The 60,948-nt window shown below is 34.4% G+C and overlaps 2 protein-coding genes across 2 annotated transcripts; both read right to left on the reverse strand.

The window, feature by feature from the left end:
- Positions 1 to 11,725: 11,725 nt before the first annotated feature.
- Positions 11,726 to 18,832, reverse strand: LOC127839548 (neuronal acetylcholine receptor subunit alpha-6-like). Its single transcript, XM_052367938.1, has 4 exons — positions 18,493 to 18,832; positions 15,380 to 15,727; positions 14,167 to 14,954; positions 11,726 to 11,846 (listed from the first exon to the last, which is right to left on the reverse strand). Exons 1-4 carry the CDS (start codon positions 18,796 to 18,798, stop codon positions 11,726 to 11,728), a joined length of 1,563 nt encoding a protein of 520 aa, XP_052223898.1. The 5' UTR covers positions 18,799 to 18,832.
- A 16,782-nt stretch (positions 18,833 to 35,614) lies between these two features.
- LOC127839549 (neural-cadherin-like) lies at positions 35,615 to 57,169 on the reverse strand. The gene is made up of 22 exons (XM_052367939.1): positions 57,157 to 57,169; positions 56,416 to 56,662; positions 55,646 to 55,895; positions 55,140 to 55,251; positions 53,814 to 53,940; positions 53,219 to 53,469; positions 52,826 to 53,100; positions 52,042 to 52,494; positions 51,210 to 51,575; positions 49,448 to 49,571; positions 45,812 to 45,897; positions 45,395 to 45,572; positions 44,020 to 44,163; positions 43,508 to 43,623; positions 42,321 to 42,482; positions 41,757 to 42,072; positions 39,013 to 39,333; positions 38,702 to 38,844; positions 37,637 to 37,887; positions 37,372 to 37,511; positions 36,637 to 36,900; positions 35,615 to 35,841 (listed from the first exon to the last, which is right to left on the reverse strand). The coding sequence occupies exons 1-22, from the start codon at positions 57,167 to 57,169 to the stop codon at positions 35,615 to 35,617; spliced, it is 4,566 nt and encodes a 1,521-aa protein (XP_052223899.1).
- Between the last annotated feature and the right edge of the window lie 3,779 nt (positions 57,170 to 60,948).

The raw sequence follows: 60,948 nt of genomic DNA on the forward strand, positions 1-60,948 counted from the left end.
CACAATCTCTAGAATGGCATCCGCATATCTCTTCCAAAGTTTAGGGGCGCATGTTATGGGAGATGTTGCAATGGCCTGCTGTTCTAGCCACTCCATAAACAGATTCGCTACTATAGGACTCACTGCTGACCCCATTGCCGTACCAAACTTTTGTTGAAAAATTTCCCCGCGAAACTGGAAGTATGTGGTGGTCAAGATAAATTTCAAAAGGTCCACAATGTCATTAACTTCTAAATATGTTCTCTTTTTCAATGTAGTGTCAGAAAGGAGCTGTTGTTCAATGATTTCAATAGTTCTGTCAATTGGAGTGTTCGTAGACAATGACACAACATCATGTGAATTGAAAATTTCATCATCTTCTATCATGATACCCGACATGCATTCACTGAAATGTTTAGAATTTTTGACATGCTGATCGGCCTTACCTACGAGAGGTACCAGATTGTCTGCTAATGCACTGGATGTGCTGTATCCAATTCTTGGATCGATACTAGAAAATAATTCTTGGAATGTCCATAGAAACTGTAAAATAATTTCCAAAAACATTCCTGATGAATTTCTTTCGAGACCTTAGAAACATTAATATTGTGTATTTTTAAAACATTTTGTCAATTCATACGTTGTTAACAAATTACCATGTACTATGTAATTGACACATTCAATAAGAAACTTGTAATGTGAAAAACAATAACGCGTCCTTTGGACTCCCACGTGAAATCTGTGTATGTGTTGTTCAAGTATCTTCGATTGAGACTCGTAATATAATAATTATTATTGTATTGCATATTTAAAAAATAAACAAAATTGGATTTTACCCTCTTAAATATAATAATTATTATTGTATCGTACAGTACAAATACAACATGGTACAAATGTATATTCCTTTAGATATTCTCAACTGAAAATATGAGCGGATGAAGTGCAGTTATTGCGTAAATCAATTAATTGTGCACTAAATAATTATAACTCTGTTCAAATAACTTTTGTATTTACATTAATAAACAATTTAATCCAAGAACAGAGACACCGAGATCTAAAAAACATCTGGAAAGCCTTATATTAAACATTTGAAAACTTTTCTAACGTAACACGTATTCAAATCAATATAGCTATCTTATTTTAAAACGATATTTGGACTCAGACCTATTCAACACTCATTCTAATATGTACATTTTTTTTATTTGAAATTGTGCATGTGATCATTTGACTACAGTATGTGGAAGCAAAGGATAAAATCGTTCATCCGTGACGATCGGACGCTTTCTTAAATGGTGAAGGTAGCCTGCAATATGCCGATTTTGCAGTTGCGCTTCTGAATGTTGATACGTGACATATTGATTTTAAAATAAATTATATGTTTTCCTGGTGTATTAACCCACCTTAAATGAAGAAATTGAAATAAAATTAGAATCATATCTCGTTTCACCCGTTTCACGTGCAAAACGATGAAACCACACATACCCCACGTGCAAAAGCGTCTGATTTTCATGGATGGATGATTTTATTGTAATATTGCACAATATATAGTCAAATAATCACATATGCAATTTAAAAACAGAATGTACACTCATTCATGAGTTATTCGAGTTTTAAAAGTGTTGCGTTAGAAAAGTCTCCAAGTGTACTGTGTTTATACGATACTGTTTACTGCTTCACCGTGTTGGAGAAATAGGTTTTATCATTTGTCAGGTTATGATACTATTGGTACGTCTTTATATATGTGTTGACATATGTAAAAGAAAATAATTTTAATCAAGTCTACTGTTAATAGTGCGTTCAAATGCACTTTCAATATTTAACTACATTAATTTAGAATATTGATAAATTTACTTTATTTTAAGATCTTCATTGTTCAATTATAAATCTGTTAAAAAAAGGGGCATTTAACAATTAAGTAATTCATGTAAACTTTTTGCCATGTTATGAAATCAATGTTTAACAAAATGATGAACCGGTAAACGCCAGGATTTCAATGTTAAAATACCATTGATTTCACGTATTTAGTAGGACTGACTGAACTTGATCATTGATTAACTCTCGAAATTCTCCATCCCCGCCATGCAAATTATGGATATATACACTTTGTATATTTGGGACCTATACACTTTGTATTGTTCCCTTATTCTGGTTCCCGTCGTACTACCGTAATACTTTAGTACTTCAGGCAACCGTGCACTGCGTATGTATTAATTATCGCAAAAATATTAATGTTTGAAGTAATTGAAAGTCATTCGAGCTTTTGTTAAGGTCTAGTTATAGGTATCGATTCGTCTGACATCACTTCCTTTCTCTTTCTTTTCGGTGCAATTTTGAGATAAAGGTGCAGCCAGTTTTTCTGAAAAATACATTTGCCGATATACACAGCCTTTCGGTAGGTGAAATTATTTGATCGCCAAATTTTTAACACTTATTTACTAAGTTTATATCAAAACACATAATTTCGTTTCAGTAGCGTTCTATGAAAGATAATAATCTAGAAACATTTTCTGATCATGTGTGACCCTCATGATCAAGATGTTGGGTTGTGTAAGGAGGAATTGATAGTGTTCGGAATTACATACCACATTTAAGAACTGATCCAAATACCGAACGATTGACTAAATTTGATCCTTTTTTATGTTGCATGTCCGATGACTTATAATAATTGGTTTTGTTTTTCTTTTGCAGTAATGAGCCGTCAAGTTGGAGAGAAGAGGCAGTCATACGACCCCTGTATGATAGATCAAACTGCCGAGGTTGTAAGAAGTGGAAGAATGTCTCTTTGTCAATCCTCTTAAACATATAACCTACTTTTCCCTCTTTATTTACTAAAAAACTTTTTCCAAAATTGACTGAGTATGTTAGTGTAAATGATTGGCCGTTTATCGTTTTCTAGGTACAATGGGTTTCCAAGCTGGACTAATGAAACGGGAAATCACTGGACAATCCAAATGTGTGCATTTAGGCCTGTGCCATATTGTGAAAGCTCAATAAGAAATACTTTACAACGACGAACGTGAATATAACCATATTTTACGCGAGGATATATTAAACCGTCTTCTTTGGTGTTCAAAAACAAGCATGGATGCCTCAAGAAGTATTTTAACCTTTTGTGCGAAACAAGAAATAGCCTTAGACCAGAGCATTGTCTTTTTACTAAATACACAATAGCCAGAATGAAAGCTAGATGTGGTATGGTAACATAGATTTAACAAGATACATTGTTACCAGACCACATCTAGCGTTGAAATTATGGCTATTATATACGGAACACTTATATTGTATGGGTTAACTTTATTTTACGAAATAATTAATGAAATATTCGTTGATGTTGAGTGTTAATGGGGCTTTAAAAGGATCTGTCTGGTTATGATGTTTACGCATTGAGTCGCAAAACACATTAACATATCGGGATGATATAACTATTGTGGTGAGTCTACATTAGCGACACGGTAATTCACATAGACCAAAGTAGGGTGCAACGAAGCACTACAACGAAACGAGCACATAATTTTTAAAACATGTTGTCACAAGATTTATTATCGAATACCGGGTGAATACAGTTTCATGCTTTTGTACATAATTTCACGAAATTTATGATCGAATCCCGGCTGTTTTAAGTTTAAAGAAATAAAAGTGTGCGTTTTGCAACAATGCGTTTTGCAAGATATAATCTATATTTGAAATATGAAATGAGTAAAATAGACATAAAATAATTCTTTGAAACGAAATCACTTGGATTGAGTATCAAATTAACTGATGTTTGTATTTAAATAGCTAATATGTATTTAATGTTCATGCCATTAAGCATTAAATATTGGGGACTTAAAATGAAACATTTATTCGTTTCACGTTACTGAAATTATAAACGTTACATCACTTAAATTATGTTTCACACTTGTGGATGACATCAACGCGACTTCTGGCATTAACGCTGCCTGGTTTGAACAGAACAGAACAGAACAGAACTTTATTTTGACTTGTACATAGTACATCGTCTGTCTTAGCCATGTTATATTATACATTTCAAAAGGTCACGTGAAAAAGAAAGTGGGTGTACAATAATAATTAGTGTACATAACGTATTACATAATACATGACAGTGGTTGGAAACAATCGCAATGTTAAAACATATTGTGACAGGTGGCAATAGATTATCATGCTGTTTATATTTATGTAAAATACTAGTAAACAAAATTGAGAGTGGATTATCTTACGCATATCATGTTGATGAATATGCTAATAATATTGATATACAGTGCACATTTTTGTTAATGTCTACAACAAAAATTACAAAATTACACAAATTAAACTATGGCAACAAATTATACAATCAGGCACGTATATTTCACATCTTGTACGAGTATAAATTAATTATTTCTTTAGTCGTCTAGAGAGATGTGAAAGATGAATAATAAATTAGAGACGATACGGATCATTATACTAATAAAAAACACATAATATATATGCATTAAATGCGGAAACACAAGCACGCATGTCAATTTCGCCTCATGTTGTTGCAGGTACTGGTACTGCATTATGAAGATTATATACATACAACAAATAAGCAATTAGATAAACAAACACACAACCGAACCCGCGGAACATAACATATCAGCTGATATTTAAACAACATTCAATATGGCTTTCCTAATTATCAGAGCTTCTTTCACAAAAAAAAGACAACTTAATGAGAACATCTTTATTACATGTGCTCATAAGGCTTAAGAATTTAAATACTGATGGCCGTTTGAGATAATAAGATTTTATGTATTTTTTCCTAATATCTGTATAACATGGGCAGATTAAAATAAAATGATATTCATCTTCAATATCACGTGAGTTACAACAAAAACAATATCTTTCTTCCCTAGCTATGCGGTTATTACTAAACCTACCCGTTTGAATTCTTAATGGATGACATGACATTCTTAATCTACAGAAGTAAAATCTGAGACTTTTGGGTAAGATATCTAAATATTTTTCATATTCAAATGATATTTTAAATTCTTTGTACAAAAATAAAACTGATCTTTCAAGTGTGTGAAACCAATGTTGTTTAACCATATTCGTTCAGGAGAGTTTTACACTCGTGACCCAATTTTTCTTCCCACTAATACATTCTTTAAGGGCCTCGTTATACACAACTCTCGATATAATGTTATCACTGTCTTTGATTTTTAACCAATATTTGATTATTCTTAAGTATCTGTGAACATACAGTGGGTATCTGCCCAGTTCGCCGTACACTGCAGCAGAACACGCAGTAGAGACTGGTTGATTTTCGCCAAAATATTCGTATGTAATTATATCCGTCAGTCCCACAATTTACTTTTCAAATGTAATGTTTATTTGTCACATTTTGTGTAATTTGAATAAATAACAAAAATCCTATAGTGGTAATGGGTTACAGTGTTCTTTGCATTTTCACTAATTGACAGTGAGTTTGGTAAATGAAAAGTTCGGTAAAAAGGTAAAAGAGTTGAATATGTCTGGGCAAAGGGCGTGAATAACTGTAAAGTATCTAAGTGCGTGTTAATATCCTTGGTTTCGTTGACGTTTTTAAAAATATAAATATACCGAAACCTCCAGATCTATTGCTCTATATTACTTTTTTAACGACCTTGTCATTTATTGAATTTACATGTAATCGTTTTTATTATAGAACTTGTTTCTAAGTTGGTATTTTTCAAACTGTGTCAATTAAATGGAATCATCGGGATTTTTATTTTAAAAAGGTCATCATGTTCGGAATTACGAACACTTCGGTTCGGAATTACGAACATATGTTCGGAATTAGGAACAGTTGGCTGTCCGCATGCTTTGTAAATAATTTCTTTTTGGTTAGACTATTATATAATTCTATATTGGACTAAAGTATATCATATGCACATATCTAGTTGATTATTGTCTCCCTTTGATTGAAAGTGATTGTAATTCCGAACATCATTATAAGTGGCTTAAGTCTTCGGAAATAGGTACATCCGCACTATATAATTTATATATATATATATATATATATATATATATATATATATATATATACCAATACATAGTGCCAGTTACGCGGTCTCTGTAGTTTTCAGACTGTACTTACGAGGTCAATATAAAAAACGGGGTCTATATACAACCCCGCAATCTAGGCTCCTTTAATTACTATGAGGGGGGTGTAGGGGAGGTAATGCAATCAAATCTCACAATAAGGTCTTAAATCGAAAACCACAATCAGGTCTGAAATTGAAATTGTATATACCTCGCAAATAAGTTCGCTATATATTTCCTTGTATAAGACGTTAAATAAATGACGTATTTATATACAATAATAATAGTAGGTACCCCTATATACCTTAATTCGTGTTTATATCGGATAAAAAAGGGTATGGAGATACATGTATTTAAAGTGGGAACCCCATAACCTATTTCTAAATCAGAGACCCCGTAACTGGCCATATGTGTGAATATATATATATATATATATATATATATATATATATATATATATATATATACCTTATCATGAGCTCTAAGCCTAATACATTCATTTGGAAATTTTATTTACTTCAACTGGAAACTACTACACCGACGTTCTTAACTTAGGGGAGACAACTTAAACCGTATTGCCCACTCTAATACGGTAGTTATATCCCCTACTCAATGTAATTTGTTGAAAGTTTTAACGGATAACAGTTTATTTACTTGCATAAGCAGCAAAACATACTTATGGCAAAAACAATCATATCATAAATACCTATAAGCAATTAGATGAAGTTAGGCTATAAAAATAATTGCTGTATGCAATAATCATTATTTTAAGAATAAGAAAGTAAAATCCTAGATTACTTATAATGTCCATTGATGACATAAGTATACAAAACAGAGCAAAATATACAAGAAACTAACATAAAATACAATATTATATTATGTTGAACCATAACAGGACAGAAGGCAAATAGAAGAAGTTTATGATTTAAACGGTTGCTATATTGTATATAACAGAAAATAACAAAGTAATGAACTATTTTAGACAAGCACAAATTTAAAACAGGAGCATCAGCTATTTGGGAGGAAAGCATTTATGGGAAAAATAAAACAACAATATCAATTCATTTACAAGCACAACTCAACACATGCAATTACATGTGTTTTAAAAGCTGCATAAACAACATTTCATACTACTCAAAAAAGGAGATGTTTTTTACCTGAATTGGTGACCATGATCTGTAACCAGCGTGGCTGACTAATGCATTCTGCACATCATTTCAACCAAGTCAAGTCAATTTTATTGCCAAATACATTAGTACATAGCCACACAAAATGCATAAGACATTCAATGGCGTGTAAATAAATGCTTAACATGGGTTACCATAATACTTCACAAAAGCAACGCAAAAGCAACGATAAAAACAACGAACAATATATGCAAATATTCTTAATTAATACTAATTGTGACAAGATCAGAGGCCACCATAGTAAATTTAGCTAGTTTGATCAATATCTTCCTATCCGAAGTTGTCATAATGTGCTTAAATTTTATAATAAAAAACGAATGTAGATAATATTAGGTTACAACAGTTTTCTTAAATCTTATATAATGGACACAAAAAATCTATTCATTCTCATTACACTCATATTACACCTTGTACACATTCGTTCGCTCCTTGGAATATTTCTACCTTCTTTCATGACTAGTGAGTGTGCAGAACAGCGAACTCTAGTCAAACAAACTTTACCCATAACATTTACAGTAATGTCTAAATAGGTTTCAAAAGCAAAATTTGATATAAAAATACACGATAAGTATCAAGTTTGGGCAAGTTATCAATATCACTAACCCATGTTTGTAAACTGATATCTTTTATATGTTGACAGATACAATTAACATCACTAGTGGTTATCTCAGATTATTAACCCAGTTGGAAATATGCAAATTAACGGCATCTAAATCTAGCAACAAATTATTAATTAAGGAATCTGCAAACACACGTACATACTCATCACATATTTACCATAACAGGCTAAATAAAACTCGTAAGCACCAATTTACAACATTAAAAATGCCTCATACAGTCTATCACGGGAAGGAATCTCGTCCTCGAGCTGGCAATACAGAGCGCACGTAGTCGTGCAAGAAGTCGCGCCATGCTTCAGATGATCCAGGGCGAGCTGCGGCACAGGGCGGTCGGTTTCCGTGAAGCGGAAACATGTGTTCTTCGGTAAACAAAAGGTTGTTTTATCAATGTCTTTGCTTGTTTGTACCATGACAACGCCAGGATTTTCAGATGAAATTTGGTAGCATTGATATTTCCTGCAGCGGAAGAACAAAATCAGCATCTTTGCAATTAAACTATGTGCAAATAATTTACGCTTTTTAATGATGTAACTAAAGATACAAAATATTGGAATAATACATTAAATTAAATCTATTATTGATGAGGTTTTTAATTAATTAAGGTGTAGTGAAAATAACAACATTCTGAGCGTACATGTGTCACCAGATGCTTTTGACAGCGCTCATTTTAACGAGCCGTTCACTTCGCTCTAAAACAATTTACCACTCAGAAACGCAGTTTGACGCATTTGAAGTCATTTAGAAAATCAAATTAAATTTAAGTCCTTTCTTAATATATTAAAGTTCGAAAGGCTTCATTCCCAACCCTAAGATACTGATGAGTAGCAAACAGCAAACAGCATAAAACCTGAACAGACTGTCTTTGCTGCATTTTAAGAAATTCGTCTTATGTATTATTTGCTTGCCTATTTTGTGTTATTGTAGCATATTTTTTATCAATATATTACAATTAAGCACAAATAAAAATCGTATAATCTCCTTTTAAAAGCAGGTGCAAAATCAACGGGGGTTTAAGGGGTTCATCCCGGGGCTTCACACACGGGCTGTACAGAATGTAACACACCGTTAAGAATTTACTTTTGTAAATATCTTAAGTTATTGAAATATATTTGCAAAAATGTTAAGAACATAAAAGACAGTTTTTCTTACAGTTTGTGCCGTTGTCTTAAGGTATAAGAATAAATTCTTGAATACGTCTGAAATCGGTGACAACATTTCAAGTTGTGTGAAGCATACTCGTATAGTACAAATCACAATTTTGAACAAGAACGCATGCTTATTAAATACGGTAATTATGATGTATTTCACTTTCCCATAAGCAGCATAAAACCTGTCTTTGATGAACTATTTAAAAATTTTAAGAAACATTATTTTTAAAAGTTATTTGAAATAAAGCACCAGTTACCGTCGTGTTTACATCTAATAAAGTTAAAAGGGGTAACCCCACAAAGTCACGTGATCGTGCAACCATTACAGCGCATGTAATTGCACGCAGCTTTGTAATACTTTGTGGACGGTATACTTGAATGTTGTCGTTTCCCTTAGGGGCTGGTTGATATGGCTGACCGATATCCTGGGATGGGCTCATGATGAACTAAAGAGTCTGACTAACCTCCTCACAGTCTAGAGTGTGCTTATGTATGGAATGACATCAGAGTCCAGCGTAGACATACTGTTAACTGCAAGTGGGCCTTTCTGGGTGTAATGTTGTGGATAAATGCTAGCAGTTATTCCTCCAAAAACTTTTTGTTTCCATATAGGATTTTCAGCCTTCCAGTTAACGTCTAGGGATCGTGGTAACGTTAGCGTGTGTGTGCCTTCGTGAATATCATAAATGACGTTCCGGTTGATCTTAGGCAATACAAAACGTCACTTTGTGTTCTCCGGTTGAAAATAATTGATTCATCATTTATATTGTCTTGTTAATCATTCGAATCAAATGATGCGACAGGACGGCAAATATTTAAGTTTATGAAAATAATTTGCCTCGAATAATAAACACGACTTAAGATCTGGTGACAAATATTTCGATAATCGAGGGTAGTGTTCTATTTTTTCAGCGGAAGAGCTTAATGTTGTAAAAACTAAGAAGCAATAATAAACATTAATATCTTCCAACTTTTTGAGCGGAGCACATTTTACTTTAAGGTCTAGCTGAAAACAATGGTACACACCGCATTGGTATTGGGTGCGCAATTTTGTCGTAGTCATTTGTAAAAAAATCAAAAAAAAAATCAAAGAGAAGTTAATTTACTTAGTTATTGTGCTATGTATCGGGACACCACATGCGAAGATGAACGTGGATGCGCAACATATAAACGCTTGTTATTCATTCCTGCTAGATCAGTGTCCTAAATTTTGAATACATCGGCTGTTTGACATGCTTATATACATGTTTTGTTTCTTGCGGAAGGTTAATGCACCGAGTAGTTAACAGCAGGCGCAAACATAATTACTGTCGTCGTTTTCGATTCGTTATTAAATAGAAGTAATTGAAAGTCAACACAACGTTAATAATTTAACGTTTCCGTTTTATTTCGATCCTTATTTATGACAAAACAACACGATATCCAAAGCCTTGCAAGAATTTAATAGGTCATTAAAATGATATTTGTTTACAACAAAATAACACATAAACCACAGATGAAGTTGAATCTCTGGGGAAATAATGCTTTTAGAAGTCAATACACGAGGATATTGCCCTTTGTAAATGGTTTTCGTAAACCATTTGGATGTTGTAATATCCTTTGTGAAAACAACAAAATATTGGTCGTAAACAGTAGTTCGATCCAAAAAAAGAAAAAAGAATGGCTAACAAGAGAGTTATTTTGCGTTGAATTAATTGAAAAATTGTGTTCCAATACTGATAAAAATTTAACGAATAATCACAAACACCCAATATTATTTCCTTATGGTGCATTTGTAACATTTTATAAGTTAATCAGTTTCAAACAATCCTTTAAGATGTTACTCGCTTATGTGCATTGTTCATATATTTATTAAAAATGAAAAAAAAATACATTAAAAAATGCAAAGATATTTCGCTCCAGTGATTGAGCTATAAATAGAAATAAAATACGACCATCGTTTAATTAATAATTTACTCGTAATCGTGTTTACTAGCTTATGTCACACAATAACAATGATTTAAGGCCTCCTCACACAAAGGCGATAGTCTCTCGACGTCAACTTTCGTGTAGTGGCGAATAAGACTTCAGCAAAATTCGTTCTCATTAGTATATGTACGTTGCACATCGTTGGTGGTGTTCGTATGGATGTGTTTGTGAGCCTTTGCGTCCGTTGCGATTAGTTTTGTTCGTCGGAAAATTTTAAACATGTTCAAAAATGTTTGGCGAATAAAAGTTTCGTCTATTGTTCGTTAAAATACGTTAGCCGACCGGAAAGTCTTCGCATAGCGTTCGTCAACTGGCGTTAGAGGTCGCAGCTCTCAGCTAATTTGCATATCATGATTACTTGATTTGCATATCAAGCGAAAGAGGATGATCCGAAAACAAATCTTTGCGATAGCTTGCGAACTTTTGCGAACTATAGCGAGGATTTGCGTATTGTAGCGAATTGAATCCGACGCATTTAAGCGATTTATAACGATAAGTTAACGTTCAGAAAACGAACAGTATACGCTCGTATACGAATCAATCCGAAGGGTAACTACGATAGGCGAATCTATGCGAATCCATCCGAATAATAGCGCTCCTGATTGTTTTAGTAGTTTGTGCAGACATATGCCTATATTTCATATATATAATGTTGAAGGTATCATTATTTCTTCGTCAAATGGAAGATATACAACGCCTTAAACTGCAGTATGTTGCTGCTATGGCCAATCAAGAAGTAGTCCAGCAACAACTAAACATTCATCGCTTTCTCAGAGGCCGACTAAGGTGGAGAAGAGGAGCCAGAGCACGTAATATCTGGAGAAGACCATGGCTGCATTCCGGGAGACGGCGCCAATTTGGCATCTATGATCAGCTCATGGTTGAGCTCAGAAGTGAAGATCCTGGAACATTTAAGAAATTCCTCCGCATGCCTACTTAAATGTACGATAGTACGAAGGTTCGTCATCGATTCGTGAAGCAACACACTCGGTGGTACAGGGAGCCCTTGGATCCAGGGCCAAAGTTAGCTGTCACACTACGTCACCTGGTTTCTGGTGTCAAGTACTCAGTATTCCTGGCGGGTCACTGAGAATACCCTCTCTGTACTGGTCACAGACGAGTGCCATGCTATATGTGAAGAATATGTTGATGAGGTTATGACAGCCCCCTCTACACCTAAAGAATGGAGACAACTGGCTGATGATTTCCTCAAGAATTGGAACTTTCCAAATTGCGTTGCTGCTATTGATGGCACGCACATAGCTATCAGAAAGCCTGCCAGCTCTGGTTCCTTATATTATAATTATAAGGGATTCTTCAGCATCATCTTACTGGTCATTGTCGACTCGGACGACAAGTTCGTATGGTGTGATCTGGGTTGTGAGTATTAGTCTACATAAATTTAACTGCATTATTTTGTAATTACATAAATTATATACATTTAGTGCTGTTTTCAATGTACAGTTGTATACTGACAATTTCTTATCCTTTTGTATTTTCAGGATACGGTTCAAGTGGATATGCCAAGATTTATAATGAATCAGAATTCCTTTAGATGGTGCTGGATGGTTCCATTGGATTTCCAGACCCACAGCCCTTTCCAAATGACATCGTCGATATGCCCTATTTCTTGGTTGGAGATGACGCTTTTAGCCTTAGCGAGAACATGCAGACACCCTATGGACATAGAGTCCTGACAAGAGACGAAAGCATCCTGAATTACTGGTTATCCAGGGCTAGGAGAGTATCAGAAAGTGCATTTGGGATTTTGGCCAACCGATTTCAGGTACAGTAAAGTGCCGCTATTAAGACCAGGAAAATAGAGGTCTCAATAGCGAAGTGGTCTTAATATCAGACCATTTTCATTCATAAATTAACCATTTGGGACTTGAATATTGTCAAAAACGCATAAGGTTTTTAATCTTCGAAGTGGTCTTAATAGCGGAACTTTACTGCAATACCCTTTTTCAAAACAATTTCATTTATAAAGAATTGTTCACGTTAACTTTTAACACATAACAATACTGGTCATCTGTAATTTCAGATACTTCTCACAAAGATGAACCACAGCCCATCCACAGTAAGGCTGATTGTAAAGACATGCTGCATTCTCCACAACTTGATGATGATCAGGTACCCCACCATGCAGAATATACTGGTTAACCATGATGATAGAAGAGGCGATCTGGTTCCTAGGAAATGGAGAAGAGGTCGCAACTTGAAGGGTACCAGGAATGTCAATATCAGGGGCCACAACACAGCAATAAAAAAAGCAAGATTGTGAGAAACACTCTGAAGCACTGGGTCAACTCTCCAGCGGGATGTGTGCCATAGCAAGACAGGATGGTGCCACATTAGATATTGAAATAAAGTGTAACATATTAGTGGAATAAATTAATAAAGAGTATTGTTGTTTTTGTATCGGCCTTATAAAGGGAACTAATAGTAAAAGTAAGACACGAAATTTACGCAAAATCTTTAATGAAAAAGACTTCATGTATAATCAACACGCATTGTCGAGTCGGAAAAAAGTAAGTCTATATCAAAACGCCCGGATGCAGAAACACCGTTTCGGAAATATTTGGCGATATGCGCAATTATGCGCACGGTTGCGCTTACATTCGTATCTTAACGCTCTTAATAGCTCCTAATCGCTAACCGAGAGAACGAATATTATTTGCGCGACCTAACGCTTTCTAGCGAATTGCAGTAACTGTTCGTCAAACTTCGTAAATCATTCGCACCAAATAGTTCCTCTACGTTCACCTTTCGTTATAATATTACACGATGCAACACGTTTTCAAGCAATTTCGGCAAGAATTCGCTAGAATTCATAAATTTACCCTTTTCGCCAGGCTTCGTCATATGGATTCGTCTATGTGTGAGGAGGCTTTTATCTACGATAATCCTCTACATATAACTTGAATATCGCAGGTTGTATTTGTCATAATACCATTAAAACATTTATGCGGTAATAACGGTCTTTACCTTCCGTCTATTACGGTAATACCATATCCCTTAAATTTCTTACTAATTTCGCAATACATGTGTAATAAGCCTTGTTTGATCATTTTTTTACATTATGGACAGAAGGTAAAAACGAAACGAGCAATTATTAGGGAAACATAAAACTGGCAGATGACTTAGGGTAACTGACCACCCGTATTCCCGTAGAGCATGGTCATAAAGATACAAATCGAGGAAATGTTGAAAACGACAAACAAAGCAAAGAAAAACCAGTTAAGCCGCAAGGAAACTTTGCCCCAGTCAAGAATTTCCGCTTCTACCCGTTCTTTGCCAATACCGTCTCCATTATCTTGACATTCGTCTTTATAGACCGACTCCACCGTGGTTTTGTCGCACTTTCCTTGCTCCGGAAATCGATCGCCGTCACCCTTCGTGATATTCGAGGAGCGCTGGACTGACTTGATGCATTTCATGCACGTGGAGCACGTGATAAGCGACGATAACCATTCCGGTACGCTGTCGCGGCGACCCTCGATTCGGACAAGGCAGATGGAAACTATCGTTATGACAGCGCTTTCAACTATTTGTAGGGTGACAAACACAGATAGGTAGCATACGTTTTCTGAATTAGCCGGAAGGGTCGCCTGAACGATCGTCGCAAACACCATAAAGGAGAGAAACACGGTTACTGCGTATCCGGTTTTCTCGCCACTTCGTTCCGGTAACAGAAACACACAGTCGTTCAACGTTATAAGAACGATTAGCGGCAGGATAATGTTGTGAACAACGTATCTTGGTTTGCGCTTCAGATGCACGTCAAAAATCATCATGGGGCGCGGCTCTGTCAAGTTTCGGGTCCTGACGCCAACTAGATCCCACTCGGGGTTATGTAAAATATCTTCTAAGTGTGCCGCCGGCCCTGTATCTGGTCCCCAAATGCGGATTTCAGACGCCATGTATCCCCATGTCACGAATATCATTTTACAGGCCTGCCTGTCGAACGGAAAATACGTGATGTCAAAATTGCATCGGGAGGTGAATATCTGAAACGAGGCAATATATTTAAAATACAAAAATATAGATCTGTTCAGTGTCGATATATCAAACTATTTCCCAAGCATCTTATACAGTTGATAAACCAGACAATATCGGTAAAATTACCATTCAAATTCACCCGTACCCGGAGGCTATGTTAACCTTCACTTTTTGTTGCTTCAATCAATCGTGAATTAAGGTAGCGCCACTGTAATGATTTCCCGCGATTTCTTCAAAGATCGAAGAACCATTTTACCTGTTCACTTATAGATATATAATTTAAGCATAAATTATAGGAAATCGAATATTCCAGCATTCGAATAGGTTTGGCATCGTTAGTAGAAAATTATGGCAAGTTTATCCGTATAATTATTTAAAACACATTTTTAAAGGAAAAAACAAACACCAAAGCATATTGTATAGTTAAAACAACCTGGTAGGGTTCCCACGTGACAATCCCATCGGACGTGACGATCACATTGAGTGTCTGGTCTCCCAGCGTCTTGAAATCATCAACAGAGTTCTTGACAGACACATCCGGTTTCCAGACGCTGTTCTGTGGGTAGACGCCCGTCTGTATGCCGTCATAGTCGCTCGGGTTCCAGACCAAATGTTCGTCACGCCAGCTTAGTCGTAAAGACGCAGAGACCTTCAACGTCTGCATCACCTCATCGACGTCATATATGACGTAGATCAGAAGAGACACATGGACAATTGTCGCTATGGATTGGTCCATCATTGGCCTCGATATGACGTCATATTCGTTTGTTTGAAATAACGTCTTACGTAGTGACGTGACATTATGTAGGGAATATGACGATACCGTTGGCGCTAGTAAACTACCGAAAACCATAACACATAAGTAATCCATTTTATGACGCTAGTTTACGCTTATGGTACTCCTTCGTTTCATATGTGATTAAAACCGGAATTTAGTACTGTAGAGAAACTTCGAGAATACTACACCGTAATAATTGGCCTTGATAGTAAATAATTCTACGTGGTACAAAGCTTTCTAATTGTTCTTTGATATAATCGCGGATAAATGAACTGTAATTACGCACAGCGACTAATTGCCATCGGTTGTTAATTCTGATCGATGGCGCGAGAAGCACTGACAATAGGGGTACATTACCGTACGGGAAATGTAATCAATTTCTGCTCATAGACATTGCGATTCCTAATGGGAAGATGAATACAAACTAATTGCTGAACCCGTTCAATTTGATCATAATCAATGCTGTCGTTTAAACATATTGTTTATTAGATTTTTTCCGATGGCAACGTTGGTACTTATATTTGATAACGACAGTGCTATTAAATAACAACATGTGCTATGAAACATTCTCAATTTGTGTGCTTAGCAATAAAAGTATTAATTTTAACATTAGTGTATGATGACGTCATACAATTAAGCTCACTAATATATATATATATATATATATATATGATATAACAGTCACAATAAAAACCGTACACACGCTTTGTGTATGGAACAATATGCATTGTCAAAGGTTTTGGAGACCCGGACTAGTTTTAACTTTTGCTTAAGCCTTTCGTTATTATAGCTTTCAATCACTTCTTTAAGAGCATTTCTTTTTTCAAGTAAATGCCATACACAATAAAAACGTTTGTTAGCTTTATACAATAGCAGTTACAATTTGGAAACCTAAGTTAATTTGTGTATTTTTACATATTATTTAAATGGTTCATGATGCATGAGCTGATATTGATTGGACGAGAAGACTTCAAGTGAGTTTTAGGTGGTGACCCAAACTTTTATCATTATTTTATCATTTGTTGTCGTATGTTTTATGTCATTTTATTTTTATGTATTATCTATGCAACACATGTATATATTTTGCCCTAAAACGACTCGAGGACAAGCCATAGCCGCCTGACAAAAATTTACCATTACCATGTTGCCCTTTATCAGTACATGAATTGTTACATACTAAAACATTACGTTGTCATCAGTATTAAGATAAGATTTTTTTGTAACATTCAACATTTGTTGACCTGATGAAAACAAATGCAGTGCAGATATTTCGCAATACTGTGTATGCGTTGACTAGGTTTCGTGTTTCAATCTTACATACTTGTCAAACGTAATTGCAGTATAGAGTGTACAGGTATGTCTATTTTTTAATAAGTCACACGCCTTTTGCCCTCTGATAAAATACTTTGTCATTCTTAGTCCGATCATCACGTTTGATTTATATGTTATTCTCGTGATAATGTCTTCAAGTTTGAGAAAAGACGGACAAACGCTCATATAAACAGTCGTAGCAAATGGAACGAAAAGTTTGATATTTTCACTGAGAACGAAATTTATTCAGCCAATAAATTTTAAACTTCACAGGAACATATACCACTAAATAAGGTACTATTACATTTTAAACTTTAACACGGAAATAACTGTTGTTAACATGAACGTGTGGTTGATTTTTAACACATTTACAAATGACAAAAAATTGCTAAGCGTGGCGAGCATCTAATCGGAATCAGAATGAACTTTAAGTTAAGCTGCAAGTATTCTCGCACTATATTTATGCTTACAATATACCATCCCAAAGAAAACACTGGTACAAGTAACATTAAAGAAGAAAAATGCAAAGAAAAACAACCAGTCCAGTTGAATGATTATCCCACTCATGTCACCCTTGTCCAATTTGTCAGAACAAATGGTGGCAGTATCCTCTGAGTCAACGGAATGTTTAAAATCTTTTAAAGCTGTCAATTTCTGTTTTTCTAAAAGAACATTCGATTTTTTAGAGCGAACGTCTTTGATGGGTCTATTTTTCCAGGAGTCGAAGCAGTTTGCAATACTTATAATTGCTTTCGGAATATGGCCAGTGCAGCTTTCAAGCCGAACCAATAAGATGGTGACAATGGTTATAACAGCACTCTCGATGATTTGCATGGTTACAAAAACGGATAGGTAGCAAACGTTCTCTGAGTTCACTGGAAGTGTTTCCTATACGATGGTAGAGAAGACAACAAAGGAGAGAAAACTGTGATGGCATAACTTGTTTTTTCGCCACTCTGACCCGGTAAAAGGAAAACACATCCATTAAGTGCGATCAACACTAGCAACGGAAGTATAATATAAGTAACGATGTACCTTGGTTTTCGTTTCAGGTGAAGGTTAAATACCATCATATGCCTCGGTTTTGAGAAGTTACTTTCGGAGACTTCGACAAGAGTCCATTCTGGGTTATTGATGAGCTCCTGCCAATTAGCAGACGGGCCAGTGTCTGGTCCCATGATACGTATTTCGTCAGATGTATAGCCCATGTCACAAACCGTAATTCACACGTTTGTTTGTCGAATGGGAAATACGTTATATCAAACGCACACCGAGAAGTAAAAATCTGTAAATTGAAAAGACCAATTAACAATAGTATTTCATTAGCGCTGATGATCAATTTCTTAATAGTATTGTTTCACCCAGCGTTGGTGACGGATGTGTAAACAATAACTGAAAGTATTTGAAAAACACATTACCTCGTGTTGTTTCATGCATTAACACAACAAATAACTTACATGAAATGGTTCCCACGTGACGATCCCTTGATTGGAAACGATGACATTCAGCGTTGGATCCCCAAGTGTTTTGAAATCATCAATCGTGTTTTTCAGTGCAATTCCAGGCTTCCAGACGTACTCTTGTGGATACACACCGGTGGTTATTCCGCCGAAATCATCCGGTTCCCACATGAGATTTTCATCCACCCAATTTAGAAGAAGAGATCCTGACACCTTTAGTGTTTGTGTCACCTCGTCTACGTCATAAATCACAAAAATGTTAAGCGAAACGTGAACGGATGTTGCATTCGATTGATCTCTCATTGGTCGAGCTATTTTATCATACTCATTCTTGACAAATAACGTTTTTCTGAGAGACGTTACATTAAAAATAGAATACCCCATTATAGGAACAACGCCTAGGATTACAGTTATCAACGTGAAACGGACTAAAACCGCTTTCTCCATTTTTGAACGACCCTTGTCTTCAAATGGTGTCTTGTCAATGTCGAAATCTTTTATATACTTGTTCAAGTCCCTCGAGAACACTTTTCATTACCACATAGTACTTCGTCTTAATGGTGTATGAATGCATCCCTAGTGAAAAGCAATCCAAAATATAAATGTAAACAAGTAACGAATTAACCGGTTTGTTGAATGGATATTTTTTAGAACGGAGTCGACTTAAATATGTTGCCAACAATAAAATATTTTCTTCAATCATAATTTTGCTTTCAACATGGATACATGTTATATCACCGCTACAAGAAAACCTCTACATCAGACCACTTATAGGGATATATCCATACAAATTTGCTATGTATTTTTTTCAGCAATTATGTTTTTTTCTGGATTCATAGAAGATAAACAACTTTCAATACTATGATAACCAGACTTCATGATGACGCAATTGCATTTTTATACATCGAGGAATGTTCAAAATTGTTCCTCAAGATAGCGTGATATTTAATATTTGGATCATTATTAAAAAGCGTGTTTGATGCTAGATATTTTCATATGAATGGACACGATCTACGTCTTTAAGGCTGTGAGAAAATAAATATGAAACCCGATTGCTTTACGTATAGATAAATATACATCTAAAAATAAACTATAGAACTATTGAATATTTGGAACTACTTCTTTACTGTCAGTAATTTTATATATTACTGCGCTATTCAAGAGAACACGTGTTTGGTAATAGATGCTACTGCCTTATTCATTGCAAAAAATAGATGCGATTTAAATACTGACATGTATTTATAGTATGAAGCCATTCATTTTACATCTACCTGCATTAATATTCTGGCTATTTTCATCGATTCGATAACATGTTTTATTGCTTACCATCAGGTTCTAAAGTCAAGAATTCTTCTTGGGGAATATTTATGTATTCCTCAAGAATATTTATTTATATCTAAGGAAGATTTGATTAATTTATTCATATGGAGGATGTATTTATTTCTAAATAAACCTGAAATCTTCATAAGGAAGAAATATTTCATCCTAAAAAAAATTCGCAATGATTTACCTTTTTAGCTGCGTAAATTGTATTATTCTTAAAATATTTGAATTCGTCCTATTCTACTCGAAAAGGAGTAAAGGAAGAATTCCAGCGTATCGATTAACTATCCCTTAGCGTATCAGTAATTCTTCCTAGCTTAAAAGGCATTCAAAATCCGCGCAACAATTCAACATACAGCTTTCTACGGGGCTTTGATTGGATATTATCGGCGAAAATATAAAATCTACATTGTTCGGATATCTAAGTTTTTTTTTTTTAATTCCATTAGTATATACACTGTAGTGTGCTATATGCCATACATATTGTGAGATATTCGTTATCAACGACACTTATAATGTTTTGGGGGTATATAAAAGTAGGAATCTCGATATCGTGTGTGATAATTATCGCAATATATTATTTCGTTGGTTATGCTCAATTGTTCTTTGCTGCATTTGTGAATAAAAAATAAAACGAATTAGAACGTTTTATGTATTTTGAGTGTATGAAGGTTATGTATAGTAAAATTTAAAAAAAGGGATCTTTAAACAATGTTTTTAAAATTACCTGATCGCTAGCATTACAATGCTAGCAGCATTACCACACACAACGCCTAGTAGCCTTAAAACATATCATACTGCCAAACAAAATTATATTACACAAATAAGCATTATGCACAATCCAGTTGTAAACACGCTTGCGAATCCTTCACATCTCTAGTGTTAAACATAATGCTACGCGCCAAACGATAAACAACATTATTGATATGACATGTTCGGCGTGTGATGCAATATTACCAACTGAAATTGAAATTTCAAATTGAATTTTAAATTTAAATTGATTTTAAATTTAAATAAATTTTTAAATTAAATTGAAATGGACAATTTAAGTGAAATTTTCAAAAGTTACATGTATCAAACATTTGCTTGTTAGAATGATTTCCTTGTATTTTATGTATACTCTAAAATAAAGCACATTTGCACAAAGTATTATTTTCCTTTAAATGTCGTAAATCTTTGATGAGCTCTTTTCGGACAGCGAGACCAGTATTTTTAACAATACCAGCCTTACCAGGGTGCAGGATCACGTTACTTTTTTGGGTCCCAAATAAAACGTTAATTGATTTACACACACTGGATAGTTTTCTTTTTTTCTACTAACTTAAAAAAAATCTTACGAATGTTCACTAGTGCTTAAAAGACAATTCTTTATTCTGCGTATGGCAATGTGAAATACATCAGAATTACTTTATTAAATTATCATGTGGTGTTGGACAAAAATTCTATGTCAACTGTTTTTATGTACATGGTTATGTTTCACGAAACGTGGACTTTTGTCTGCGATACCAGACGTTTTGAATGATTTATTTTTGAATTAAGCTATCAACACAAACTGCAAGAAAAACTGTCTTTTATGCAATAAAGAGTTTTGCAAATGTATTTCAATGACTTGGGGTACTTGCAAAAACAAAGTTCTTATTGGTGTATTAACATTCTGTCCATCCCGTGTTTAAAATCCGGGAAAACCCGTTTATTCTGGACCTTGATAACACAATTTCATACAGTAACGAATCTTTTCTTATTGCTACGATAGTCTTGTACAAACATCGTACTTTTATAAAAAATACTTCCACCTTTTTGTAAAATAATATATAATATGTGTAAACGTTTTGTAAATAGGAAACGTATTTTTTTTTTGTTATAAAAAACAGAACAGCCTTTCGTATACAAAACTTGTTCATTAAATGATCACCTTTAAAACAAATTCCGCAAATGACTTCGTTTGAGGGCAAATAATGTATTATCTTGTAAATATTTATATATCTAAGGATTGTGTGTATCTTCATAGCTCAAAAGACATACATGTACTCGTATCGACCTATGTCTCACGGTTAAAACACGATTTCTTACAAAAGATATTTATTGATATTCCATCTTGTCCCAATTGATAAAGATGTTGAGGGATTTCAAGATACTATAATGCGTGTTATGGTAGGTTTGAAATCTATGGCAAGCAAACATTTTACACATTTTAAATACAAAAATGGTTAATTTAAAAAGTACTTTACTTACTACGACCAGTCGTTCACTAGGTTAAACTTACCAACATACTCGTCGACATTGTCGCTGCATGGTGTATTTAATCAATCAGTTGTTTGCAGTAAGGCCATTACAGGAAACAATGAATATACACCTTTAAATGGTACGAGATACATATAATGAGAAAAAAAAGTCGTTTCTAAAGGCTTCACCCGGTTGTTTAAAGGGGCCTTTTCACAGATTTTGGCATTTTTTAACTTATTCATTAAATGCTTTATATCGATAAATGTAAACATTGGATCGTAAAAGCTCCAGTAAAAAATCAAGAATAAAATCAAAAAAAGGAAAAGAACATTGCCCGGACCAGGTTTCGAACCAGTGACCCCTGGAGTCCTGCCAGAGTCCTGATGTAAAAACGCTTTAGCCTACTGAGCTATTCCGCCGAGTACATATTCTTGAAGTATTTTATACCTTATATAAGCAATCTTCGTAGTTTCACAAAATTTAACGACAAAAACAGAACTCTCCAAATTATTCAATCGTTTCGCGTTGCAACGCTTTATAATTTTTAGGTTTTAAAATCGTCAAAATATGCATATAATGGCTATATTAGACCATGGTAAATGTTCAGTATTACTGTTTCCTCACAAATATCATAACTAACACGAAAATTTGCGAATCTGAAACAACTTTTTTCAATTTTGTCAATTTACCAAAGCGTGAAAAGATCCCTTTAAGTTGTGAGTCAAAGAAATTGGTAAAATGATATAACCAAAATCGGACGCAAAGATAATGCTAACAATTTTTAGCATAATTAATACGTATATCGGTGATTAAATCGTTATGTCTTTTTGGTCATTTTACCCATTAACATATCATTAATCATGATATGTTTAAAAGTATGTTATAAACATATAATTGAGTGCAATATTTTATCATAAAATTGGTATATCTGTTACTGTGCTATCATCTTGTCTCTACAGTCATCGTATTGTGTCAAACTATTTCCTTTTGCATCTGATCCTAATTATACCAAATATTGTTTGTGACATTCTTATTTTCAAAAGATTTTTTTAAAACACACCCTGATTCCGTAGGGGTTTTTCATGTCCCAAACAACCATATTTTCTTTCAATTAAGACATTCAAACAGTTGTTTTCAGATATAACGAACGGAAAGGATAAATAATTATCCCCACGCATTCCGGAGAAAAAGTGTGGACTATGTGGTTATCTCCGCCGTCCGTCCGTCCGTCCTGGCCACTATGTCCTCATACACTATTATCACTAGAACCTTGAAACTTACACACATGGTAGCTATGAGCATATGTGCGACGGTGACAGCGACGGAATTTTAATCTGACCCCTGGGTCAAAAGTAATGGGGGTTGGGGTGGGGCCGGGTCAGAGATTTTCCTGCAAGCGAAATTCGAAAAAGGCTCATAACTACTGCGTCCCTTCAGATATTGCTTTCATATTTGGTATGCATGTGCATCAAGACAACACCTCTCCATGCGCATACAATTTTATACCCCCGTGACATTGACCTTAGCTTGAGGTCAGTGTTCAGGTTTCAAAATCTTCGACCGCGATTCCAAAAAGGCTCATAACTACTGTGTCCCTTCAGATATTGCTTTCATATTTTGTATGCATGTGTATCTGGACAACACATTTCTATGCGCAATGAATGTTTGACCTCTGTAACCTTGACCTAAGCTTTAGGTCAGCGTTCAGGTTTCAAAATCTTCGACCGCGATTCGAAAAAGGCTCATAACTTCTGTGTCCCTTCAGATATTGCTTTCATATTTGGTATGCATGTGTATCTGGACAACACCTTTCTATGCGCATACAATTTTTGACCCATGTTACCTTGACCTTAAACTTGAGGTCAGTGTTCAGGTTTCGAAATCAGCGACCACGATTCGAAAAATGATCATTCCTACAGTGTCCCTTCAGATTTTGCTTTCATATTTGGTACGCATGTGTATCTGGACAACATCTTTCCATGCGCATGACATTTTTTAACTTGGGGTCCGCGTTCAGGTTTCGAAATCTGCGACTGCGATTCAAACGTCCGTGTCCCTTCAGACATTGTTTTCATATTTGGTACGCATGTGTATATGGACAAGACCTTTTCATGCGAATAAAATGTTTGACCCCTGTGACCTTGACCTTGAACTTAGGGTCCGCGTTTAGATTTTGAAATCTATAATGTGGTTATCTCCGCCGTCTGTCTGTCTGTCGTGGCCACTATCTCATCCTACACTATTAGCACTAGAACCTTGAAACGTACACACATGGTAGCTATGTGCATATCTGCGACAGTGCACTATTTGGATTTTTTATTTTACCCCGGGGTCAAAAGTTAAGGGGGTTGGGGTGGCGCCGGGTCAGAGATTTTCACTCATTTTTTAGGTTATTTTACATTAACTTGTTCATTTCTTCACCGATTTTCTTCAAATTTGTACTGAACATTTCTTATGACAATACGGTCAATCTCAACTATGCATGGACCCATTATCAACCCTGGGGCGCCCCTAGGTCAAACATACAGCGTGGTGATACAGGTCGGCCTCTGCCGCCTCATTTCTAGTTAGAGACTGTTTTTGCAGAACATCTCGTTTTAATTATTTGATGGGTGCGAATTTTCCTTAAGAAGTTCCATTCGCAGATATAGTCAAGTAAATGTTCTCTTCATTCTGGGCTTACTCAAGTCGGAAATTTTCTTTGTCTCGCTTGAAATTAAAATAACAAGAACTCTGACTTTGTTGTTTCATAACAAACTACTCTTGTATTAAATATTTCATATAATGAAAAAAAGTAAACTATAAACCAACCCAAACGTCTGATGGTAGAATTTATTCACAAATGTCGTTCGCCAGTTTTTCATCAACTACTACTAATAGCGAAATCCAAAATTTTATGAAGTATTTGTAAGGACGACTGGTTCTATTGTAAAACGAAAATACATCAACACTCAGATCCCACAAACAAAAGATTATTGCCCCAATAATTTATAGCTTGTTTTTCTGAAAATGCACTTTGTTTTATCTTTGCTACTGACGTTTGCTATCGGAAGTGCTATCGGAAACTTAAAACACATACATAATGTCTTAAATTACTGCCGAATGCATGCTTTTTTGCGCTATGTCTTATGTCGATTTCCAGAAAATTTTAAATGCCTGCTAGTAACCTCAAAAAAGCACACATTTCAACACCGCATCGATAAAACTTTGCGCCAATTTGATTGGATATATTCTTTGAGATTATACAATATTTATTAATATAGCATGCATAGGATTCAACCGTGAAATGGAAATAACCCTCTCTGAAACTTTCAGAAATGCTCGGAAAAAACAAACAAAGTTTTTCAACCTGTTACAGAATGAAACAAATAATAAATCGCAATCATATGGTTTGGGCACCGGGCATCGGGGAAGAAGTGGAAAAGTATTTACAAAATCAAACAACTGAATTGAAAACCAAAACTGCCCAAACTGTCTTGCTGTGTTAGGCATGTTAAAATGGTTCATTAAATGTGGTGATGGTGATTCTAGTGGCTTGTTTTGATGTTGAGTATTTAAACAAGAGTGTGTTATCAATAGACCTTGTCTCTACACGAGCGACTGGGCATCGTTGACCTAGTCATGGTGTCGTTTAAACGTGTTATGTGTAATTTAAGTATAAAAAACCCCGAAGGACAAACGTTTCGATGTTTATAAACATGTTATGCGTTATGTGCAAAATCAGGCCTCCCACTTTACAATTAATAATACATGCATTTAAGATATAGCAAAAATTTGAATGAGCGTTTTGATGACGAACATAAAATAATTTATAATACTGGAACATAATAAAACGTTATGAATATAGCTGAAACACTCATTCGAAGTTTAAAAGTTCTTCACGACACTATAGATCTGACTGTTTGTGTCTGTGTTACGCACTAAATTATTCTTGCTTGATTAACTCACGACAATACATTGTACCAGAGAAAATGAAGAAGAGCAACACCAATGACAATGCCACATCAGGAATAATTTACAGAAATACCGCAATACCAAGTCGGGAAGGAAACTCCTATAAAGGAAAACATAGCCAAATCCAATGCAATGACGTCAACGGAAAATTCTCAAAGGCAAATAAGAAAACAACAACATTGGAGTGATTAGTGTAAGAAGGTTGCGTTAGATATTGGGAAGTCATTTTGCAACGGATTGCTCAAGTTCGAAAGTTCGAAACTTCGCAGTCAATAACGTTCACCAACGAAACTTATGTGACACAAAGTATTCGAACGGTTTTCACGAACAACACTAAAAATCGCATTTGATGCAAGAATTTGAGAAAATTCACAGTAAATACAAAGAAGGTTTATTTCTGTCTGGAAATAAACAACAACCATTGAGTTTCTACACCAATATAAATCATATATGGGTTTCGGAGCAAACACTGTTCCAAACAAGAGTGGATTATTATATTAGTTATTTCAAGTAATTAATTTGATGGTATAACCAGGGAGCGATAAACGGTAACCACGACGGAAACATATGCAGTTCGCTGATACATTTCAACTAAAGACTGACTTTGGAATACTAAAAAGTCTCATTTCGATTAGTTTTTATCATGAAATGTTTTAATCAGAATATATTGAAATGACATAAATACTTAAGTTGCGTCTGGAAATAAGAGTTTGATTTCGTGACATTAAAATACATCCAATAAGTTAGTTGAATATATGCCAACATTAGGCAGTTTAAAGTCATGCACAAATATAAAAAATATCTTGGATTAAGAGTTGATTGGAATAAGAAATTAAGAAGAAACGAGTGATAATGTTAAGGAATTCGCAACTTTCAAATAAACAATGAAAGAGAAATGTACTAAGTAACTGTGCTTTTAAGACATGAGAATCATATTAACTGCGACTTACTTTTTGCTGCCTCACATCATTCGATAAGCAAAGTAATCCATAAACAAAGAAATGTTAATGTGATTCGCGACCTGATGGATAAAGATATTTTTAATGTTAGAACGATTTCAGAATTACACATTTTTTGTTAAAGCACCACAAAAACAACCTCTTGATTAAGAGTATGTTATGATGCCTTGGAAAAAATAAGTTAAGAAAATAAAAGTCTCAATAAACTTTAATAACAATGACAGGTGTTACATTGAAATCTCTTCGAAGTGTGCCAACGATAGATATGGTTTCTTATAATACAAAGACAAAATCACTGCCTTGTGATTTGATGTGATTTGTAGTTTGAAGTTTGAGGACAACAGAGAACCAGTGATGAAATAAGTTCGTATTTTCTTCTCGGCGCAACGACTGATAGTCGTCGAGACTCATATGAATCAAGTACAATTCACAGAAGAATGGAAAGATTTAGGTTTATTTTCACCGGCTTCTGTGAAAGGAAAAATGGAGCTGTAACGGAAAAAAAAAGATTTCCAGATTGATGTCTGCAAGATAAGTTTAAATCTATTTAGTTTAGCTCGATGACATAACATGCCAAAGGCTCGTTTGAAACGCTCGAGAGTCCGTTTCCAGGATTATCTAAAGAACGCTTCCCCGTGACTTGCCGATCGCTAGACGAACGCTATATCCACTTCATTACTGCGTAGTGGTCAAATGATTGACAGATTAAAAATTGCAAAGTGTCTATATAAAAATTCAGAAGATAAAATATTATGTTTTCGTAGTGCTTCAATCAAGTCGTATACGGTGTTGTGTAAGAACGGTGTTATGGTGAAAGGTATAATAATTCCTTGATTGGACACGATTGGGAAACTGCCATGTGTTCAAGGTGTTTGGGAAAGGCAAATATCGTAATGTTGATTTTTAGTGTGTATAACTATATTTCACACACAATTCTAACCTTCGTTGTTGAACAATAAGGACAAGGAACTCATGGGTCCTGACAAAGTTACGTTTCGTTATGTCAATCCAAAACATAATCCATCTAATTGAATGTAAAAGCTATCCGAAGACATTTGGTGACATGGAACACAATGGCTGACATTCCTCCGAGGCATATGTGCTAAACGTTACGTGAAAACTGAAGGTTTTATGGTTTATATGAAACTAAATGATATGTACATAAAAAGATGTGCACCGGTATAATGTTAAATTACTTTTTCGCTCGGAGGAATACAACAAGAATAAAAATTAATTATACATTTATTTCATGCTTTCCGGTGGTTTATAGAGAAATATCAGTGAATTAAAACTGATAATTTCACTGTTGCAAACAGTGAGATTTAACAGTGAAAATTATCAATAATTTTCACAGTTTACTGTGAAATGACGTCATTTTTTTACGAAATAACGCCATTATCCCAGCGAAATTCTTAAGCTAAATTCTTAAACAATTTATATATACTGTGAAAAAAAGAAGCATACAATAAAATGAAAATTTGTTTGATTCGGTGGAATATCGATTTTAATTCACTCGTGATCACTCGTGAAAATATTATTTTCTATGATCACTCGTGAATCAAAATCAATAGTCCACCGAATCCAACAAATATCATCTACTTGTATATAAATTACAGAATCAGTTTGTCACAATTAAACAAATAAAAAAAACAGTTTTGATTTGTTCAAATAAACGAACAAAACAATGCCAGAGTGAATATAGAGAGTAAGTATTAAAATCAAAATAATTATGTGAAGTCAGATTGCATCAATGAATCATTTTACCAAATTATGAAACAAATATAAAGAGCTAACACTGAGAGTGATTAAATCCTTGACACACATTGTGCATTTTGACTATTTATCTCCAAGTATGCCGCTCAAGAAGGCAATATGGCTCTTGGCATCTTCTTTAGTTTACCATAAGTTTTTTTATATATAAATGTATATACAGCATGACCAAGTGAAAGAACGAATGCTGAATTTTGACCATTGACCTCGTCTTTTTTGCGGCCTTTGACCTTACTCTGGTGCAAAATCGTGTTCCGATCCACACATAACATAAACAATACAATACTTAAAATGTAGATACGGCACTCACTCGGAAAATTCAATTTGAGAATTCAATAATAGTATCATGCATGTCATTGAAATTAAACTATAATTGTCTACCAACATATAACAGATCGTATTCACGGAGAGATAGATAGTACATAAGACATACTTCTTTTAATTTAATAAACAGTATATACACGCATGTTCGTACATTGATAAAGATTAGACCAAACAATAAACAAAAACAAAAAGGTGCACTAACTGAGCATCAATGCGCCCATCGAGTATTAAACATGCGTAGTTTATTTTGTTATCGTGATTAATTGCTCGAGTTAAATTATATTATAAACAAAAGATATAAAGGCATCGATTTGTAGTGTTGCTTTTTCCCGTTTTCACTCAAAGATGACATATTTAGCAAATAATACTACGGAGTTTGTAACGTGTTCTTTGTTTGATTCAGCTTAGGGTTAGTTGCAGAATGAAATTATTGCTAAATTTTGTTCTTACTTGTTGTAAATAAAGTTTTCGATAACAATCCACAAATGTTCAATGAAATGACAATCCTAGAACACGTGAGTATTCGTGTCTGAGTTCATATAAAACAAACCACACAATATTGACGTAACGGGATTGCATTAATAAAGCTAAGTATTGTTTGTTAATATGTGCATGAAGTATTCATATTGGAAGTTTTTAAGTTTGGTGTCAATAGTTAATTTGACTGGTTTGTTGAAGATGGTTCTTTGGTTAATGTCTGGATGATTTATCAAATTGTTTGCACCCTCCAGATTTTTGTTTTATTACAAGGGATTTATTGCCTGTTGTGAATCTTTTTGTATGTTATGTTATTTACTAAGCATCCCTTGTGTTTTATTTTAGTTTATTTTTCCATTTTTCCATTCAATGCTTTTGACAATTTTATGGTATTTTATCAAATCTGCTTTATCAATTTCAAAAAGATTTATTGTGTTTTGAAAAATCCAAGTGTTTCTTTTCTTAAAGTCATTATAATGTTAAATATAATTAATACCGCTTAAAAAGTTTTATTTTTGTTGTTTTATAAAAGAATTATTACAGCAAATTTGTTTTCTGTATTGGTATTTCATATTTTACCATAAGAGACACTGAGTTATCCACACATAATGTTTTTTTAGGACATCGGATTTAAAATTAAGGTATTTTACTTCTTTTTCAGGTGATTGTAAATTCAACATTCCATTGTAGTTACTTTGCCTGTTGATAAATATTCTAATAAGTTTTAAATCTGGTAAAAATATTAATCTGTTTACCCAATTGGCTTTGAGAGATGTTCAGAATATGTAAATAGCTAACAGTTTAAACCACCGACGGCATAATATTGTATGATTCGCTTTCTGGTTATTTTCGTTTACTTTAAAGTGATATTATGGGCATATTTCACTGTTGAATTGAACTGTAAAGAAATAACAGATCAAAAGAGTTAGTTAAAATGTGGTTACTGACCAATAATCTGCAACTCATCTTGCTATCAGTTGTTTATATTTTTATATTTATATATATATTATATTCGATATTTTACATGACTCATCCAGTCCTCTAAGGCGAAATGATCCATAAAAATAGTGTCTTTGTGTCGTATGAATGAATCTGCACTAAAACTATTAGGATTCACATCGTTAATCGAATTATTTCTGTCGTCAGTTGTCAAAACGAAAGTACGGTTGATATTCAAATGCATTATTTTTCTTTTTCCGGGATATTGTTTTAGTTAGTTAACAAATATAAGTGTATATAAAGTGAAAACACCAAAAATAAACAAAGGTTGCGATAGACACATATAAACTGTTAGATGCCCATAATATCACTTTAAATTAAGCTTTTATACGAAAAGTATTCCAGTACTTTGCATGGCCATAAATTTTAATATGCATGATAGTTTGAGCTGAAATATTATCCCAGTGTGACCCAAATTCGACGATGTTACGGTTACATGAAGCAATATTTAGCAAATAATGAAAGAAATAATGAAATGTTTAATAGCACAAAATAATAATTTTTAACTCGGCTGTATTACTTTGAAATGATTCCAAGACAATAATCATCCATTTAATCAATACAAATAGAACATCGTCGAATTTAGGTGTCGTCGAATTTGGGTTGCGGTAGGATAAATATTGTTTCTACTAAAAATGTTTCATGACATTCATTATTCCTATATTTATTCAATATGCGTGATTTATGAAATTGTTTTAACTGCATGTCTCGACTAAATTTTTCTATCAAATCGTCGTTTCATCTGTGACGAATTGGTAATTCGCTGTGACGTCTGTTCTTGACACTGAAAGATAAACACTTTTTATGTATACTGGTCATAATACTCAATTTGACAAAACTATAATTTTGCACGGAAAACAGCGATGTTAAAAAGTATTGTTTCAACCTATATATTATACACTGTTCTGGCTTGATTCATAACGACAAATCGAACAAGAATCTAAATGGTGTTTGGTTTCAGTGCTTTATAGGGATACATTAGTGAAATGAATCAATTAATATTTCACTGTTATGTGACTTGCCAATCGCCAATTTTTGTGATATTCAATGGAAACAATACAGATCTAAAATTGCGACATTATGTTATTATTTGGATGAACTCAGATTATAAGTATATAGAACAGTTAAGTCGTTGTTAAATAGAACATCAGCAAACAACTATTTTATTTTTTGGGGGTTGTGGAAAAAGTAGATATTTTATTCACGGGTGACAAAAGAAAAATAATATAAAACAAGAGATGTGTTTGTCAGAAACACAATGCCCCCTACTGTGCCGCTTTGAAGCAATATATTTGACCTTTGACCTTACAGGATGACCGTGACCTTTCACCACTCAAAATGTGCAGCTCCATGAAATATACATGGATGCCAAATATCAAATTACTATCTTCAATATTGCAAAAGTTATCGGCAATGTTAAAGTTTTCAGACGGTCGCACAGACTGACAGACAGACGGACTGACGGACAATTCAACTGCTATATGCCACCCTACCGGGGGCATGAAAATATGATGGAACTATTTTCTGTATGAAAACTTATGAACTCAAATCTATACTAAACCGTTACAAACAAATAGTGCTTATACAAAACATTCACTCACTCGGATTCACCTGCACGTTATCATATTGTTCGAGTCTTGACTGTGTGGGTGACAGCGATGAGTACGCCAAAGCAACTAATGCTGTAGAGGTAAAATTGTTTAATTCAAATTATACAAATGTATTTTGACCTTTAAGGCAAACAACGGTATGTTTGAACTTATGTAAACAAACTTTTCGACTTTTAATACATAGACTACGTGTTCTATTAATTCTAAATGTGTGCAATATGCCAATCAGTAGATTCATATCAATGTTGTTTTGCAAAAGTATCTTTATAAATATGTCTTGTTACGTTGGTTTCTTTGGAGTACTTCGTATTTGTCATTTTCTTGTAAGGCTGTTGGCAGTTCGTCGTATACAGATTCAGATGTCTCTGTAAGAGTAAATTTGTTCAATGGTTACCGCAAAGCTTTTTCGGACTTCTTTTAGCAAACTAATTTCGTAACAAATATATCAGCTTGCATACTTTCGATACAAACGATGGGTACGCTAAGGAAAATGATGCTGTAGAGGTTAAATAGTTTAATTTAAATTATACAAATGTATTTTATTCTTTAAGGTACACATTCCGACCATGGCAAGACCGGTATGCTTTCACTTTGTATACACTCTAATCGACTTTAAATGCATAAAATACACATGTTCTATTAATTCTTAATGCATATCACTAAAATCATATCAATGATGTTTTTCAAAAGTATTAATATATATCTCGTTACTTTGGTTTCTTCGGAGCACTTCGTATTTGTTATTTTCTTGTAAAGCTGTTGGCAGTTCTTCGTATACGGATTCAGATGTCTCTGTAAGGGTGTATTTGTTTAATGGTTACCGCAAACGTTTTCCTGACTTCATTAAGCAAACGGATTTTGTGACAAATATATCAGCTTGCATTCTTAGAAAACAACGCGTATGCAGTTATTTTAATTTGTGGTCGTTTTTTACCAGTTTAAAATCAAACCCACGCTCGTATAGTGACACGTGTTTTTTTATTATTTAGAACGCAACACAATACGTACGGTTTGTAATCGGTATTTCGTCATAGTGTTCAGTTCCAGTCGATGATGGTGATGCATCGATGGAAGAAGAAGCTGTTGCTGTAGAAGTCCCATTTTTACTAGATAGAGATGCTCTTCAAAAATTGAATATGACAAATAGTTTGGGTTTATAAGCACCAATATTAATTGATAAATGTTTATAGGCATACATTTTAGACAATGACTGAATACAACAGGACGTAGTCAGAATATTTTAGGCTTGAAACCAAATGCAAGTAAAGGACATGCAAAAGCATATGTCACAACTACAGAATTCACCCCTTTGGAACGGCCAATATGAATGTTAATCATTGGGCTTTACAACAGTTTCGAGGAACAGAAAACTTCACACTTAGCCAAAAATTAGTTACTTAAAATGGTCGATTAAAAATGGCAAACATAGAAAATACGCAACTGAAACAAATATACAAACATTTTCAAAGCTGGGTGACCACATTAACACGTTAAAACACATTGTAGCTTTAACCGGTTTTAAGGCACTAAGAACCTTATTAACAAATACTGAACAATATTCATCAATCAAATAGGTATGTAAATCAATTAATTGATAATCTTAATTATAAACATACTTACCGACGTCTTCTATGCCTCAAGTATAATACAATGACCACAGTACAAACGACGATTAGTACAATGATTGCCAGGATGATGCCGACAAGCGCCGATTGAGATAGTCCATCTGTCTTCTCTTTCTCCGCCGCTGGAAGGTATTTCTCATATTACAGGTATCATGTTTGGGTGTCTATAATGTGCATTGATGAGTTGTTTAATAAAAAGATTTATCTGCCGATTTATTTCGGTTAATAAAACATTATAAGTTGGATTATTATTCAATTTGATGACATTTATTCTGACACAAATAAGCGGTATCCCTGAAAGTGATTAACCCAACATATGCCGCATAAGTAAACGGATATAAAGGTTACCTTTCCAAAAACTTGTTCACAGATTATCGCGTTTCCGAAAAATTGACTTGTTTGGCATTTTGTTATTTTGAAAATAAATGCATTAACTTGATAGATTAATAGAATACTAACAACCTGAACTTAATTAAACATGGACAAGATTTTAAACGCCAACAGCACCGAGATTCGAAAGGGGTTGTACGAATCGAAATGACATCGCGTCACCTTTCAAATATCCCAACAACTATATTGCATAAGGCGTCTTTCAGATGTAAAAAATCTATGTGGTCAACCCATTGTAAAAGAATCAATGCATATTTTTTCATACTTTCGAGTTTGTTATTATGTATATTTCAAACTTTGATAGGTAATATATTCAGTTTAGGACTATGAATGTGTTGTCCATTTACATTTGAAATCTGTGAACAAACGTCAAAAAATAATGTTACCATGAAAACGTAGAATTTGGATGACCAAAACTCATATATATATATATATATATATATATATATATATATATATATATATATATATATATATATATATATATATATATATATATATATATATATATATATATGTAAAAATGTAAAGTGAATCCGGACTTAGATATCAATATATTGTAAAAGTAAACAAAAGTCTCATGGGTATAAGAAAAACTGTATTAAAATATGCCGACCGGTTTCGCACAGCTCATCAGGAGAAAAGAACGTTAATAAAAATATCGAGTTATCCGGCATTCAAGGCCGGGTCTTTTGAAAAAAAAATCTAAGACTTTATTACTAGATCGTGATCGTATGTTTGAATTATTTAAACCAGGTGTGTAAAATATAGTTATTTTCAAAGATCAATAAAACAACTTACAATAGCAGTATTATTCAATATTTCGATTAATGAATATCCAAAACTTAACGATATGGTTGTTTTATGTTTCTTAGTCATGGGCGCTGTTCCGCTTGTAAAAATACAACTGTACTTAAAAAAAAACTCGTGTTTCTATACATGTCCCTTTAAGTGCTAGATTTGATGTGTAGTATTTGTTTTAGTCACGGCAAAAAACCGTCATGGTGATGAACATTTGACTACTATCATTCAAGTAAGAGCATACATACTTTTTTCTTTATGTTCCATTTACTTTTGAAGTTATTCTTTCACATTTCATTTGTCAGCGACCTCAAACAATTACTCGGAAAACAAGTCTTATGCTTTAATTGAACAGCTGTAGTAAAAACAGTGGTATGGATATGTTGCAAGTTTATCGTAACCAATAGTATAAGCACATACATGGGCATAATTCTGCTCATTTACTGTTTAGATGTATGGACTTTGGTGAAAGATCTCAAACATTGAACCGAAACACATGCTTTAAGTTTCAATAAAATACCAGTGGTAGAAGTAGTGATATGTTAAGTTGCACTTTTACTTTATCTGAAACACGGGCGCCGGTTTTTTAGGGGCAGAGTAAAGCTCGCCGAGCTCAAAATTGTGTATAAAATATACGCATGTTCCTCATTGCTTTAAAAAATGTCTACTTCATGTAATAATTAATTGTAATGGACTGTTTACCGTCAAGTTGCGTGTTATTATCCTTGCCGTTGATTTTAATATTTAGGAATCGGTGGCCACACTGCTGGTCTGAACGGTTCAATCCTTGCAGATCGCACATCCAGATAGGTAACTTAACCACTCGCTCGAAGCCACCGTCGAACTCTCCTGTGACCTTCAACTTAGCAGTACCACGGTTGCTATCACCAGCTTGAATGTACAGTTATTATAAAGAGTAACTAAATGGATATCGAAATGCCTAAATATGCTTACTTCTTCAATATCGGGTTTTAAAAGAATGCTTGTCTTTATAAATGACATTACTAATAATAACAAAAGAACAAAACCACGGCCGTACAGCTATTGTGCCACTGCTTTTGAAGATGCTTTGATAAACAAGCCCATTATACTTCCGAGTTTTCGCTTAGGACCAGAAGTTTTGAAAAAATTATGAATAAATCTACAAGTCGGGTAGTTTATATGCATGTTGATATATTTTCCTACATATTACTTCTTGATGAAATACAATGAATCGTGAACCAGCGAATATAAATTTATGCAGAAATATACAAAACATGCACTAAAACCCATTCGGAAACGTTAGGATCAATACATATTGTGAAATGGCGGGGTTTAAAAAAGCAAATCGATGTTCAAGCATATACATGTATGTCGAGCAATTTCGATCAAAGTAAATTGCTAGTGACATCAAACGATTGCTGTTAAAATTATACAAGTTGCTGCTGAACAAAACAGGGCTTCGGACCGATCTAACTGATGTTTTTTCCCCAAAATGGATGGAGAAAATGAACAGGGCATTAACGCGTTTATAAAATTTATATCCAAAAATAATGGCGCAAATTATTAACGTCCGTGAACATGACGTATTTTTTTTTCAGAGATCTTGGTCAACTGACAATGGAATAATAATTGTCTTTTTTGGAAACAAACGACGTTAAGTGATATTTAACAATTTCAACACCTCTTTGTCTTACTAGTACCCACCCATATCCTTAGTTAAACTGAAGTTGTTGGTATTGCTGCTGGGGCAGCCACTGCCCGAAAGTTGGCAGTTGCACTGGGGAGAGCCACCTTCGTAGCTACAGTCGAGGTCAAACTGGTAGGGGCCCCCATTGCCTGGGCCGTCGGCATCTGTTGCAGTGATAGTTAGTATCTCTTCGTCGTTGTACTGCTGGTGCTCCATCAGGTTCCCAGTCAGGTCTTTCTGTTTAAAGTCTGGGAAGTTGTCGTTAATGTCAGTCACCGACACTGTCAACGTAGCAGTGCCTGTGTTTTGTGGAAGCCCTTGTGAAATTCAGACAGGAGTAAGGTTTTTAAATATTATCCCATTATGTTGAGTAACAGTTTTTGACAAGTTTATATCAATGATAAATTACACTTACCTGATATTAATGTAAGCATTTCCGAAATATTTCCATGTGTTGAATCATAGAGCAACACTCAAACAGGTTGAAGTTGGTCAGACTTTACTAAATTATTAATGCCCAGGTCTTATTTCACCACACCCAGTGTATGTACATGTTCCTTGACTGATATTCAGATTCTTGCTTATATACTCTCTAGTCGATGATTGCATACATCATATATGTAACATTGTGTTGTAATTAATTAAACGCATCGCCTGATTACGTCCATTCTTTAATTAAAAAACACATTTTATATGTTGTATTATTGACAGATTAAAAGTTCATCAAAGATTTGACAAAGTTATGATCTTACCATTTACGTTGTCAATAGCAAGTATATGCAGAACGTGAATTGAAGTTGTTTCATAGTCTAAAGGATTCTCAATAAACACCTCTCCATTCTGGTTGATTCTAAACCGTTTGGTCCTGTCTCTATCATGTGCAATGTAGTATCTGCAAAAAATATTTTAAGCTGTTATATATTTACCTGAGCCATCTTACATTTCATTGAACTATATTTTAGTCAATTATTTCAAGCAATTATGAAATAAACTTGTTCAAAGACATTAAGAACTTACTGAAACTTCTCGTATTCTGGATTCACATCCCTATCAAAAGCATTAAATCGGGCAATAGATTTTCCTACTGCAACATTTTCAGCAACAGTCACCGACTTTTGATCTTCATTAAATGTCGGGATCTCGTCGTTGTAATCAATTACAAGTATTTGAATGCGGGTCTGATCTTTGTGATTGGGATCCGTATCAACAACAACGGCAGTAAGGGTAAAATTTCTTTGTAGATTGACTTGGTTATCATAGTCGACAGCCTGTTAAAGAAAAAAAAAATGCTTCCATCAAGAAAATGGTAAACGCCACTGTCTCTCCTCACAAAAATGTATACGAAGTAAAATTTGGAAATTAAATTTTTCCGTTCCCGCTGTGAACGCAGATACACCATCACAATTTTCTTGAAATTTGTATTGCATGTTTTTGCAAATGTTATTGCAAATGTGCAGGGATGTCAATGAATGTTAAAATTCATACACATCTAGACATTGAGATGTAATATCCGAATACCGTTTGGATATATATTTGTATTTTTTAGTCAATTATTGTAATATAAACAATACATGTACGCAGATTGTTTCTTTTGACACTTCAAATTAATGAACTCTAAAAAATATGTAACGAAAGTGTGCTTTTTGAAAATGTTAATATGCTACAGCTGGCGAGGCCTTATGCGCCATCTAGCATATACATATACAACACCGTTGCTATTGTGTTTGTAACGATGTTCTTAAAACATGTATTTTAATTAATTAAATTTCATGAAAAAAAGGCTATACACAAATTACGATATGAAACTACTGTCCTATTTATGATATAGTATCCGAACATCCATATTTTGTTGACATCTCTACACATTGCGAATCGTTTGTTTGGATAATTACTTCTAAATGCAATGCAACTAACTGTTTTTAAGCGGACATTTGATTTCCGTTATGCTTGTCGTTCGCAATATTAATGAACGTTTATATCCGTTAAATGATCGTTTTTGCAACATGAGAAAGCATACGAGCTGCAAAGCTATATTTCCTGCGAATTGGTTAATCATTTTCTAGTAACCGTTTGAAACGTTACCTTAAATATTGTGAGGACTCCTTGGTTTGTTTCCCGATCCTGGTTCATTTTGAAGTATGTTATTGAGGCGTCATCAAGAGAAAATGTCAGCTCGGCGTTTACACCAATGTCAGCATCAAAGGCTTGGATTCTACCAACCTCACCTATAAGAACAATACATTTACACATAGAGTGACAGTATTTAGAATTAAAATAGACCGTATCTTTTTAAAAATAACAGTAAACAGGGTAAAATGAAAATATGTCTACCTTTAGATCCACACTTATATAACTTTCAATGTATAGAGTATTTTTTATGAAAATGACCATACCTTCCGTTTGGTGCTCTGACAGGACAAACTTGTAAGTCTGATTAAATTTTGGTGCATTGTCATTAACGTCTTCAACAGTAATAGTCAACGTTCCGGAACCAGTTTGTTTGGGAGTTCCTCTATCAACAGCCTTCATCGTGAGGAAGTACTTATTAACTCTCTCCCTGTCCAGGATGCTATTTGTTCGAATAGATGTTCCGGACAGACTAAAGTGCACCTGAGTTGGCTCTGGTGATTGACTTATAATCGCCAGGTCAAACTTGCTATTGTCCAGAAGTGGGTCATCGTAGTCCACGACCCCAACCTTTCCAAGAACCACAGCTGGAATGAATGGGCAATGTTTCAGTGTTCATAATTGGCCAATGCTCATCGGATGGCCTTACATACGATCACGATTTGTAGTAAACACAATTTGTACAACACATCTCCATAAAATAGAAACAACCTGCCCCAAGACAGCGTTCTTGACTAGTCTGGATGGTATAATGTACATTTTTCTGTCAGTCAAGTGATATTATGACCACAAAGACATATTTAAAGTTGAGTACTTGTAGGTCATAAAGTAAATATAAAATTAAAGCTGAACATCTTACAATTTAAACAAAAAATGTGACCATGCCAAGAAACTAGATATTCAATTATTTATGGAATAGGGTTTAAAGTAAGGTCTGCACATAGGCTACATTTACATAAAATGACAGTGTAAAACTCTATCAGTTCTACCATTATTGATCAGAATCCATTGAGAAGAAACTGTTTTCTATGCTATGTAAAAATGACATAGATCAAACAAGCCCATAGCTCAGTTAACCCATGGGTTTCATGTATGTTACCTACAAATTTTCATCACAATACCTCAATCAAAGCTAATCGAGCAGAAACACTTTTTGCTATTTTTTATAACAGTGATCTACTCCATCTTTGCAGCGCAATATCCCCATCCTAAAGGATGTTGAGCAAACTTTATATCAAGATTACCATCAATGATCTTTACCCAACTGGTCTGCATTATAAAGAAGTGAAACTCCAGCTGCTGGAGCAGTATTGAATTTTCATTAAAAACAATTAGTTGGTCCATTATTTAAGGCAAGTGACCGATTGCCCAAACAGTACAAAACAGCACAATACAGCACAATACAAACCAACATAAACACAAAATATGAATAAAGCTGGGGTCACCGCCTTGGAACGGTCAATGCAAAGCATTGGGGATTTAAACCTGGTTATAGAGCGCTCAACCTCACACTTGGCCCAGCAATATTCATAATACATTTAAGTGTAAATAAAATTTAACGTCATAGCATTGTAACTCAAATTAAACAATAATAAAAGGGAATTAAAACGCATTCAATTTAATTACTATTTAATTACTCAATTGAATTGAAGATACAAGAGTAATAGAATGACAACTTTTTGACTAACGATCAAATAAAACTATTAACAATTGTCAACTACATTCCTTCTTTATAGAAAAGATTTGAGAATATAGAATCATATAGTAAACATCTCAGATAATCATCGCGCAAATACAGGAAGAAGCAGCAATAATGGGTGTAAAAATTCCATCTTACATAGCTTGGTTGTTTATGTGACTGCTAAACAAATTAAAAATAATTAAATAAAACAAGAAACGCCTATCAGAGAGAAAATATAAATAAAATGGAACGTTATAAACCCAATGACCTATGTCAGCTAGACATTAGAGTTATTGCGTTCAAACACTTAACTGAATCACCCAAGTACATTTGTACTTAATGTATGAAAGTGTCATAATTTCACTCATTTTGCAGCCCAGAGTTATTGGGCTTTGGTGACATACACATAAATTATGATCTCCAAGACATGTGTAAAGTTTCAGTTAAATATCTTTTGGAATACCAGAGCCATGAACATATTGCATGCAAATTTTAACATGAATTTAAACTTGCAAGCAAACCTTAACCTGACTTTTCTATGAACAAAAGGGGGAATATTCAAGATATAAGAATGTTTAAAATTAAGTCTTTGATGGATTGTTTTACAAATTAGTTCAGAACATAAGTACATACGTACATTTCAATGTCAGAGGTGGACATAGAGATGTACAATTGTTCCATGAAAAGCTTTTTAAGTAGGAAAAGGGGCATAATTCTGCTCAACTGCAGGTCTGAGTTATAGGCCTTAATGAGTGATCCCTCTTAAGACATGTGTGAAGTTTGAATTAAATATCTATTGTAGTTACAGAGATATGTATAGTTACTTGTGGCATGCAAACTTTAACCTTAATTTCAACTTGTACGCAAAGTTAAGCCCGACTTTATAAGTACCAAAAAGGCATAACCCTGTTAAAATGACGGTCACAGTTATAGGTCTTAGTAAATTAATGTGCATACAGACAATAACTGTATTTGACATTTTTAGTCAAAATTCAAGGTGTGTATGGAGATGTTGCATGTTCAACTAAAGCAAATTTCAAAGCAGTGAAAAAGGCATGCTTCTGCTAAATGCAGAGTAAGAGAACTTTGTCAGTGCCCTCAAATAATAACCCCAAACATGAGTGACAAGTTTCATTTGAGTAGCAACAATAGCAATATGTTGAATGTTAACAATTAACTTGATCATTACATGGACATAGACAGCGACATTTGGGTGAATATCACAGATCCAAGTATTCAGTGAATATTCTAGTTAAAAACATATTTCATATAAATAATATTTTGATTCTATTCTATTCATGTATAGCATGGTTTTAAATTGTTACTTACGTGGTGGCTGTTCCTCTCTTACAGTCATTTGCATTGCTTCTGTTGGGAATTCAGGAGCTTTGTCATTGACATCAATGGGTCGAAAAGTGACCTCACCGTACCCATAGAGGGGTTTCTTATCTAACGGAGCATCACGCACCTCAACTGTGAACTTGAATTCAGCAAGCCCATCTGGGAAATCTCTGTCCAATGCCTTTATAATCCTTAAATCTCCATTTGAACTGATGGCAAAGAAATTTTGACTTAGACTGTCTGAGAAACGAAGACTGTAGAAAAATGTGTTTACCCCGTTGTTGTCTTTGTCTGTAACTTTGATCTGAAGAAAAATATGGGATCTAAATAGGCAGCAAACAATGTGTACAATATCAAATATTTAAAAGTGATCCTTGATGATTATCATTGCATCTTCCACAACAAAAAGACATTGGCTTAATATGAACAGAAACAGTGATACATTGGTGATTAATGATTTTCAAGTCATGCAGGTCGAATCGATCAAGAATTTAATTGTCATCATGCAGTGCAGAGGATATCCGCAATTGAGTTCAAAATTGGCAAACGTACAGTTACAAGCTTTCCAACCACAGAGTTATCGTTTTCAGTGATGTTGGTATAAGAGTAGTCCTGGACAACAGGTGGGTTGTCATTGGAGTCCAGAATGTTGATGGTCACATTGGTCGAACTGGTGAATATGGAGTCCGACACTTGAACATTCATGGTGTAAACCTATTAACAAGACAAAAGCAATACTCATTTAAGACTTGAATCGAACATTATCTCATCATCAAACTGATCAGTAGATGACACCAATATAGATCATTAGTTTACTTCATCTTGTTAAACAACATAACAATTCTTTGAGCCATGAGTACTATTTTTTAGTAAACTTAAGATTTAATAACTGCATTGACTTATAGCAGCCAAATTACCATATGTAATTTTATGTTCAGCAGTCTTCACGAATAACTTTTTGGAGCAGTAGACATTCGGACCAGTAAGTGTAAAAAAAATCACTGGACCGAATTACTTTTTACTAGACCAATACAGTTATGGGATTTTGACATAAACGAATCTGTTCTAGATCTATATCTAGATTTACTATTATGATATAACATTTAACTGCAGATAACAATTTGTCATTGACATGACCTTCTGAAATAAATATTAAACGAATGTAGATTGTTCAGTAGTTTATTATCTACAAAGAACGCTACCTATGGTACCGAAAAGCACGGTGTTTTAATCGAAAAAGTTTGGAACATTTTTTACGCCTTACGGGTCAAACATATCACAATAAAATGTTCATAGTATCATAAATTAATGAATACAGACAAGATTAATAGTTTAAATGTGGCATTAAAGGCACTAAAATACACGTGTTATTCAGTTCATTTAACCTTTTTATTCGAAAATGACGAGAGTACTCGATATGAATGAGACGTCATTGCGCAAATCCGATGCGCGCTAGTCATAATCATCCTGATTTATTTTTTTGGTTTTCTTTGTATTTCATTACTGAATATGAACATTTCTTCACTAGATTTGGACATTCCTTTACATCCAAAATTGATTGGGCCATCGGACCAGTCATCTGTAATTTTCTACTGGACCGACGGTAATTTTGGTGGACCTGGTCTTCGGTCCAGTGGCTAAATTCGAACACCGGTTTTGTCGACTTTTGACTAAATGTTCAGTCTATCATACACATTTTAAAGGGATAAAAACAGAGATAAAAAAGTACATCAGCATACCCTTTGTCCCTGATCAAAGTCTATTTCTCCGGCCACATAAATGTCCCCAGTTTGTGCAACAATAGCAAACGGTACATTGGAGCTACCAGAGCGAATAGAATAGGATAGCACAGCATCTAAAGCATGAATCAAAACAAACATGTTCAAGATGGGATCAGTGTAAATACATGCAAGTTTTTGCTGAGAAAACATTGTGCATTGAATGTAAATCAGGATTAATATATTGATAAGGATTCAAAAACTGCAAATATAATTATACATTTAATTATCCAAAATTTTGAACCAGTTGTCAAAACAAGCTGAGGTAAATTTTCAAGTCTTATAATACAAAAAATACGGTGGTCATTAGGACAGTCTGTGAACGAGTGCCTCTTACAATCACAAACAAAAGAAGTGAACAAACTGGGCCAGAATTTTGTGCAATAGCCAACGTATAAAGCTTTGAATGCGTTCCCCATCATTGTTCAATACACATAGACAACTATTTGTTTAAGTATTTTAAACGAATGTACCTGAATCTCGGTCTGTGGCAGTGACCCTTGCCACTGATTTACCAATAATGGTGTCTTCAGCAACATCAAAGTTATACATGGTCTTCTCAAAAGTTGGGACATTGTCATTCACGTCCTGTATGGTTATTTTAACTGTTACTAGTCCTGTAAATAGATATTGAAAATGTGCCATCACATTCAAATTCAATTCTACTGTTATGGAATTATTCTTTTACACAAAGTGTTTTCTAAAGAAAAATTTAGTCTAGGCAAAAAGTAACATCCCGGATCAGCCTGTGTGAACTCATGTGCTTATCTGGGATAGTTGAAATACATGCATAAAGCCTGCTTATCCCAGCCAGATTATTCTGGTTGTCTTTCACAGAATGTATGGGACTTTTAAGTATTCATTTATCCCTTTTATGCTTCAATCTAATACTTAATGTAACATCTTCACTAATAATACTGTAAACGTATAGAAATTCGTCGGTATGATATTTCGTGGTTTTATTAAAAAAACCTAATTTGTTGACATCTTATTTCGTGGATTTCAAATAAAAATCAACTATATCGTTGAAACGTAATTTCGTGGATTTCAAATTTTCGGGGAAGACTGACCGACATAATAATTAAACTTTTATTAAAACAACGAGAGTAATAACGAAACATAATCTGCTAATCTGTGTTGACAGCAAGACTTGAGGTTAATGTGCACTGAAGCACGAAAGTGTTGCCGATAATTGTCGATATGAGCGATAAAGCGGTGCACTTGTGGGTCCCCATTCGCTAATTGCAATCAATGTTGTTTTGACAATATTTGCAATTCTCAGCGCAATAGGTCCACTAGTAGTAACAATTGAGTAAAAAGATCCCCAAAATACACATGTGAAAACCGTTATGTCTCTTTTAACTTAAATTGGCACTTATTAACATATGTGATCAATCTGCAAACTGTGATTTTGACATTGTAGTTCTTATCATACTAAGTAATCATAAACATCTTAGTTCAAACATATATAATTTATGTCAAATGGGTGGAAAATAACAACAAAATTTTCAATTCGGATATATTTTAATTAGTCAAGATATAGTGTAATGTGACCGACAGAAGTGAAGAAACTATTACAAAAAACAACTATCTCGGATAACTAACAACAGAAGAAAATGTCAAAAATGACATTGGATTAAAAATGTATAAATAATAATCGTTGGTACTTGAATTCGTGGTTCAGCAGACCAACAAAATCCACGAAAATTCGTACCACACGAAATTAAATGTTTTTACAGTAGATGGTTTATGTAATTTAAAAGTAAAATAAGAAATATCTATGATTAAGAAATGATAGTCCATATCATTTTCCCTCTGTTAGAGCCATGTCTACTGTATAGTGCATACCTGTGTTGGGACTTCCGTCAATTGTAAGCGCAGATGGGGCACCATCAATTGCCTTAACACTGATTAAGTACACATTCCCTAGTTCACGGTCAAACACTGCTTTTGTAGATAAAACACCTGACAGAGAATTGATCGTGAACTTTCCACTGGTGTCCGAGAAAATTTCGTATTTGACAATCTTAAACATCAAAGAAGACAATATATGTGTTTAAATAGTTAACCAAAGAAGAAGACAAATACAATTTCAAATATAATCATGATAGCATGAAATCAAAGCATTCATGAGTGTGATTTATAAACCACTGCCGCGGAGGAAAAAGCACTAACCCCTACTCCCCTTTATTGGTTTCAACAATTGACATTGAGATTGAGGAAATCAGTTGAAAGGATGAGAAATAACACCCTTTGCATTTATACCAAGTTGTTTGGAGAGGTCCCATCACCATCTGTGGCTCGAATTGTGTCGACAATCTGTCCAGCGCCTGGTGTGGTAGTGTAGTCACCTTCTAGTAGCTTCAGTTCCAAGAAATTTGACTCCTCATCAATACCGAGGAAAGTAGGTGGGTTGTCATTGGAGTCCAGAATGTTGATGGTCACATTGGTCGAACTGGTGAATATGGAGTCCGACACTTGAACATTCATGGTGTAAACCTATTAACAAGACAAAAGCAATACTCATTTAAGACTTGAATCGAACATTATCTCATCATCAAACTGATCAGTAGATGACACCAATATAGATCATTAGTTTACTTCATCTTGTTAAACAACATAACAATTCTTTGAGCCATGAGTACTATTTTTTAGTAAACTTAAGATTTAATAACTGCATTGACTTATAGCAGCCAAATTACCATATGTAATTTTATGTTCAGCAGTCTTCACGAATAACTTTTTGGAGCAGTGGACATTCGGACCAGTAAGTGTAAAAAAAATCACTGGACCGAATTACTTTTTACTAGACCAATACAGTTATGGGATTTTGACATAAACGAATCTGTTCTAGATCTATATCTAGATCTACTATTATGATATTACATTTTACTGCAGATAACAATTTGTCATTGACATGACCTTCTGAAATAAATATTAAACAAATGTAGATTGTTCAGTAGTTTATTATCTACAAAGAACGCTACCTATGGTACCGAAAAGCACGGTGTTTTGATCGGAAAAGTTTGGAACATTTTTACGCCTTACGGGTCAAACATATCACAATAAAATGTTCATAGTATCATAAATTAATGAATACAGACAAGATTAATAGTTTAAATATGGCATTAAAGGCACTAAAATACACGTGTTATTCAGTTCATTTAACCTTTTTATTCGAAAAAGACGAGAGTATTCGATATGAATGAGACGTCATTGCGCAAATCCGATGCGCGCTAGTCATAATCATCCTGATTTATTTGTATGGTTTTCTTTGTATTTCATTACTGAATATGAACATTTCATCACTAGATTTGGACATTCCTTTACATCCAAAATTGATTGGGCCATCGGACAAGTCATCTGTAATTTTCTACTGGACCGACGGTAATTTTGGTGGACCTGGTCTTCGGTCCAGTGGCTAAATTCGAACACCGGTTTTGTCGACTTTTGACTAAATTTTCAGTCTATCATACACATTTCAAAGGGATAAAAACAGAGATAAAAAAGTACATCAGCATACCCTTTGTCCCTGATCAAAGTCTATTTCTCCGGCCACATAAATGTCCCCAGTTTGTGCAACAATAGCAAACGGTACATTGGAGCTACCAGAGCGAATAGAATATGATAGCACAGCATCTAAAGCATGAATCAAAGCAAACATGTTCAAGATGGGATCAGTGTAAATACATGCAAGTTTTTGCTGAGAAAACATTGTGCATTGAATGTAAATCAGGATTAATATATTGATAAGGATTCAAAAACTGCAAATATAATTATACATTTAATTATCCAAAATTTTGAACCAGTTGTCAAAACAAGCTGAGGTAAATTTTCAAGTCTTATAATACAAAAAATACGGTGGTCATTAGGACAGTCTGTGAACGAGTGCCTCTTACAATCACAAACAAAAGAAGTGAACAAACTGGGCCAGAATTTTGTGCAATAGCCAACGTATAAAGCTTTGAATGCGTTCCCCATCATTGTTCAATACACATAGACAACTATTTGTTTAAGTATTTTAAACGAATGTACCTGAATCTCGGTCTGTGGCAGTGACCCTTGCCACTGATTTACCAATAATGGTGTCTTCAGCAACATCAAAGTTATACATGGTCTTCTCAAAAGTTGGGACATTGTCATTCACGTCCTGTATGGTTATTTTAACTGTTACTAGTCCTGTAAATAGATATTGAAAATGTGCCATCACATTCAAATTCAATTCTACTGTTATGGAATTATTCTTTTACACAAAGTGTTTTCTAAAGAAAAATTTAGTCTAGGCAAAAAGTAACATCCCGGATCAGCCTGTGTGAACTCATGTGCTTATCTGGGATAGTTGAAATACATGCATAAAGCCTGCTTATCCCAGCCAGATTATTCTGGTTGTTTTTCACAGAATATATGGGACTTTTAAGTATTCAATTATCCCTTTTATGCTTAATGTAACATCTTCACTAATAATACTGTAAACGTATAGAAATTCGTCGGTATGATATTTCGTGGTTTTATTAAAAAAACCTAATTTGTTGACATCTTATTTCGTGGATTTCAAATAAAAATCAACTATATCGTTGAAACGTAATTTCGTGGATTTCAAATTTTCGGGGAAGACTGACCGACATAATAATTAAACTTTTATTAAAACAACGAGAGTAATAACGAAACATAATCTGCTAATCTGTGTTGACAGCAAGACTTGAGGTTAATGTGCACTGAAGCACGAAAGTGTTGCCGATAATTGTCGATATGAGCGATAAAGCGGTGCACTTGTGGGTCCCCATTCGCTAATTGCAATCAATGTTGTTTTGACAATATTTGCAATTCTCAGCGCAATAGGTCCACTAGTAGTAACAATTGAGTAATAAGGTCCCCAAAATACACATGTGAAAACCGTTATGTCTCTTTTAACTTAAATTGGCACTAATTGACATATGTGATCAATCTGCAAACTGTGATTTTGACATTGTAGTTCTTATCATACTAAGTAATCATAAACATCTTAGTTCAAACATATATAATTTATGTCAAATGGGTGGAAAATAACAACAAAATTTTCAATTCGGATATATTTTAATTAGTCAAGATATAGTGTAATGTGACCGACAGAAGTGAAGAAACTATTACAAAAAACAACTATCTCGGATAACTAACAACAGAAGAAAATGTCAAAAATGACATTGGATTAAAAATGTATAAATAATAATCGTTGGTACTTGAATTCGTGGTTCAGCAGACCAACAAAATCCACAAAAATTCGTACCACACTAAATTTAATGTTTTTACAGTAGATGGCTTATGTAATTTAAAAGTAAAAATAAGAAATATCTATGATTAAGAAATGATGGTCCATATCCTTTTCCCTCTTTTAGAGCCATGTCTATTGTATAGTGCATACCTGTGTTGGGACTTCCGTCACTTGTAAGCGCAGATGGGGCACCATCAATTGCCTTAACACTGATTGTGTACACATTCTCTAGTTCACGGTCAAACACGGCTTTTGTAGATAAAACACCTGACAGAGAATTGATCGTGAACTTTCCACTGGTGTCCGAGAAAATTTCGTATTTGACAATCTAAAACATCAAAGAAGACAATATATGTGTTTAAATAGTTAACCAAAGAAGAAGACCAATACAATTTCAAATATAATCATGATAACATGAAATCGAAGCATTCATGAGTGTGATTTATGAACCACTGCCGCGGAGCAAAAAGCGCTTACCCCTACCCCCCTTTATTGGTTTCAACAATTGACATTGAAATTGAGGAAATCATTTGAAAGGATGAGAAATAACACCCTTTGCATTTATACCAAGTTGTTTGGAGAGGTCCCATCAACATCTGTGGCTCGAATTGTGTCGACAGTCTGTCCAGCGTCTGGTCTGGTAGTGTAGTCACCTTCTAGTAGCTTCAGTTCCAAGAAATTTGACTCCTCATCAATACCGAGGAAAGTAGGCGTGACATCATTGACATCTTTCACGTTAATTGTACACTTTTTTGAGGATCGTTGATTTTTTATATCCTGCAACAGAAACATTTATGATCATCAATTACACATTTTTTAAAAGATGCTATGGTTGTTGAGATCAGCATTTGTCAGTGACAATATGTCTATTCTGTGACTCTGAAGACGTGCACACATTTGTTGAAATCATGTAGTACATGTAGATACGAAGATTTGCACTTCTACGAGAAACAAGATAATGCTTTCAAAAATACAATGTTGCCCCTACAGGAAGCCTCATCAAAATGTGATCTGGTGATATGGCCTATTGGCATTTGAAGATGTCAGAGGAATACAAACACATTTAGAATGTCTAAAACTAATGGGGAATGAGTCTTATCAGTTGAAAAGCACAGTTGTGGCTGATATCAATGGTTTGTGGCAATATTTACCGACCCATACATAAATCTTACAGAGATATAGACCTCTAGCATGCCAATTTTTACAGCAACGTTTTAAGTTAAAACAGATACCAAACTGTGCTTAATTCAATTCACATTAAATGCCTGGGCAAATGACAATCACAATAAAAATGTTAATGTTTTCTTTCCTGAATCTCAAAACAAACGGGAGACGGAAAACTACAACGGGCGAGGCATGGTATGGTATTGCGCGAGGGGGGGGGGTTAGAGGGTTATGGTTAGGGTTTGGGTTAGTGTTAGGGGTCGGGTTAGGGTTTGGGTAAGCCTAAACCCAACCCTAACCCTAACCCGACCCCTAACCCTAACCCTTACCCTAACCCTTTTTGGGGGTTATCACCCCTGACCATGCCTCGCCCGTTGTAGTTTTCCGTCTCCCCGAAACAAACAGTACCGGTATTTCCATTTATATTTATGTATCTAAGATATCTCTTTTCTGGTGTGCTATCTCTAAGCGCTAATTTATGAATGAGACTGTAGATCTATCATGAAAAATTATGTCATATCACTCATATATACACATATAACAACAGAACATCTTTAGCTGAAGATCATTTGCAGAGCTTAGTAAGAAATAGTTTTCAATATTTAAGATACAAATGAGGATAAATAGGCAGTTTAAAAGTGCGTTACAATAGAAATATTACTTGCTTAGTAATAATAAGAGATGTGTTCGTCAGAAACACAATGCCCCCTATTGCGCCGCTTTGAAATAAAAATTTCTTTGTTTTTTGACCTTTGACCTTGAAGGATGACCTTGACCTTCCACCACTCAAAATGTGCATCTTCATGAGAGCGCCTTTTTGAACTTTTTTTTGTCCTTTGACCTTGAAGGATGACCTTGACCTTGAACTTCCACCACTCAAAATGTTCAGCTCCAGGAGATACACATGCATGCCAAATATCAAGTTGCTTTTTTCAATAGTGAAAAAGTTATGGCCAACGTTTTTTTTTTCGGACAGACAGACAGACTGACATACACACATACTGACATACTGACACACTGACGGACAGTTCAACTGCTAAATGCCACCCTCAAGGGGGGCATAATAAAAGCTTGTTGTCCAATCCTTCATAGCCTAAAGTTTAAGATTAGCAGTCTTATTTAACCCCTTTGCATCTAAACTTGTAATTGCGGGTTATTCGGACAATATACTATGACCAACAAGTACTATCTATTAAATTAAACAACAATTAAGTTCACTCTTAAAATGTAATGTCATAACTGCATATTTACCGTGGCTAGCAAAGTAACAGAATACACTGTTGCTTTTTCATAATCCAAGTTTGTCAAGAGTCGCAGGGCTCCAGTTTGATTGAGACCACTTGCTGCATTTGATGAAGCGGTAAAAAGACCGCCAAAATTGTCCAGAAGTCCAAAGCTAAGGGTTGGCAATGATGCGTTTCTTGACTGTGCCGTAAAAGTGAGCAAAGCATTAGCAATGCTAACATTTTCAGCAACTGTGACAATATAACTTTCTTCCGATCCTAACCATACTGGAGGCAAAGCGTTTGCTTCCTCTACTATGCTGACATTGATTGTCACATTACTGAACAGTGGAGGGGTGCCTTGATCTGCTGCTTGCACTCTAATTGTCAGCACCTAGATCAAAAAAAAGAAAATATTGTATACATGTGATCTCAACATCTTCTTCTTACAAGTACCAATAAAGTACAAGAGCACCGCATAACGGGTGCCACGCTTTGCTGCGGGTGCAGTTTTGAATAGATGAAAGCTTGTCAGAACATTTTTTATTTTTTTTTTAGAGGTCACAGTGACCTTGACCTTTGACCTTGTTACCAAAAAATGGGTGTGGCATGTAGAACTCACCAAGGTGCAGCTACATATGAAGTTTCAAAATTGTTGGTTGAAGCACTTTGATTTTAGAGCCAATGTTAAAAACCTTGACAAAATGTCAACGCCAACAGCGGACACAACATGACGAGCTGGCTATGACAATACCTCGGGTTTTCTTCGAAAACAGCCGAGCTCAAAACCAGCAAGATGCATTTTCGTAAAACAATATCAAACATGTTAACATTCATATATAGAATCAATAAATACCTACATTTAAATTTTGAGGCAGTGTTTGGTTCACTCTTATTGTCCCAGTGTACTTCCCGTTGTCATCGATTATAAAGTAGTTCCCAGGATTATATACCAAGGAATACACAATCTGCCCATTCGAACTGATGTCTGCATCAGTTGCCTCTACAGTGTCCACAATAGTTCCAACACTTGCGGTTTTCAGGACTTTGAAGGCATTCAATGGTCCAAACACTGGAGCATTGTCGTTGATGTCCTCTATTTGGATCAAAAGAAGACAAGTTCCTTGCAGACCACCACCATCCTCACCAATCACGTTGATTGAAATTTTTGAGCCTGTCAATTTGTCTCTGTCAATTTTTGCACTGGTGGTGATCACTCCAGAGGTAGAATTGATAACAAATGGCACATTCTGCTCACGAATTGAGTATGTAACCTTTCCATTCTTGCCATAATCTGTGTCTGTAGCAGTAACCTGGAATACATTAATGAATGTTTGATTCATACAATAATACAGCAATTTAGAAATGAATTAAACATAACAATTAACCCTTTCAGTGCCGGAACCGAATTTTAAAGGCCTTTGCAAACAGTTTGGATCCAGATGAGACGCCACAGAATGTGGCGTCTCATCTGGATCCAAACTGTTTGCTATTCTGATAGTATTCTTTGAAAAAAAATGAAGAAAATGCTTATTTTAGAAATTCAGCAGACGATATTTTAGCAGACGACAAATTTCCCAGCATGCAAAGGGTTAATAATGCACATTACAGATCATGTTCTGTAAGATAAGTCATATCAAGTACCTGAATAACAGTTGCTCCTGTCACTTCTTCCTTAACTTTTGGATTCAGCAATTGACAATTATCAAAGCTTGGCCTAACGGTATTGTCAGTGAGAATATTGACAGTCAAAGTGCTGGTGCTAGACTTGGTCTGAGTATTGCCACAACAAGCACCATCATCAGTGGCAATAATACCCAGCCTGTACTCAAAGTCACTGATCTGGGCTTGACTGTCAACAATTTTCTGTTGAAGCACCACACGTCCTGAATTCTGATCAATTTGAAACTTTGGGTTGTCTGAAATTTTCAATTAAGAATTTGAGATAAATTAAAGAAAATATCAGAAGCGAAATGCAAGCAGATTTTGAGAGAAACTTTTGTAATGATAACAATATCAAAAGCAATTAATACTTACTTGAAACAAATCTATATTTGACACCATCACCATCTGCATCTGTGGCCTTTGCCTGATAGATTTCAGTTCCTACAGGTGCATTGTATCTGACATCGGCTGTCATGTTTTCTGTAAACACTGGCTTCTCATCATTGACATTAGTAAGGAAAATTCTCACAGTGGCGTCTCCAGTGCGCTGAATATCGCCATTATCAGTGGCGGTAACAGTGAAGTCATATAGTTTGACTTGCAAGCTGTCATAATCTAAGGCTCTACAACAAATTGTATTACCAAATATTAATATATGTACATGCACTTATCTATTTTAATTGTATCACAAATCTATTACCATGTCATTTGTTATGCATTGATTATTTTACTAAAAATATTTCTTAACAACATTAAAATTAATAATAATGAAAGTTATAAAGTCCATTAATAAATCCCTTATAGTTCAATGAAGTTAATTATAATGGCAACATGTTATTGGCACTGACCATCTATTTGTTAGGTTAGTACATGTACATTATGACCATTTATTATACAATAATGAACTATTTAATATTGATACAACAAATAAATGCTTAACATCATTCTTCACAATATATACCCTTACTTATTGACAATGATGTCTGCAGTGTATGGATTTTCCATCCTATTTGGATCAACTGCTTGGACTCTGAAGTGGTCGTTGTTTACACTAAAGGAAATTTTGGAATTAAGGTCCTGGTCAGTAGCCGTAACTACAAAACAAAAGTCAAAAGAGCTACTTCTTGTTTAAATTTTTTATGTTCATTAACAGATCGAAAATAACACAAGAAGTGGTGGAAAATGCATTCATTGACAAATACCACAACAGTGGCCAAATGTATTGTATAAAAGAGATGGGTGCTCTATCCAAAGGTTTACACCGCAGTAATAAACAATGATTTATAAATAAAAAAACATTTGTGTGTGCCTTATTATAGATGATGTCAATTCAAGAGTTTATTGAATATTTATAAGTTGATAGACAACATGAAACATTAGTTAGGACACAACTAAGATTAAAAACAACTAGATTTGGATTGTTACATAGAAATGTCAGTTGTTGTAAAATTGCGTAGTACACTTATGATTTATGACATTTAAAGCACATGGTCCATAACTAATTTTGGAAAGTAATTATGATAATTAGAGCATGCTTAATTACTATTTGGAAAAAAACATCTGAGACCAAAGCATCAGAAGGCTTTTAACTCTTTCAGTGCTGGAACCGAAGGCCTTTGCAAACAGTTTGGATCCAGATGAGACGCCACAGAATGCGGAATCTCATCAGGATCCAAACTGTTTGCTAGTCTGATAGTATTCTTTGAAAAAAAATCAAAGAAAATGCTAATTTTAGAAATTCACCAGACAACATATTAGCAGACGACAAATTTCCCAGCATGCAGAGGGTTAAAGTTTAATAAAATAAAATATCACAATGGTTGAATTTTGGTTTTTAATTTATTTGTTTTAGTACAGTGCCAGGTAAACCATCATACAATGATCATATGTAAAATGTGTTCTAATAAATTTAATAACATCATGATTTACTAAAAATTAAAAAGTATGTTCTATGTGCATACTTTTATTATTACTAATTTTGTATCTTGTAAAACATTAAAATCTCCAGTTTATTATGGACCCATTTTAAGCTATGAAACGGAAAAATATTTTCTGTCAGGAATGTTGTACATGTAAGAGGCCCTTCATGGGTGTAGATTTTGTTACGTAATTTTCCAGGGTTTAAGATGTTGCAATACATAATGAGATGGTACAGAAGCAGGATTCATAAAATACAGGGTAGGTGTGGAAAATGTATTTGTTGTCTTTTTCTAAGCAACCTTTTTTCGGAACAAACCATGAGTAATGTATTTGTCTAACGACTATAATAAAGTATAAAACACTTTGTTTGAACCTTGAAGAAGAACTGCACCAACAGCTATGTTTTCGCTCACAGTCTCTTTTTTGTACGTAGAAATGCTGAACCTTGGATTAAACTCATTTTTGTCTGTCAATTGAACAACCATCTAGAAAATACATTTAGGGCATTATATACATATATTTAGCATTTAACATGATTCTTCGTAAAAATTGAATGCAATGATTGAAGGGAATAATAAATAAAATAATTAACACAAGAAAGCCCCCAAAAAGCTACGTAATAGCTACATATTTCAGTACCCCAAATCAATTAAAGAAAATTATAAAAAATTATTATTCTAGCACTTTTATGCTGAGGGCAAGTAAACAATTCACCAAATCCAGACAATCATCCTGTAACTATTAACATTGGCAACTTTCAGGATGGTATTCACGTATGATATTAGCACCTTGTTAAGTGTATTAATTAACTTATATTCACACCTATCTGCACCAAGATATATAATACAAACTAGATGACCTCGTAACCCACTCACTCACCGGGACAGTACTGGACAGCCCTGTGGAAGCCTCGGTCACCTTGATGCTCAGGTTGAAGTCCTTGGGGTCCACTTCATGGTCCATGGACCTCAGCACGTACAGGTCGCACTCCTTAACGTCACCAGATGTCTGGGCAGCCAGGCGCGCTTCAAACAAATTGCTTACTTGACTGTTGCCGTCCAGGATGGAGAATATCACTGCATTATTCTGGAAGCTTCTCACCTTGATGCGGTTCAGGTCCGTTGTTATCCTTAAAGAAATTCAAATTAATTAACATGTGAATGTAATTTTTCTGACACAGTTGTTAATATTAATTGTTCATTTCCCCAAATTTTCTGCTGCTCATCGCAGCAAAATTTCCATTCAAAATGGTTTATATTTACAATAACATTTAAAACAAATGATGTATTTGTCAGAAACACAATGCCCCCTACTGCGCCGCTTTGACTTTTTTTCACCTTTGACCTTGAAGGATGACCTTGACCTTTCACCACTCAAAATTTGCAGCTCCATGAGATGCACATGCATGCCATATATCAAGTTGCTATCTTCAATATTGCAAAAGGTTAAAGTTTTGGGACAGAATGACAGAGTGACACATCGACACAATGACAGGTCAAAAACAATATTCCCCCGATCATTCAATGCGGGGGAATAAAAACTCAGGCAAGTAAGTTGTGTTTCAAATTAACTAAGCCATTTTCTAAGTTGTTGATAGAAAACAATTTGAAATTGGTCATTCAAACAAGAGCCACATAGAACCATTGTACCTTTGGTTGACAGCATTATCCTCCTGGAACCTGTATGTGAATTGTTCAAGTTTGAACTGTGGAGCCCGTGGACCGACCAAGATCTGAACAGTTGCGAATGTGACCTGGGTTGTATTACCATTCCGATCTGTGGCACGAACTGTAATATTCAGCTGCTGATTGTTCTGGAATGGTGCCTGACCAATGCGCTTTATGTCTGCCCTATTTCCAACGATGACAACACCAAAGTAGGTGTCCGAACTTCCGTCTACAAATATAAAAAAATAAAGAAAACATAAACTAATCAGAGGTTTTTTCTCTCAAAATTTTGGGAATTGGGCCCGGTCTCATTTGACTTCAATGGGGAAAAAAAGTTGTTGATTTTTTGCTTAGAAAAATTCTTTGATATTGAACCAATGCCCCAGATAATTATTTGGGAAATAGGGTTTTCACCCATCGATTTAAACAAATAGGGTGATTTCATTCTTGAAATAGGGTGAAATCATTTGTAAAAATGCATACCTATTGCTGCTTTACTTTTGTTGAAGCTGCACACTTGTATTGAATCAATTAAACTGTACACTTTAATAAACTGAAGTTTCATAACATCTTTATTCTTGAAAATGTCCTTAATATAAACTTTAAACTTTAAAAAAATCGATAACACAAATTATTCTGCACTTTTTGGCTCTTGCTTTCTTGGTTCGAAAAAGTTTGCAATCGACTGATATTTTGGCGCAACACTCGCAGACGTCTTTCAACCTCTCTTAAACATTTTGATTTCGCATCCCTATAGAAACTGAAAGTACAGACGCTTTACATATACATGCACAATGAGCGACGAATTATGTCAGATTGAAAATGCATATATGTCTTCGTCAATTATTTGATCATAATTTTGACTGCCCCGTTATCCGTGCGCTTGCTGAATGAAAGCGTCGCTGTGTTATGATGATAATTCCAAAGTTAAGAGAAAATTCCGAAATCAAGCAAAGCATTTTCGATCGAAGCTTTTGCATCGTACGCATCAAATTTGACGAATTTGCGTAAAAGTCAAATTGATTGCGTTTTCAATACGCATGATAGTGTATATCATTGCGTTTTAAAACATTTTAATAGGGTGAAAGACGCAGATACGCAGCTTATCTGGGGCACTGATTGAACATATAATTTATTTCAATATTATAATTTTGAAGGTTCAACTTATAGAGCTGGACTTTTTAGACTTATTAAAAATATAGTATGTTTTAGAAATCTTCCATTGGAAATGTGTAGGTCCCATTTGGAAAAAGTATATACCTTTTTCCGTTACGGATGGGTCCCCCTACTGGTCCAAAATATATTATATTATTTCATAATAATGCTCACACCTCCATTCGCTAAGCAATTCAGATAAACCAAATATAGCAAAGCTCCGTCACTTTGTATGCCTAAGGAATATTTAAAAATACATAGCGAAATATGTTATCAAGTGCAGATACAGCTGTTAATACTTATTTAAACAATTAAGATTTATTTTTTAATAAGTATTGTTGTTATCAAACAAACACACACAACTTTTGCTGATCATAAAATGTGAAAGATACATGTAACATCTAAAACCGCTATCATGCACAAGTCATAAGGACAATACATAGGACACTTTGTACACATTAAGACCATACCAATGACTTTCTCCAGCTGTATGTTTGCTTTTTCATCCGGGTCGCTTGCTGTGAGGGAGTAAACGACTGTATTGGCTGGAGAGTCGAGGGTCACTGTGGCCAGGTAGGGAACAAACTCGTTAGTGAACACTGGATTCTCATCATTAACGTCCAGCAGGATTACGGGTTGTAGAATCTCCTTCACAACTGAAAAAGAACATGAAAACTTGCCAGTATATCATTTGTTAAAATAGTGTCTTTTCACCTTAACTTGGGAATGGGTCCCTGATGCCCTTTGAAAAGGAAAATCACATCATTTTGACTTAAATAGAAGAATCAGGGCTTGAGCTGCCATTGGCTAAATTAGCAAATGTATGGCTACAAATAAAAAAATTTGGCTCAAAAAATTTCTTCATAATAACCTTTCAACCATTCAAAATAGTAAGAATTCAGACGTAACAAGGTAAATTAGGCTAAATAAATGTTGACCCAGCATGAGCCCTGGGACTTTGGATGCTTTTTTTGTTGTGTGATTTCACGTACAGAAACCATTTTTTGAAGAACAATTTTCTTTTCAGTTTTAAAATCATTAATCATTATGATCTTCTGTTGAGATTGGATGTTGAATATTTAATCATAGCGAACATAAGCGAACAAAAGCAAGCATACTTGTGCAACTATAACTAGCTAAGGTGCCAATGCCTACATTAGCAGCTTCTTAAAAAAAGTTGCACTGCGATAACCAATGAACCACTAAAAGAAATATCTTATTTATTATTAAATTCCAGAAATTTTGTTTTTTATAACAATAACAAGAGATGTGTTTGTCAGAAACACAATGCCCCCTACTGCGCTGCTTTGATACATGTTTTTTACCTTTGACCTTGAAGGATGACCTTGACCTTTCACCACTCTAAATGTGCAGCTCCATGAGATACACATGCATGCCAAATATCAAGATGCTATGTGAAGGGACATAGAAGTCATGAGCATTTTTCGAAACCTAAACGCAAAACCTAAACGCAAAGTGTGACGGAAGGACAGACGAACACACAGACGGACGGTCCGATCACAATATACCTTCCTTTTCAGGGGCATAAAAATATCTCTGAATGTCTACAAACGTTGTTCTTTAATTAATCTTAAAATCATGAAATATATCAATAAGTTATTCTGTACACACATTAAATATATAAATAAAACCATGTTTCCATCAATTTATCAAAGTGGGCATTGTTAAAAATATCTCATTTCTTGTTTTCTATTTTACATGTGTGATTTTTCTATTGATATTAATTTGATATAGTTTGTGAACAGAAAAAAATTAACATGGCGTATATATATTGCAAAACTATTCCTAATGAAGTAGTATGCAAAACATAATGCATTGGTGTTTTCTTCGCAATTACAATAAACTTAACTTAATCCAAAACAAAATAGTGATTTTAAACCTTAAGGAATTGCTAATGTTTATCTAGCTTTAATCAGAGTTAAGACGTTTATCTAGGATTAAGATGTCAAATTAATGGAAGACGTTTTATGAACATATGCCAGTGACTTTTCAACCAATAATTAAAAATGAGAACTATTTTAAATAAAATATAATTTAAATAAATGTTTATGTTTTTTTATAAATTAGAATTTCCTGTTTAGCCATAATGTGATAATAATTCGAATTAAAGACCTCTACAAAAAGTATTTAACATTTAATCACATTGTTTCATTGTTTATGCCAGTACTTTATAGATACCTGTTAAAATGTAATGCATTTATCACATGTACATCTTCTGCCTCGCAAAAGAAAAGGGAAAATAACGGTTTGTAACTAACGGTTACGATCATTACAATCAGATATTAAGAATTTAAAATAAAAGGAAGTTTTAAGTGTAAGCCTGTGTGTGGACAGTGTGGTGATACATGTCATGTTTTTCAACAAAAATCTGAGGATAAGATAGTTTATGTTTCACTTTCTGAATGAAAAATGATTTAATTTCCCCCACGGAAGGCACAAAGCACAATCATGCACCCCTTTGCCTGAATTTCCAAATCAACTTAAGGGTACTCCCATGCCTGAATTTCCAAAAAAGGGATTACTGAAATCTGTGTTTGAATTTTCAAATTATGATAACCCCTGTACTTATATTTTCAATCAATTATCTGCATTAGACAGCGTGAAGGTTTCAGCAATTGACCAATGTTGAAATTAATAAACTTTAAAAGCGTACTGCAAGTTCAAATAAATAACATGACATTAAAAACAATTAAATGTTATAATGTGATACTATACTCCTCCACCAAAAATATCATAAGGCCTGTATTTTTTTCAAATCTGTCCACTAATCTATTGTTTGTTCAACTTCATTAAGTCTTTAACTGTATTAGGATTATGATGCTTATAAATACAATGTAATTGAATAATAATGAATTACATGGAACGCCTCCCATGGCATCTGCAACCTAAATTTCCATTAATCTTTACTAATACATGGTGTACACATAATAAATGTCGGAACAATAATCAATAGATCTGGTTTGGTAAAGTTAAAATCGTAGTATTATTTAGCTGGAATATTCGCTGCAAGTCTCATTTCATTCCAAACACAAGTTTTGCATTTTCCATGAACGGTCCATTGGCAAACCATGTAGCAAAAGCAATATTTAACAATTCATACTCCTAGTTATTACTTAGGTATGATCTCAACATCAATTGTTACTTTAAAAATATGAATGCAGAAATGAATCTGGTCCAAAGTTCAAAAAGATTGGAATCAATATCTACTGTTAATTTTTAACAAACATACATATTATATACAAATTTATTGTACTGGTATACTTACTGTTGCCTTGTGGAAGAGTGCTATCAGTGACTGTAATTTCCAGCCTAATACGATTGGATCCATTATTCGCAGGA

Source organism: Dreissena polymorpha, chromosome 7, assembly GCF_020536995.1.
Source record: "Dreissena polymorpha isolate Duluth1 chromosome 7, UMN_Dpol_1.0, whole genome shotgun sequence".
NCBI lineage: Eukaryota > Metazoa > Mollusca > Bivalvia > Myida > Dreissenidae > Dreissena > Dreissena polymorpha.

What these genes read in the sequence shown, in the direction of transcription:
- LOC127839548 (XM_052367938.1), bottom strand. Translation starts at nt 18,798, where the DNA reads ATGAGAGATCAATCGAATGCAACATCCGTTCACGTTTCGCTTAACATT. An exon ending in TCACGTGGGAACCATTTCAT is followed by an intron (nt 15,728 to 18,492) that starts GTAAGTTATTTG and finishes TCACTACGTAAG; the next exon opens with ACGTTATTTCAAACAAACGA. An exon ending in TCACGTGGGAACCCTACCAG is followed by an intron (nt 14,955 to 15,379) that starts GTTGTTTTAACT and finishes GCCTCGTTTCAG; the next exon opens with ATATTCACCTCCCGATGCAA.
- LOC127839549 (XM_052367939.1), bottom strand. An exon ending in ACTTTGATCAGGGACAAAGG is followed by an intron (nt 42,483 to 43,507) that starts GTATGCTGATGT and finishes TCTTGTTAATAG; the next exon opens with GTTTACACCATGAATGTTCA. An exon ending in TGCTATTGACAACGTAAATG is followed by an intron (nt 36,901 to 37,371) that starts GTAAGATCATAA and finishes CTACGTTGACAG; the next exon opens with TGTCGGTGACTGACATTAAC.